The 72,089-nt window shown below is 39.8% G+C and overlaps 4 protein-coding genes, 1 non-coding gene and 1 pseudogene across 21 annotated transcripts in view; 3 read left to right on the forward strand and 3 right to left on the reverse strand.

Moving 5' to 3' along the window:
- The window catches only part of LOC103425227 (bifunctional aspartokinase/homoserine dehydrogenase 1, chloroplastic-like), a 49,196-nt gene extending 48,421 nt beyond the window's left edge, over positions 1–775 (forward strand). Inside the window, exon 15 of the mRNA XM_070822941.1 lies at positions 640–775. Coding sequence (XP_070679042.1) covers positions 640–715 — 76 coding nt within the window. The 3' untranslated portion in view covers positions 716–775. The remainder of the gene's footprint in view (positions 1–639) is intronic.
- An 8,289-nt stretch (positions 776–9,064) lies between these two features.
- On the reverse strand, positions 9,065–10,650 carry LOC139196308 (protein PARTING DANCERS-like). Its single transcript, XM_070821997.1, has 8 exons — positions 10,569–10,650; positions 10,170–10,297; positions 9,980–10,068; positions 9,789–9,884; positions 9,606–9,700; positions 9,473–9,513; positions 9,292–9,375; positions 9,065–9,214 (listed from the first exon to the last, which is right to left on the reverse strand). Exons 1-8 carry the CDS (start codon positions 10,618–10,620, stop codon positions 9,065–9,067), a joined length of 735 nt encoding a protein of 244 aa, XP_070678098.1. The 5' UTR covers positions 10,621–10,650.
- A 1,089-nt stretch (positions 10,651–11,739) lies between these two features.
- On the reverse strand, positions 11,740–27,126 carry LOC139196607 (uncharacterized; annotated as a pseudogene).
- Positions 26,633–26,739, forward strand: LOC139196654 (small nucleolar RNA R71). The gene has a single exon (XR_011581751.1). It is a non-coding gene; the product is annotated as a small nucleolar RNA R71 (small nucleolar RNA).
- An 11,733-nt stretch (positions 27,127–38,859) lies between the features above and the next one.
- On the forward strand, positions 38,860–39,938 carry LOC139196608 (DNA glycosylase/AP lyase ROS1-like). The gene is made up of 6 exons (XM_070822932.1): positions 38,860–38,923; positions 39,021–39,139; positions 39,233–39,298; positions 39,401–39,515; positions 39,590–39,628; positions 39,743–39,938. Exons 1-6 carry the CDS (start codon positions 38,860–38,862, stop codon positions 39,817–39,819), a joined length of 480 nt encoding a protein of 159 aa, XP_070679033.1. The 3' UTR covers positions 39,820–39,938.
- Positions 39,939–64,857: 24,919 nt separating this feature from the next.
- The window catches only part of LOC103416156 (uncharacterized), a 15,299-nt gene continuing 8,067 nt past the window's right edge, over positions 64,858–72,089 (reverse strand). For 9 of the 17 annotated variants that reach the window (XM_070822951.1, XM_070822959.1, XM_070822958.1 and 6 more), the window contains 3 exons: positions 67,133–67,199; positions 65,345–65,455; positions 64,858–65,210 (listed from right to left, as the gene is read on the reverse strand). The gene's annotated coding sequence lies outside the window, so the exon portion shown is untranslated. The remainder of the gene's footprint in view (positions 65,211–65,344; positions 65,456–67,132; positions 67,200–72,089) is intronic. The other 8 variants (XM_070822960.1, XM_070822948.1, XM_070822947.1 and 5 more) reach the window with 3 other exon arrangements.

Genomic DNA, 72,089 nt, shown 5'->3' on the forward strand with positions numbered 1-72,089 from the left:
ATATTAGACGGACATAGGCTTTGCTGTCAGGGACAAAATCGGAAATTTAATATTTGGGCCATTTTAATTGGACTGGTTTATTATTGGGCTTTGTTCTAACCATTAAATAAAGTTAGTACATGGTTTTTGGTTAACATTTAAAGTTTTCAAACCCTTTTCATTAGTTTTCCTAAAATAGGGTTTCATTAGTTTTCCTAAAATAATAATGCATTCTGATTATGCAATAAAAGTGTTCATATCTTGTGTACATGCGTGTGTGTGTTTTTTTTGGGTTTAATCGGTTATGACATTGCTTTTCTTCATGCAGTATTTAAAATTACGACTTCTTCAACGGCAATCATATACACATTACTTCTATCTATGACGCTACTGTTGGAGCTGGTCTGCCAATTATTAATACATTACAAGGTCTCCTCGAAACTGGAGACAAAAATATTGTGTATTGAAGGCATCTTCAGGTTTGTGGAGAACTCTTGATTTGTATCTTCTCTCTGTGCAAATTGAAAATATTACAAGAGTAGTTCCTCTTTTTTTTTAATGGAGTAACACCTTTGTTTACACGTAAAATCTTGATGTCTGCAAATGCACACCTCATATGACTTTCAACACAAGTCTTGCTTCTATCATTTGATGTTGCAGTGGTACTCTGAGTTATATCTTCAACAATTTCACTGGAGGACGCACTTTTAGTGAGGTGGTGGCTGAAGCAAAGTAGGCAGGTTATACTGAGCCGGATCCATGGGATGACCTATCTGGAACAGATGTTTGTAGAAAGGTGCTATGTCCTATTTTTTGTCTGCTTAGTTATGTAGGCTTATAATGTGATGATGTTTCGTCTGTTTAATCAGTTTACGTCCTCAAATTTTGAACGAGACCCTATAGTTTGCATTGTTGATAAAAGATCAACGCCATCTTATTTGGGCCCCCATGCCCAAACTCCAATCTCAGCTTTCTTGATTTTTGCTTATTTGTTTTGTGTGCGATTTGCCACCTAAGTAAAACCATCAAATGCAGGTGATAATGCTTGCTAGGGAATCTGGTCTTAAGCTGGAACTCTCTGACATCCCGGTTGAAAGCCCTTGTGCCAGAACCGTTGAAGGTAAAATCATTTTCTAATGTACATTACCAAGTGCAAAAGCTCACCATTAACAATTGAATTTTGGATGAGATGTTTTCAGGATAGTGCATCAGCCGAGGAATTCATGCAAAAACTTCCACAATTTGATCAAGAGATGAGTAAGAAAAGACAGACAGCTGAGGATGCAGGAGGAGTAAGTATCTCTCATATACATTTCTTCTCTTATTCCTGTGTGATACCACAATCTTAACCTAGCGATATTTGATCGATATATTAATCGAGTGGTTGTTTAGAAGCTTACTAGCTGTCCATGGGCCATTGGACGTCTCTTATAAATATTTGAATCATATCATTCTGGTTTCCTTCGATGATGCATTATTTCTTTACGTTGTGTTGACATGCGCTATGGATTTTTATTGGCGATAATAGTTTTGAGAAAGTGGATAGTTTTATTTTCCGAGTTCTCTGGGCAGGGATATACAATAATATAGTAGATGACGAGCACTTTCCCCTCTTGTTTTTTTTTTTTTTTGGTCTATGATCTCTTCTTAGCCAACACCTTCTTTAAGAAGAGAGAAGAACATGTGATCACCTACAAGAGTGGGTCGTCAAAAACACAAATAGATTTTCTTCTAATGAGGAAAGGGGATCCTATAACTTGTAAGGATTGCAAAGTTATACCAGGAGAGAGCGTGGCTAATCAACATCGCTTGTTGGTGATGGATGTACATATCAAAAGAGTGAGAAAAAAGAACAAGACTTGGAAGTGCCCAAGGACTAGATGGTGGAATCTAAAAGAAGAAAAACAAGCCATTTTCAAAGAGAAAGTAATCACCCAGTGTGTGTGGGATAGAGAGGGGGAAGCTAACCAAATGTGGGATTCCATGGCTAGTTGTATTCGAAAAGTAGCAAAAGAGGTATTAGGAGAGTCCAAGGGCTTTGCCCCACACTAAAAGGAATCTTGGTGGTGGAATGAGGAGGTACAAACAAAGGTGAAGGCTAAGAAGGAATGTTGTAAAGCCTTATACAAGGATAGGACCGATGAAAATGGTGAAAGGTATAGAAAAGCGAAGCAAGAGGCGAAGAAAGCTGTGAGATAAGCTAAGTTAGCGGCTTATGACGATATGTATAAGCGACTAGATACCAAAGAAGGAGAGTTGGATATCTATAAACTAGCTAGAACAAGGGAAAAGAAGACAAGGGACCTAAACCAAATGAGGTGCATCAAGGATGAGGATGGAAAGGTTCTTGCTACAGAGAACGCGGTTAAAGACAGATGGAAAGGTTATTTTCATAATCTTTTCAATGAAGGACATGAAAGGAGTGATTCTTTAGGGGAGTTGAGTAACTCAGAAGAGTGTAGAAACTACTCTTTTTATCGTAGAATCCGGAAGGAAGAAATGGTTGTAGCTTTGAAGAAGATGAAGCATAGAAAAACAGTAGGCCCAGACGATATACTAATCGAAGTGTGGAAAGTTTTGGGAGAGACGGGTATAACATGGCTCACTGACCTTTTCAATAGGATTTTGAAAACGAAGAAGATGCCAAATGAGTGGCGAACGAGCACTTTGGTGCCTATCTACAAGAATAAGGGCGATGTACAAAATTGCATGAACTATAGGGGTATTAAGCTAATGGGTCATACAATGAAGCTCTGGGAGAGAGTCATTGAGCATAGATTGAGGCAAGAGACACGGGTTTCGGACAACCAATTCGGGTTCATGCCAGGGCGCTCAACCATGGAGGCAATCTATCTCTTACGAAGATTGATGGAAAGATATAGAGATGGGAAAAAGGATTTACACATGGTCTTTATAGATTTGGAAAAAGCGTATGATAGGGTCCCAAGAGACATTCTTTGGAGGATTTTAGAGAAGAAAGGAGTACGAGTAGCATATATCCAAGCTATACAGGATATGTATGAAGGAGCAAAGACTGCCGTAATAACTCATGAAGGACAAACCGAAAGCTTTCCCATAACTGTAGGATTACATCAAGGCTCATCCTTAAGTCCTTACCTTTTTGTGTTGGTAATGGATGAGTTAACATGACATATTCAAGATGATATTCCTTGGTGTATGCTTTTCGCAGACGATATAGTGTTGATAGATGAAACTCAGGAAGGGGTAAATGCAAAGCTTAACCTTTGGAGAGAAGTGTTGAAATCTAAAGGTCTTCGCCTAAGCCGATCAAAGACAGAATATATGGAGTGCAAGTTCAGTGCAAATGGAGGCCAAAACGAGTTAGGGGTGAGGATCGGAGATCAAGAAATACCAAAGAGCGACCGTTTTCGTTACCTAGGATCTATCTTGCAAAAGAACGGAGAATTAGATGGAGATCTCAACCATAGAATACAAGCTGGATGGATGAAGTGGAAGAGTGCATCCGGCGTGTTGTGTGACCGCCGTATGCCACTGAAGCTCAAGGGAAAATTTTATAGGACGGCAATAAGGCCAGCGATGCTGTATGGCACAGAATGTTGGGTGGTGAAGCATCAACACGTACACAAAATGGGTGTAGCGGAGATGAGGATGCTTCGTTGGATGTGTGGGCACACGAGAAAGGATAAGATTAGGAATGAGGATATCCGGGGTAAAGTAGGAGTAGCCAAAATTGAAGGAAAGATGAGAGAAAATCGGTTACGGTGGTTTGGACATGTGCAAAGAAGGCCTACTGACGCTCCGATTAGAAGATGCGACTATGGGACAGAGGTTCAGGGCCGAAGGGGTAGAGGAAGACCTAGGAAAACTTTGGAAGAGACCCTAAGAAAAGACTTAGAGTACTTGGATCTAACGGAGGACATGACACAGGACAGAACACAATGTCGTTCTAAGATTCATATAGCTGATCCCACTCAGTGACTTGGATTTTCCAAGTCTCCAACCGAGAAGTTTTCCTCACTCGGGAAATTAAGGGAACGCTACCTCAACCTACATGCTCCACTCACAAAGCTTCAACAAAAGAAAATTCAAAGAACTTAGCGAAGAAGGTTTTGGTGTATTTAACACAATACGTTGAAATGAAGGAAAGCTTATTTATTGATATCCCCGATAAGTTACAAATATGTACATATACTTGAGTCAAAATAAACAAACAAGAGGGAGCCTTCACAAAGTTTGCTTAGGAGAAGTCTCAGCAGTCGGTAGAGCCCCAGAAAGAGAAGGCACTGGAGGGGGATCATTCGGAGCCTCAGTACTGGACAGAACCCTAGAAGGAGGAGGCATCAGAGGTTGATCATTTGGAGCTTCATTACGCAGTACAGCCCCAGAAGACGAAGGCAATAAATGCCTTTGGAACAAACCCACAAATCTCTGATGATCAAGTAAAACCTGACCATCAGATTCCTTCATATGGTCAAGCTTCCTCTTCATGTTTGTAGCATAGTCATGTGCGAGCCGGTGCAACTGTTTATTCTCATGCTTGAGCCCTCTAATCTCCTGTTTGAGACTCATCACTTCAGCCGCCAATGATTCAACTTGGCGGGTTCGAGCAAATAGGCGTTGGGCCATATTAGACACAGAACCTGCACACTGAACACTAAGAGCCAAAGAATCCTTAACAGCCAACTCATCAGACCGTTTGGAAAGTAGTCTGTTATCTTTGGGAGTGAGAAGGTTCCTGGCCACTACCGCAGCGGTCATATCATTCTTCATCACGGAATCCCCAACGGTAAGAGGACCAGTAGGGGAGACGAAGGATGGGCGCCATATGTTGTCTGAAGAAGGCGGGGCTACCTCTTCAACAAGGTTCAAGTCAAAACGACGGTCGGAGGGGCCAGACATTTTCAAAGGTGTTGAAGAGAGAAGAGGTCGGACAAATCAAGATCTTAGAAGTGCAAGAATGGAGCTTCTACTGGTGGATATTCAAGTGTGCTTTGGAACTTAATGTTAGCCCCTATAAAAATCTGCACTCGATGAAGCTTCAGAAATCGAAGAGGCGCCTGCTCAGAAATCGAAGAGGCGTTTGCTTTCTCAAAAGCTGGGCTGCTCAGAGACCATGAGGGTCGATCTCAGAAATCGAAGAAGCGTTTGCTTTCTCAAAAGCTGGGCTGCTCAAAGACCACGAAGGCCGATCTCAGAAATCGAAGAGGCTTGCTTTCTCAAAAGTTGGGCTGCTCAGAGACCACGATGGCCGATCTCAGAAATCGAAGAGGCACCTACTTTTCCAGCCTTGTCAGCACCTGTCACACGCACACTCAGCTTTGCGGAAATTATGGGCATTCTGTCGAAGATTTCTGGCGAAGTAGAAAACACATGAATCGTACTGTTCAATCACCCACTTCCCACACGCAACAGTAGCTCATGGGTACCACAGATAACTTTGCCAAAGTTATCTGACAAAGTTGAGACACGTGAAGCTTGCAGCTCCCACTACATCGCTCTGACCAAGAAGGGTAAAAGAATAGCAAAGAAACAACACTAACAAAGTTTAGACACATAAATTTTGAAGGTTTAGCTACCATATTATTACCCACAAGGGTAAAGGAACAGTACCACTGCTGGATAATTGGAAAGTCCCGGTGTGTCAACCTCTGTGCTTCGTGGCAAGGTAGACTAGCAAACATGCCCAACCTTTACTCACATTCGAGAAAACACTCCCAACAAGATTACTTGCTCCAAAATCGAAGAGGCACCACCCTCCGAATCTCGAGAGCCAGACTCCCAACATTATTACTTTCTCAAAAATCGAAGAAAGGGTAAAGGAACAATACCACTGCTGGATAATTGGAAAGTCCCTATGTGTCAACCTCTGTGCTTCGTGGCAAGGTAGACTAGCAAACATGCCCAACCTTTACTCACATTCGAGAAAACACTCCCAACAAGATTGCTTGCTCCAAAATCGAAGAGGCACCGCCTTCCGAATCTCGAGAGCCAGACTCCCAACATGATTACTTTCTCAAAAATCGAAGAGAGGGTAAAGGAACAGTACCACTGCTGGATAATTGGAAAGTCCCTGTGTGTCAACCTCTGTGCTTCGTGGCAAGGTATACTAGCAAACATGCCCAACCTTTACTCACATTCGAGAAAACACTCCCAACAAGATTGCTTGCTCCAAAATCAAAGAGGCACCGCCCTCCGAATCTCGAGAGCCAGACTTCCAACATGATTACTTTCTCAAAAAACGAAGAGACACCGCTCTCCGAATCTCGAGAGCCAGACCCCCAGCAGGATTGCTTTCTCAAAAATCGAAGAGGCATCGTTCTCCGAATCTTCAGAGCCAGATCCCCGACAGGATTGCTTGTTCGAAAACCGAAGAGGCACCACTTTCCCAACTTCAAGAGCTGGATCTCCTTGGATAAAGCTTGTCTGTAATCTTCACACGCAACATCAGTTTTCCAGATACCACAGACCACTTTTTCAAAGTGCTCTGACAGAGTTAAAACATGTGAAGCTGGCAGCTCCCACTACCGTGCTATGACCAAGCAGGGTAAAGGAATAACATTATTACTTGATGTTAGGGAGACTCCTATGTATGTCGACCTCCATCCCCAACGGACAGGCAGACCTGCAAAAATGCTCAACCCCTCCTCTTATCTGAGAGGGCACTCCCAACGAAGCCTTTCGAAATATTCAGCTTTCTTTCCCCCCGATAACACCTCTGTAAACAAGCTATACTAGAGCAAGAATATCTCATATCATCAGGGTTAAAAGCAAGAGTATCCCATATCATGCTTTTTCCCTGTCTTTTCCTTTGGCCTTGTTCTTACCTGCAAGACAAGGAGAAAGAGAGCAATCAGTCAGCACTTGGAATCAAGCTTCCAGCCAGGAACTGACTGCCTGGAACCCCTTACCTGATTACTTACCTGGCATTGCTCTCGAGTACTCATCTTCAACATCTTAGGCTTCCAGGGAAGATACCGCATCTGCCTGAGGAACAGATAGGACAAGTGAGAAGGATACAAGGAAGCATGTGGAGACAAGCGTAACAGCACACATGCCGATACATCCACTACTCTGTCAAAAGCAAAAGTATCCCATATCAGCAGGGTCGAACGTACTCTAGATTTGATGGACTTGTTTTGACCCTCAAATTCTTCAGTCGGCCTTATACTCTGAAGGAAACCAGAAAACCCTCCAGCCCAGTTCAAGAATAAGCATGTGGAAAGTTACTTCTTCAAAAGCAAAAGTATCCCATATCATCTCTTCTCATTTTTCTTCTCTTTATCCTTCATGCTGCCTGCAAGATAGGGAGAATGTGAACAATCAGCCGGAGCTCTGATTGCTTACCTTGTATGTCACCTCTTTCAGCAGATCCCCTAGCTCGGCGACTTGGGGGACTCCTACTACATGGTTTGTATCGCGCTTGACCAAGCCTGAAACTACAAGTAAGCTTCAAGTGAAATTGATACATTACCTTGTGCATCTCCACCAGTTACAGATACCACCCCTGGATGGAGGAAGAGTACTTCCAGAGAAGATGCCACATCTACCTATGAGACAGATAAGGCAAGTCAAGACGATACCACACTCCGGTACTTAGAAGTTTCGTGGTTACGAGATCATTCTCCCACAATATTTCCTAATGTCATTTATACTAAATCATTCACTTGTACTCACTAAAGGAGAGCTTGAACCTATGTACTTGTGTAAACTCTTCACAATTAATGAGAACTCCTCTATTCCGTGGACGTAGCCAATCTGGGTGAACCACGTACATCTTGTGTTTGCTTTCCTATCTCTATCCATTTATATACTTATCCACACTAATGACCGGAGCAATCTAGCGAAGATCACAAAAAGTGACCGTTTTCGCTACCTAGGATCTATCTTGCAAGAGAACGGAGAATTAGATGGAGATCTCAACCATAAAATACAAGCTGGATGGAGGAAGTGTAAGAGTGCATCCGACGTGTTGTGTGACCGTCGTAGGCCACTGAAGCTCAAGGGAAAATTTTATAGGACGGCAATAAGGCCAGCGATGTTGTATGGCACAGAATGTCGGGCGGTGAAGCATCAACACGTACACAAAATGGGTGTAGCGGAGATGAGGATGCTTCGTGGGATGTATGGGCACACGAGAAAGGATAAGATTGGGAATGAGGATATCCGAGGTAAAGTAGGAGTAGCCAAAATTGAAGGAAATATGAGAGAAAATCGGTTCCAGTGGTTTGGACATGTGCAAAGAAGGCCTACTAACGCTCCGGTTCGAAAATGTGACTACGGGACAGAGGTTCAGGGCCGAAGGGGTAGAGGAAGACCTAGGAAAACTTTGGAAGAGACCCTAAGAAAAGACTTGAGTACTTGGATCTAACAGAGGACATGACACAAAACCGAGCGCAATGGCGTTCTAGGATTCATGACCCCACTTAGTGGGAAAAGGCTTTGTTGTTGTTGTTGTTGTTGGTCTTTGATATGTTGAAATGATTCTCATCTTCCCTGCTGACTTTTCTTTTTGATATCTGCAAGTCTTGAGATTTGTTGGGGTGGTTGACATGGTCAATCAGAAAGGGGAAGTGAAGCTGCAGACGTACAAGAATGATCATCCATTTGCTCAGCTTTCCGGGGCAGATAATATAATTGCATTGACAACAACTAGATACAAAGCTCAACCCCATAATACGTGGACCTGGTGCTGCTGCTGAAGTCACTGCTGGCGAAGTCTTCAGTGACCTGTTGCGGCTTGCTTCATACCTTGGTGCCCCGTCATATGGGGGGAAGCCCGCAGCCCGAAGATTGAAATATGGTGTAACACAGCCCGAGTTGTGTACCTTTTTGAGATGCGGATCTGTTGTGGCTCCTGAGAAGTGTAAGTGTAGCTTTTTGATATGAGGAATAGTTATTACCTGCTAGGGATTTGGGGGTATATAGTTTTCGTTCATTCGGGAGTGTTTAAGCGGAGCACGTTATTTGTCTCCTGAAACCCTCTCAAATCCTTTATGTACGGAACTAAAAAGAGAAATAATAATAATCATGGTTTTCAATACGTGACCCTGATTGTGTTTAAAGCAGTACTTTGACATTTACTGAGATAAACGAGCTACTCCTCTCAGTTGATCTTAGGACTGAGGTAAAACTTTGGATCTCTGAAAAACCTTGAAAGCACTTGTGCCTTGTCAGCTGAGAGGTCTGTGTTTTCCATAATGTGCTCATTTGATGCTTTGGCAATTCCTTCGATCGATCTGATAGCCTGGTTAAGCTGAACAAATTACCCAGAATAAGAAACCAACGTATGATTATACAAATCAATTTCGTTGATTAGGATGAGATAAGTACCGCATTTGCATCATGATTGTCGATGCCCGGAATGGCTGTGATCACTTTTTGAAATATGCCTGGTGTTTGCACCGTTTGCTTCCTCTTCTCCAACAAAATTGAACAAAATGGGGATGTTTTGAGGTCCTAACTCCTAAAAACCAAAGCATTCTACATAAATACGGTCAAAATTCACACTAACCTCAGCCTTCAATTTTGTTGTGGCATCCCCTCGCTTGCACACTGTAATCAGTGTTTGCTTAAGAGTCTTAGACAAATTACTTGGAAAACAATTCATGAATAAGGTAAGTGAGCCTTGGGCAAGATTTTATTACCCCCACGAGAATGAGCTATTTTCGTTATCTTCTCGAACCCCATTTCCAAGTCCTTAACCAGAACGAATGTTGGCTTGCCCAGTTCCATCCCAAATCTTCACAGATTTAAAAACCATTTGTATCGTTTTGACATATCAAAAATCAATTGGACAGAAGTTTCTTTCGAGTTTTGACAAAGCTCACTTGAAGTAAGAACGAACAAACAAATCGTTTTGCTCCTTGGTTGGGAGCGTGATGACAACGTATAGATTTGCAAATTGCAGCTTCAGCTTCTGAACTCTGTACAAATAATAAAATTGATCACGTCAAACACAAAACACAAGCACACACGCATGCAAGAGGCACCGAAAAACAAAAGCAATTAACTTGTTCACCTGCCGAAGAATTGCGAGATGGTACCGGAATCCAAGCTAGTCATGAAAATGAATGCCACAGATGAACCCCCACAGTTGAAAATGAAGTCCTGCAGTGCAAATCCAACCATCAGATGCACCAAAATTATTTTCTTTTCAGTTCTTTTGTCCTTTTAACATGAGATCACATGATTAAATTGAAGGAAATTACGGGGGTAATTGGGACAAAGTTGAGGCGGAAAGAGTTTGCGGCGAGGAAAGTGGAGACGAAGTTGATGAAGGATGGATGTTGTTCGTCCCTCCATGTATTGCTCATCATACAAACCCCACCACCACCACCTGCAATCACAATCCAACATTTAAGATTTCTTCACTCCATTAATCCTACCATTTCCAGCACAAATCAATCGTAATCTTTCTAATCGAAATTCTAATCAAATAGTTAACCGAAACAATAAAATTCTCCAGAATTTGTATCAAACAGATAATTGCTCCACTGGAAAATGATCGAATTCAGACTAATTCAAATTAAGAACTCAGTTTCTAAATTTTCCGAGGAAAAATGAGAGGGGTGAATTGATGAATCGGTGAAAAGTAAAAGGAAAAGTACCTGAATTCATGGATTTTTGTGGAAATTGAGCTGTTTCTTTCACGTTCGCCATTCCCAGAGCTCCCAGAGAGAGAGAATCGGGAGAGAGCCAAGGGAGATTCGAACGAAGCGGGAAAACTAAGGCGGTTTGTAATGTGGAACTGTTTTTCAAATATTAACTGCGGTAGTTGTCTATATTTACGAAAAGTGCCACAAGAAAATGGGCCAGCCCCATATCATATTCAGCCCAAATTTCCAACGACTTGTCCTGCTTCGTCTCTTCTTTTCTCACTCGAGAGACGTTCAGAGAGAGATAATGGAGTCCTCAAATTCGCCTTCCAAACGCCTTTTGTTCGACCGCCATTACGGTTGGGTGTAAGTAGGCCTGTAAACGGGTCGGATTTATTGGGTTTGGGTCGGGTTTAACCCGACCCGTTAAGCTAACGGGTCACCCAAACCCAACCCGTTAAGCTAACGGGTCACCCAAACCCAACCCGTTAAGTTAACGGGTCTTAACGGGTCACCCATTTCACCCGTTACTGTTTTTTTTTTTTTTTTTTTTGGTTTTTTTTGGTTTTTTTGTTTTTTTTGTGTTTTTTTTTACACATTTCATTCAATGCAAAAATCCGGCAGAGGATGCAATGCAATTCATGAGCCAACATGGAATGACAGATTACAATTAAAAGTGCTTTTGCTCGACTAAGTGGTACCAAGCGCATGCCCTCACCTCAAGTTGCTCATGTAGCCATTATAACAGAACGCTATTATAATGGGAAAGTGCTTTTGCTCGATTAATTTAAAACAGCGCTCTTTAGTGCAGTAAAAAGAGCACAAGTACAAGTTCTACTATAGGTAATGTCTAATGCCCTATTAAAACAGATACATGCTTCAACTTCTTGTAGCCCTTCCTCACCCAGACAATGTACGTGTGGCAATCATTTTCCAACTACACTTCACTCATCACCTATATAATTGCTTGGTTGATCCTCCCAAGCCAAAGTTAGCAGCATTCTAATTAGCTTCCACCTGCAATAATAAAGAACACAACAATAAGAAAAATGGAGAAATGCTGAACGAGAAGAGTCATTTTCCAACTACACTTCACTCATCACCTATATAGCCTTTAACACACTATGCCTTAGCTTAACTGGAGCATTGTCTTTAAAAGAACAAGTTAAAAAACATACCATACTTAATCAAGACTAATACTACTGGAGCATTGTCCCGAGTTTTCGTTAAGGCTCATGTCAAAAATTTCTTCAGTAAGTTCTTCCAAGTCAGCACCCTCTTTCTCTAAAGCTAAACATAAAAAGAAAAAGGGAAAAACAATTATAAACTATTATATAAGCAAAAACAAAAAAAATACAAAGAAATATGAAATTTACCTTCTTTGCCAAAAAGCCAATCTCTAGTACATAGCAAGGCTTGAACGGTTTCAGGCAACAAAGAACTTCGATATTGATCAAGCACCCTACCACTAATACTAAATGCTGATTCCGAGGCAGCAGTTGAGATAGGAATTGTTAACACATCAGAAGCCATACGAGAAAGTACGGGATAACGAAATTGCTCCAGTTTCCACCATGAAAGAATATCCAACTCTTGTTTTCTATCGAGTCTCTTTCCTTCAACATATAGATGTAATTCAGTTTTTTCAACTGAAGTTGACCCATCTTGATAAATATTATCAAATTCCTACATATAAAAACAAAATAGAAACAAAGATCAACGTACAATATAAAGATGCATATAAAAAGTATAAAAAGAGGAATAACAAATATAAATACTACCTCAAAAAGTTTGTCTCCAACTTTTATTTGAGTAGGAGTTTGATTAACCGGGTTGGATACAAGAAGATGAGAGAACTTGTCCATGTAACAACCAAAGAGTGCAAACAATGTGTCACTAACATCCTTCAACTCTCTCGACTCCTTACCATAAAGTTTGTCATAACCCCACTCTACAAATTGCAATTTATAGCGAGGATCAAGAATCACTGCAATGGCAAGGATCAAACTATACTCTGACCAATACTTTTCAAACTTCAGATTCATATAACTCCCCATCCGTCTCATGAAATCATCACAATCTTCCATGGCATCTTGAATACAATAATGGACTTTGAACACTTTTGGGAAAAACAAGTTTGATGTAGGGTAATTTGTTCCGGAAAATAAGCAAGTAACTTCATAAAAATACCCCAAGAAATTGGAAATCTTCTCTATTTTATCCCACTCTTCCAAGGAAGGACATGAACTAAAATTAGAATCAACAAGTGCCAAATTGAGAAAAGCACGACGATAGAAAATGGCACTATCAAGCATTGTATATGTCGAATTACATCTAGTAGGCACATCTTGTCTCAACCCTCTTTTACTACCTGCCAACCCTACTTGTGCAACGCAAGCAAAAAACTTATTTTTTCTCCCTTCTGAACACTTTATATATTTGATGCACTCACGAACTTTCGTCACTGATCCATCAATTTCCTTTAGTCCATCTTGGACTATCAAGTTTAGAATGTGAGCACAGCAACGAACATGGAAGAACTTTCCATCCATTAATAGCAAACCTCTAAAATTTAATTGTTTCTTCAATAACTCAACAGAACAATCATTTGCAGAGGCATTATCCAAAGTAATGGAAAACAGTTTGTTTTCAATCCCCCACTCAACTAATAAGGCGTTAATTTTTTCAGACAAAGCAATCCCGGTATGTGGAGGAGGCATGCGACAAAAATTTAAAATTCTTTTGTGCATTTTCCATTCTTTGTCAACAAAGTGAGCTGTGAGTGTGAGATATCCATCAGTTGTAGCAGAAGACCATAGGTCAGATGTCAAACAAATTCTTCCCTCAACTGTATTTAACCAATCTCGAAGTCTTATCTTTTCATCTTCAAACATCCTCAACACATGTTTCTTAACTGTATTTCTACAGGGCAGTTTGATATCAGGAGATATGTATTTAAACAAAGTTCTAATGCCCTCGTATTCAACAAACCTAAAAGGCAAATCATGCTTAACTATAGCCTCAATCAATAGCTCACAAAAACTAATATGGTTAAACTGAGGAGAACGCAATCCAACTTGAGATTTTTTCATATCAATGTGATGTTTTTTACTACACGTATCCATATGATTCAATAAGTTTTTCGTCCCACAATTACTATCACATACGTAAACTATCCCACAGTTTTTACACTTCGCATGTTGTTTATTATCAGGACCAATAGGCAATTCTTCAAACAAAGTCCAAACACGGGATCTCTTTTGACGTATCTTACCTACTCGCATACCTTTAGCCTTTCTCTTTGAAGGACTTGGTGCACTTATTGTACCTTGCGTATCACTTAGATTGAATGTTGACATTTCCATAGCCTCAGTGTTCTCTTCATCAATATCCATCTGCACTAACCATAAATGAAAAGACGTGAATGAAAGATGCAGAATTTGACTGAACCAATGACAAATTTCACAGCTTCAGAAACAAACCAAATCATAATTCAGACCCAAAATTACATAACAAATCAGAAGTCCTTGAAACATGAGCGAAGTATGAATAGTAAACCTCTCAAATTATGGCTTAAGCCTACAGCAGAGCAAATCTCTCAAAATGATTATGAAAGCAGCGGTTTATGATACATAACAGAGCTGCCTTGGGACACAGACTACCAATATAAGAATAGTACTCCAAAATGAAAAACTGACGATACTAAAAAATTTGTCTAACAAATAAACACCCATAAGAAATTAGGAATCATGTGAGGCGTAAAGCATACAAAGACCCGAGTCCTGAGTTTCTCCATTTATGCATGAGTAAGAACTAAGAAGCTACTGAAACTGAGCTTAGGTAAGAAGCATCCTAAGAGAAATAACTTCTCGGCCATTTATTGCTCTCAAGAGTAAAGGCACGAGAACAATCAGAAGGGCCGGTGATCAGAAATATGAAAGTGTTCTTACATAAACACATACGAGAAACATAAAAGTTTCTGAGCATCACAATTACAATCAATATACAACCAAGAAGGTTGCATAGGAAAACTTGTACAATACTTTCCTTTTGTATCCTTCTTGATCTCATCTTTACTAAAAAGATGTCATTGACCGAACTTTCCTTACCTTTACACAATCCTAACATAAATCGAATTAATACAAATCACCGTTGGATCTAATTCATGTGGATATGATTTCATACTATAAACAGACTCTCGAGTTATAAGTTAATAGCACAAAAGATACATAGGTAGACAGTATTCAGAAACTATGAGATGCCACGGAATTATCTAAAGATAGGACAGAGGAATTCATTTCCGGGAAACCGAAAAAATTCTATAAGCTGAGGCAACTTACAATTCAGATTACCAATTTGAAACTTTCATAATACATACATCACAACAGAAATCCAGCTCATCTGTGTGCTATTTTTTATTTCGAATGTACAAGAAACAAAGAACCATATCCCAACAAAAATCTAATCCCTTTTCTTTTGTACATAAAACTATCCCAACAGAAGTCCTTGAAGCAGACTGGACTAAGTTCCATCTCTTTAGCTCGAACCTCTTGACCCATATGTCTAAACTATCTTTGTCCCTTAAGTCTTTAGTTCCTTCTAAACCATCCCAACTGCTCATCGGAACACGTCTATCATTTCTGTACAGTCTCTAGCGACACAGAGACTTACCAGAGAGAGAGTGATGGAGTCCACCTAAAAAAACCCAATATCCAAAACACAACAAACAAAAAAAACCCTGAAAAGGGTCGAATCTAATCTGCAGAGTCCACCTAAAATCGAATCTAATCTGAGAAAAAATAGATGAATCTAATATGCAGAATCGAAGCTTACCAGAGAGAGAGTGATGGAGTTCAGTAAGATTTTTTAGGGAAGAAGATGAGGCAGCGAACGGCGTGCGATCTCTCAATCTCAGAGAGCAACGAACGGCGCGCGAGCGAGGTAGCGACGAGCAACTCTTAGTCTCAGAGAGCAAGGAACGGCGTGCAAGGGAGGCAGCGACAAGCTACCAGCGAGAGACCTAGTAGGAACCTGAGGGTTTTGAAATCTATTGAAATTACACAAAAATCCTTACTAACGGGTGTTAACGGGTGGTTAATGGGTTTCGCGGGTTCACCCAAACTGACCTGTTATTTAACGGGTGATTAACGGGTTGACCCGTTAACCACCCGACCCGTTAACCACCCACCCAAATACTAATTTTAACGGGTTGGGTCGGGTCGGGTTAACGGGTTGGGTTAAAAATGACAGGCCTAGGTGTAAGTCTCTCTCTCTCTCTCTCTCAACGTAATTAATTAAGCGTGAAATAATTAGGATTAATTTTTAAGAATTGATGAATGGAAAGACTCATCAGAGGAAGCTCTTGCTGGTGGCCGAGGGATGTAAGTTTTTTTATTTTTCTCTCTCTCTCAACGTAATTAATTAAGCGTGAAATAATTAGGATTAATTTTTAAGAATTGATGAATGGAAAGACTCATCAGAGGAAGCTCTTGCTGGTGGCCGAGGGATGTAAGTTTTTTTATTTTTTATTGTTTTGAAATATTTGAGTTTGAACAAAAACCCCACTGGTTGGTTAGCGACAAGGTCTAAAATATCGATAATATCCTGATATTTCCATCGAAATTTTCGTGTTTTTGGATTACCGATATTTCCGATATCATCGATATTTTAGACCTTGATTGGAACTCTATGTGGTACTAAGTCACTCATGTATCTTACCATGCAATGTATAAAGTGTAAAGTATTGTACTACTTCATTATATATAAATGATTTTGGTGTGTTTAAACTTCTTTAATTAATTACTACATATTTTCTACGCTCACAATGTTTGTCAGCTCACTATATAATAAACTTAAATCAGTTAAATCCATCATGCAATGCATTTTTGATAACAATTTTACCACTTGTAAAACAAAGGGTTAAACCATAGAAAATTCTTGCAAGAGAACAAGCATTGTTGTATAGAATGGCTTAAGCAAGGTCGATCTCCTCAGGGACTGGTATAAACAATTTATGAGCTTTTGTGTATTTAACTTAGTTAACTCTAAGAACTACACTAATTCAACAAAACTAAATACTATTGTACGTGACTTAAACAAACATTTAAAAAGGGAAATGGCTTATAGAAATAATGATTCAACTAAACAAAACAAGTAAATGAGGAAATTCAAGATAAAATAAATGATTGAAGAAAAATAGATTGACAATATACTAGAGTTCAACCTTTACCAACAACACTCCTACGTAGCTCTTCCAATTGCTTAAGTAATCGAAAACACATATGCTTTGAAGGTTGGGTTTTCCTTGTGTATGTTTTACTTGTGACATTCAAGTTAAAACGCATACCACTACATGCAATTTATCCATGACATTTGGATTAAATATAAACATAAATGATTCATTAATCTTGATGAAAATCATTTTGTTAAACCATGTAATCCCTAAGAGTATGATATTTACCTTAGGAGAAATTACAATCCTCAATCACAAGAAGCATAACCAATTTTAACGTGAAATTTGTTCAAAATTGCATCCAATGACTTTTCTAAGCATCCTAATGGTGATCAATCATCAAGACACATAGATAGTTTAATTTAGAGATTGAAAATATCAAAGCAAGCATGTAACAACACTTAAGCAATTGAAAGAGAAATCTACGTAATCATGTTGCGACTCATGGCCTCACTCTAGTGAAAAGAAATTAGTTACACATAATTATTTGAATACATAAGAAATTATCCATGAAGAATCAAAGAAGGAAAACAACCCTTTTTACAAAACAAGCTCTCCGATCTTCTCCTCCTTTTTCTGCTATGTTGCTCTCTGCAACTCTCTACTCTGTAAGTCTAATGAGAGCTGCACACCTTTATTTTCTACTGCAATGAATACTCATCTGCTGCTCCATTCTGTCCGTCCTCCACTCTGTCTTCCCCTCCTCCTTTCGTGTATTGCCTTCAATTATTGCCTTCAACAAAAGGCAATAATTGCCAAAACCAACCAAAGCTACAAGTGGAAGACCAACCAAACTCCACTTCATAGTGGGCACCCCATGTTCTCCTCTTTTCTACCATCTTTTCTTTCCTCTTTCCGGAAATGCCGTGTGTTCCCTCCACACTTTTATTTTATTTTATTTTTTTCTTCTCTTTCTTTCCCACTTCCATGTGCTCCTCCCTTCATCCTCACTCTCCCACTTTGCTTTCTGATTTCTTTTTCAAACACCACCCGTGGAGACAAGCTCCACTTCCAATTCTTTTGTTTGTTTTTATTATTTCCTTTTCTCCTTTTTGCTTGAAATTGATCCTAAAGCAAATTTAACTGCACACTAACACAAGGTAAGGTAAAATGCAACCATTTTAACACAAAAACATCACAAAGACTTTAGAAATGGATGGTATAAATGCATGAAATATATGAGTGATCAAATACCCTCAAACTTACATTTTTGCTAGTCCTCTAGCAAAACAAAACACAAAACAAAACCACTCAACTAAGACTAGATTCAACAACTTAGTAGCCAACTTCTCAATTTCGATTTCAGAGATAAGTGCTAACCATGAAACAAACAGCCAAGAACTAAGCAACAAGAGCTCAAAACATCATCCAATAATTAACCAAATTTCCTTCAAACAAAACGTTGAAATGTCATGTGTGAGCTAGCCATGTCAATGCAATTCCAAGCTCCTTTAAATCATCATATGCAAACATGTGAGCTTCTCACAAGACATACGCTCATTCACTCATAAGTTTTGGTTAATGTGTTTCACTCAAGTGATCTCATTGTACATGCCGCCATATGCTTGCTTGTCCACCTAACTCGCTATCAATATTTAAGTAATACCTTGGATCAATAGGACTTTATTACGGTTGTAATGGGGCTAAAGGTGATAGGCTAATGAAAGAAAGGATATGGAAATAAAAATTTTTGAGAAAGTACACTTTAGTAGTTTTCCAACACCTCAATATCACACCACCTCAAATTGAAAGCAAAATAATAAAACCTTGAGCACCTGTTACTCCCCAAATTCAACTTCAAAAGGAAATTTATATTCCGCAGACACATTTTCAACAAATCAACACTCTCCCATTCCCTTTTTTTTTTTTTTTTAAAGAAACAAATCTGCAAAGCTATGCATAAATCTGCAAAAGCTACATCAGCCATCAAATTCACATTTCATTGTAATACACATGCTCCATCTATCTTTCTACATAAATGAAACCCCCAAGAGCACAACCCATGTAATACTTTCTCAAAACAATAAGGAATCGATTTCTGTGTATGGGCTCAACTCCAATATCGGAGCAAGGTAAAGAGATGTGTCTAACAAAGAAATAGCTTAGTTAAAGGCTCAATGGGCTACTACGGATAAACATAGCATATAAGGTATGCACAAAAGGCTCAAACGATCCAAAGATGGTCTATATCACTTCCAAGTTATTACATGAATTGATTAATGAATCGTGAAGTATAAAGCAAGTTCTAGAGATACATGTACAGTGAGATCATACGCACAAGAAGGAATGAGATTGATGCATAATGGTTCAATCATGTATAGGCTCAAAAACTCACAAGGTTTACATAATCTCACATGATTCACATATGAAACGCTAAATCATGCTCAAGTTTCACATTGACAAGACTAGGCACATTTATTTTTCAAGTTGATTGCTGGAAATCACAGTTAACACAAAGACAACGAAAAGAACTTAGACTTCTTGAAAGTAAGAAGGAAATTAAGATCAAATCTCATCATTGAATTGAGAAGTAGCTACAAACAATAACAAAAATGCAAATTGTTTAAAAAAAAAAAAAAAAAGAAGTAAACTAACGAAATATATTTCCACCCCCAAACTTAATTATAACATTGTCCCCAATGATAATGAAAGGAATTTTGAACAATAAGACATAAAAATGGAAGGAAAGAAATACAAAATGAAATAAAGACACATAAAGAAAAGGAAAGAACACACCAATTTGTGTAGGCGAGGAGAGCAACAGTAAAAATGCATTTTTTTTTCCATGGTAGAATTCCAAATCATCCCCAAACTTGTTTCAACACGTCCCATTATGCATAACAAATGTGTGAATAACCCGTGGGATTAAGAAACTTTTCAAGAAGTTGTTGTAGAGACTGCAAAATCATTACCTGCATAAGGGAGCAAAAGTAGGACTTAAACACAAACTAGAAAACAAGAGAAAAACAGAACAAGAACATTTAAAATTATTCAAACAAAAGATGAAAGATAGAAAACTTGGGTTGCCTCCCAAGAAGCGCTTTAGTTACTGTCTAGAGCTAGACATTCTGTTAGCAGTTTGATTCAAATAACAGGTTCCTTCAAAGTGATGGAATCCTTAGCAAGATCGTATGGAGACTCCTTGTATAACTTCAAGCGATGCCCATTAACTTTGAAGATAAAACCAGTTTGCATGTTTTGGATATCCACAGCCCCATGAAGATGGACCTGTACAACAAGATATGGACCATTCCAATGTGATTTGAGCTTTCCTGGGAATAGTTTTAGTCTCAAATTAAAAAGCAAAACCTTCTGACTCGGTTGAAACTCTTTACGAAGGATGTGAGCATCATGAAATTTCTTGGTCTTATCCTTGTAAATCTTTGCATTCTCATAAGCATCATTCCTTATTTCTTCCAGTTCATTCAATTGCAGCTTCCGCTTTTCTCCATCTACCTGGTAGTCAAAATTGAGGTGCTTAATAGCCCATTATGCCTTGTGCTCAAGTTCCATAGGCAGATGGCAAGCTTTCCCATACACCAAACGAAAATGAGACATCCCAATTGGTGTCTTATAAGCTGTCCTATATGCCCACAAAGCATCAGTAAGCTTTAAACTCCAATCTTTTCGAGATGAACTGACAGTTTTCTCAAGAATCCTCTTGAGCTCACGATTAGATACTTCAACTTGTCTAGATGTCTATGGATGGTATGGGGTGGCTATGCGATGGTGAATATGATACTTGGCACAAAGGGCAGCCATGGTGCGATTTAAGAAATGCGTACCTTCGTCACTGATGATAGCACAAGGTACTCCAAATCGGGGAAAAATAGTATTCTGCAAGAAACCTAACACCACAGAACTTTTGCATGTTGGAGAAGCTATTGCCTCCACCCACTTAGAGACATAATCAATCGCCACCAAGATGTAGAGATTGCCATGTGAAGAAGGGAAAGGTCCCATGAAGTCTATACCCCAGACATCAAATAGCTCAATCACCAAAAAACTTTGTTGGGGCATCTCATTTCTTTGAGAAAGATTGCCAACTCTTTGACACTTATCACAAGCCTGGCACCATAGGTAAGCATCTTTGAATAAAGATGGCCAAAAGAAACCACTCTGTAAGATCTTGGCCGCAGTCCTTCTTGGTCCAAAATGACCACCACATGCATAATGATGAGCAAACTTCAAAATGCTTTCTTGTTCTTCTAAGGGGACACACCGACGAATGATTTGATCTTGGTAATGCTTGAACAGGTATGGCTCATCCCAAAAGTAGTGTTTTACAGTGGAGAGGAACTTCTTCCTTTGTTGGTAACTGAACTCTGATGGTATTTCTCCAGATGCCAAATAATTTGCGATGTCAACATACCATGGTACTTGATGAGTAACCGCTAGAAGTTGCTCGTCTGGAAAGCTCTCTTGCAGGGGCAATGAATCTGCCTCATCAGTGCTTGCATTTACTAATCTGGAGAGATGATCCGCCACAACATTCTCACGTCCCTTTTTATCTAGGATCTCCAAATCAAATTCTTGCAAGAGAAGGACCCATCGAATCAATCGTGGTTTGGCCTATTTTTTAGACAATAAGTACTTGAGAGCAGAATGATCAGAATACACAATGACTTTAGCATCAATTAAGTACGATTGAAACTTTTCAAGAGCAAATACCACTGCAAGTAATTCTTTTTCCGTAGTGGCATAATTCAGCTGAGCATCATTCAAAGTGCGGCTGGCATAATATATAACATGGGGAAGTTTGTCACGTCGCTGACCAAGGACAGCACCCACAGCGTAATCGGAAGCATCGCACATGAGCTCAAAATGAAGGGTCCAATTTGGAGCTGTTATAATTGGGGCTGATGTGAGAAGATCCAATTTGTTGAAAGCATCATGACAATCTGCATTAAAATGAAAACAAGCATCTTTAGCAAGTAAATTACAAAGAGGACGACTAATTTTGGAAAAATCCTTGATGAATCTTCGATAAAAACCAGCATGTCCCAAGAAAGATCTCACATTCTTCACAGAAGTTGGTGGTGGTAATTTGGCGATCACCTCAATCTTTGCCTTGTCGACCTCTATTCCTTTGCTTGAAATTAGATGTCCTAGCTGAAGGGAAATCTATGAGATTCATGTATGGGATTTCTAAATGACTATGATGCATATCCAAAACAATTTAGATATACGAAAGCAGCGGAAGCATTTATAACATATTATCAAAGCTATAGTCATGCAAATCCCCTTCAAGGTTCATAGGTTTATATATAATGCATCAAATAAAATTTTAGAGAAAAGAACAAAGTGAAGGTTTAGTCTTATACCTCTTGATCTAGACTTGAGACCAAGGATGGACCACCTCCAAGCCCTTTGTTCCTTGAACTCCTTGAGCCTAGCTTCCTTCCTTGCCTCCTCCACTTTGTTACAATGAGTGCTCCTAGGTTCTCTTCAAGTTCCCAAAGTAGGAAACCTCTAAAGATCCTCACCCACTAGTGTAGTGAAAAGGATGAAGGAATAACCAAAAGGGTGAAAGATTGTTAGCTAAATCACCCTCTTTGGTGGCCGGCCTTTGTAGTGATTTTAGAGAGATATTCTTTTGCCTCTTTGTTGTTTTAACCACACAAAAACCCTAATGAACAATATCTTATAAAGTTCCTTATATAGACAAAAGAAACCTAGTCAACACTTGACTAAATATCTCACCCTTTCCACCTTAAAGTGGCCGGCCTCTTTGTTGTTTGTTTGGGCTTTGGGCTTTTATTATTTCAAGTCATCCAATGCTTGAATAAAAGCCCAATGGGTTTAGGCCCAATGGGCCCAATTAAACCCGAACGTTTCTTAAGCCCAAAACGATCTTTATCGCTTTTATGATTTCTTTAGACTTTCTAAATTAATCACAACAATTAATTAATCCAATTAATTATTTCCATCATCCATTAGTTACTCACTACAATAGTGTATTGGTGAACAATCTTTTAGGTTCTAATTAGCAAGGCAGTGAGGTGATTGGCACCAATCCAATTTAATTCAATCACTTAGTGAATTGAAACTTCATTTCAATTCACCTTTCTTCTTTGATGAGTACATTCAATCATCTAGAAGAACTCACAAGCTATGAGTGACATCTAACCATATGTCATAGCTACCCAAGCTAATGTAGAAGTTTATTCGGAGAACCTATTCAGTTGGAATTACAATGTAATTCGATCCTTCTCTAATACAATACTCTCAATCACATCATTAGGGTATGGATATATTATGTCAAACCCCTAATGTGATTATTCCTTCTTATATGATTCAATTGAGTCGTATAGGAACGCTTTCCTTTATTACGCTCGATACTTCGGCCGAAGATTCCCGAATCATATCTTAGAGTATTCTTCCTCTCTTATCGAGGATTAGAGATTCCTTGTTGCGCATACACTTGCCTTCATGACTAAGTGGCTTAACCCCAATTATGCCGTGGACACCCTCGAATGGGGAGACTTTGACATAATCAAAGATTAAGTACTTAACCACAAGACAACGACGATGCCTCAGGTCTAAGGATTACTTACATCTTTCCAACCATTAGAGTTACTTGCTTGACATGTGAGTAGACCTCCATGCAAGTACTCTCGTTCGATTGTGTTCAGTGAACTCATTCCCCTAATGAGCACCTACATACTTGTCTTAGTGTCACAACACAAATGGGATGAGACTTTCCATCCTTCCAATTGAAGCAGACACAGTATGTACCGATCTACGCATTGTCAGTATCCCTCCGACAATCCAACGACCAGGAACCTTTTTGGACATTTGGTTATGTGAAGAAGGTCTCTGTAGTCTAACATCATTAGATTACTTCTTCAATCGATCCACTGTCCATGGATACACTATTTAGGACATATATCGTTTATTGAGATAGTCCTAATTCGTGTCTTTGCCATTTGATGTATAAGAATCATCCATACATCGATTCATTTGTCCTGAAAGGTTTCTTCCAAAGATTGACTTTCAGGGCATATTTCCAACACTAGCACAATGCCATGCTTAACCATAAAATGGAATTTCTCCCAATTTAACACAAGATTAGTCTCCCTGCATCTTTCCAAAACCAAAGACAAGTTATCCAAACATATATCGAAAGAATTACCAAAAACAGAAAAGTCATCCATAAAAACCTCAACAATATTTTCAACCATTCTGGAAAAAATACTCATCATGCATCGTTGGAAAGTGGCAGGGGCATTGCACAATCCAAATGGCATTCGTCTGTATGCAAATGTACCAAAAGAGCATGTAAACGTTGTCTTCTCTTGATCCTCAGGGGCAATTGGAATTTGGTTGTACCCTGAATAACCATCTAAGAAACAATAGAAATAATGACCAGTTAGTCTCTCAAGCATCTGATCAATGAATGGCAGCGGAAAATGATCATTTCTAGTGCTGTTATTGGGCTTTCTATAGTTAACACACATTCGCCATCCGGTGGTCATCCTTGTAGGTACAAGCTCATTGTTATCATTATTCACCATAGTAATACCAGTTTTCTTTGGAACCACCTGAGTCGGGCTCACCCATTTGCTATCCGAGATTGGATAAATGATACCTGCATCGAGTAACTTCATCACCTCAACTCTTACAACTTCCTTCATGTTCAGATTTAGACGTCTTTGAGCTTCAACAGTTGGTTTAGTCCCAGCCTCCATAAAAATCCTATGCATGCACAAAGCTGGACTAATGCCCTTTATGTCAGCAAGTGTCCACCCCGGAGCATCTTGATACTTGCGAAGAACTCTTAGTAATTTGTCTTCCTCCGTGTCATTAAGATTAGCAGCAATAATAACAGGCAAGGTCTCATTCACCCCGAGATAAGCATACTTGAGGTGGCTCGGTAGTAGCTTGAGCTTTAACTTCAGAGCTTGCTCACTTGAAGGAAGAAGAGGCTGCTTAGGCACTCCAAGGCTTTCATAAACATGTCGCCACTTTGGATTATGAATTGGTGCACTATCCAATGCAGCAATGATGTCCACCACATTTTCTTCCATAGATAAAGTAGCATCATGGTTGGTGAGGCAAGTTAACAGCTCATCGTTAGATGATTGTGAGGCAAAGTTTGCATGCATAATCCCATCCAAAACATCAACATGAAAACACTCTTTAGGTTCGAAAGGATGCTTGACAGCTTCAAAGATTTTGAATACAATTGACTCTCCTTGCACTCTTAAGGTTAAAGTACCTGCTTCTACATCAATAAGTGTCCGGGCGGTGGCCATGAACGGTCGGCCTAAAATGAGAGGCACTTCCTTGTCTTCCTCTATGTCAAGTACAATGAAATCAGCTGGAAGATATAATTTATCCACTTTAATAATCATATTTTCCAGAATACCCAAAGGATAGGTCACGGACCTATCTGCCAATTGAAGACTCACACATGTGGGCTTGAGTTCTCCTTCACCTAATTTTTGAAAACAGAATAAGGCATAAGGTTAACATTTGCTCCTAAATCAATCAATACTTTATGAAAATCAAGACTACCAATAGTACAAGAGATAGTGAAACTCCCTGGATCTTTCTTCTTGGGTGGTAGCTTATGTAAGAGGACAGCACTGCATTGCTCAGTTAAAATCACCTTCTTGTATTCCAAGAACTTTTTCTTTTTAGAACATAGCTCATTCAGAAATTTGGCATATGATGGGATATGTTTAATAGCATCTAATAGAGGCAAATTAATTTGAACCTTAGCCAATGTCTTCATGAATTCAATGCATTGTTGATCCTTGGAACGTTGTTGCTGTCGTTGTGGAAATGGCAAAGGTGGCTTGTATGGTGGCTTGTCAGAAGGTGCAAATAAACTACCAAGGCCTTTTTCCTTGTTTGCATCAAAGTTGGGTCGAGATTGCACTTTGTCACTTGCACTAGGATCTGGAATACCTGCTGCAGAAATAGCCTCTGACCGAGACTTTGCAGCTAACGGTGCACTTTCAATAAGCTATTCTTCTTCCACTTCGGCTTCATGGTGCACCACGTCTCTGTTGTCATAGCTCTTGCCACTTCTCAATGTCCATATTACTTTGCAATGCTCCATCCCTCTTGGATTTTGCTCAGATTGGCTTGGGAACTTTCCTTTCTCTCTTTCATTGAACATGGTAGCAAGCTGTCCAACTTGAGTCTCCAAATTCCCCACTGATGCCGTGAGATTCTGAATGTTATTTTGTGTGGATTGGACAAAATTGTTGGTGCTATTAGAGAAAGCGGGGTGCTATTAGAGAAAGCGGACATATGTTGAGCTAGCTGTGACATTTGATCTTCAAGAGATGGTTTCTTAGTCTCACTAGTTGATTGGTAAGACTGTTGGTATTGACGTGGCTGTTGGTTGCCACCCCAACTAAGATTGGGATGGTTCTTCCACCCAGGATTATATGTATTGGAATAAGAGTCACTTCTGGGTCTAATGAAATTATTCACCATATTCACATGCTCTTGCACAAGCTCAGGGTAGCTATCCTTGTTGGGGCATTGAGTGATGTCATGAGTTGTCTCACTACAAATGATGCAAGCTTCTTGGGTATTGGGCATGGAAGAGACCTGCATTAAGGCAGCAAACTTGGCATTAAAATTCTTTTACATTTTAGCAATTTGAGCAGAAACATTAGGAGAACTCTGAGAAATCTCAAAAACTCCCCTCTTTTGTGTTTGTTCTTCTGTCCATTGTTGGGATTCAGAAGCCATCATATCAAATAACTCAAATGCTTCCCTTGCTGATTTTGACATTAGTGACGCTCCAGCAGATGCATTCACTTGACTCTTGGTGGTGGCATTGAGACCATCATAAAATATGTTCATTTGAAAGTTAGAATCAAACCCAGCATGAGGACATTTTGTGTACATCTCATTATACCGTTCCCAAGCTTCATGGAAAGACTCGTTTGGCTTTTGAGCGAAATCCAATATCTCTTTCTTGAGTGCAAGAGTCTTGGAAGAAGGAAAAAACTTATTGAGAAATTTTTCTTGCAATTCTGTCCATGTTGTAATGCTATTGGCAGGCAGAGAATGCAGCCACGCCTTGGCTTTGTCTTTCAAAGAGAATGGGAACAAGCGTAACTTGATAGCTTTAGAAGAGAAACATCTGATTATGGTGTTGTCACATGCCTCAATAAAATCAGCCAAATGCATGTTGGGATCACTGTTTGGCAACCCATGAAAGGATGGCAATATGTTGAGGATGTGAGGTTTAATTTCAAAGGTTGTCCCATCTTCCACATCTGGATATATAATGCACCTTGGCACTGCATTGACTCTCGCTGCCAATGAATTCCTTAAAGGTTGACCTGCTGCAGGTAAGGCTAGGGCCATGTGTGCAACTGGTGCCAAAGGTTGGAAAATAGATGTGTTGCTCTCAGGATCAAGGAACAAATCCTTAAGAAAAGTATCACCAATGTTCAGGGTCGTAAGGAATAAGCACTTGATTCTTGGACCTTGTTCCAATCACCATATACTACACCTGAACAAACAACATAAATATTAAGCCACAATAAAAATAAAAGTAAAATAAAATAAAACTTAACAGAAACTAACTAAACAACAAAAAGGAAAAGAAAGTAAGTAAACCTGGATGAATAAAAAACACAGTTTATGCAAATTGGCAACCATTAGTTAGTTAAACAAAGACCAAAAATCTCACACCACACATCCACTGCACTTAATCAAAGATCGAAACTCAACTAAATTAATTGCTGTTTTTTTTAATGATTAATAAAAATAAGACATAAACATAAGCATAAGAAAAATAAACACAAAAGCTTGGGAACTGTTGGCACAGTCCCCAGCAACGGCGCCAATTTCTTGATAACGATTTTACCACTTGTAAAACAAAGGGTTAAACCATAGAAATTTTTTGCAAGAGAACAAGTGTTGTAGTATAGAATGACTCAAGCAAGGTCGATCTCCTCAGGGACTAGTATAAACAATTTATGAGCTTTTGTGTATTTAACTTAGTTAACTCTAAGAACTACACTAATTCAACAAAACTAAATACTATTGTACGTGACTTAAACAAACATTTAAAAAGGGAAATGGCTTATAGAAATAATGATTCAACTAAACAAAACAAGTAAATGAGGAAATTCAAGATAAAATAAATGATTGAAGAAAAATAGATTGACAATATGCTAGAGTTCAACCTTTACCAACAACACTCCTACATAGCTCTTCCAATTGCTTAAGTAATCGAAAACACATATGCTTTGAAGGTTGGGTTTTCCTTGTGTATGTTTTACTTGTGACATTCAAGTTAAAACGCTTACCACTACATGCAATTTATCCATGACATTTGGATTAAATATAAACATGAATGATTCATTAATCTTGATGAAAATCCTTTTGTTAAACCATGTAATCCCTAAGAGTATGATATTTACCTTAGGAGAAATTACAATCCTCAATCACAAGAAGCATAACCAATTTTAACGTGACATTTGTTCAAAATTGCATCCAATGACTTTTCTAAGCATCCTAATGGTGATCAATCATCAAGACACATAAATAGTTTAATTTAGAGATTGAAAATATCAAAGAAAGCATGTAACAACACTTAAGCAATTGAAAGAGAAATCTATGTAATCATGTTGTGACTCATGGCCTCACTCTAGCGAAAAGAAATTAGTTACACATAATTATTTGGATACATAAGAAATTATCCATGAAGAATCAAAGAAGGAAAACAACCCTTTTTACAAAACAAGCTCTCCGATCTTCTCCTCCTTTTTCTGCTCTGTTGCTCTCTGAAACTCTCTACTCTGTAAGTCTAATGAGAGCTGCACACCTTTATTTTCTGCTGCAATGAATACTCCTCTGTTGCTCCATTTTGTCCGTCCTCCACTCTGTCTTCCTCTCCTCTTTTCGTGTATTGCCTTCAACAAAAGGCAATAATTTCCAAAACCAACCAAAGCTACAAGTGGAAGACCAACCAAACTCCACTTCATAGTGGGCACCCTATGTTCTCCTCTTTTCTACCATCTTTTCTTTCCTCTTTCCGGAAATGCCGTGTGTTCCCTCCACACTTTTATTTTATTTTATTTTTTTCTTCTCTTTCTTTCCCACTTCCGTGTGCTCTTCCCTTCATCCTCACTCTCCCACTTTGCTTTCTGATTTCTTTTTCAAACACCACCCGTGGAGACAAGCTCCACTTCCAATTCTTTTGTTTGTTTTTATTATTTCCTTTTCTCCTTTTTGCTTGAAATTGATCTTAAAGCAAATTTAACTGCACACTAACACAAGGTAAGGTAAAATGCAACCATTTTAACACAAAAACATCACAAAGACTTTAGAAATGGATGGTATAAATGCATGAAATATATGAGTGATCAATTTTCTTCCAATTTTTTGTGATAAACTAATAGATAATTGACTAGATAAACATCCTGCAAAGTTTCAATAAAAATTTCCAAGTTTTTCTTATAATTTCCGTGGTTTTTATTCAATTTTTATCGATATCGATAATATCCTGATATTTCCATTGAAATTTCCGTGCTTTGGACTACCGATATTTCCGATATCATCGATATTTTAGACCTTGGCGAGAAACAAGAAGAAAGAGAATTGGGATATAATTGTGTTGATTTTCAAGGATTGTATATTATTTCTTTCATGCTAACATTACAATTGTTCAGCCGAATATAAGGAGATGAACTCTCCTTGAGTTATGCCACACCGGTGGACTCCTAAGAAAAGACAACAAATGATTAACCACTTAGGAGACACACTTGAGTGCACTTGATTAACCACTTAGGAGACACACTTGAGTGCTCTTGAGTGGCTGTTTTAACCCTAACCCTACACACTTGATTAACCACTTAGGAGACACACTTGAGTGCACTTGAGTGGTTGATTTAACCCTACTTCCAATACTCCCCCTCAAGCTAGATCCAGAAGATTTATGGATCCAAGCTTGGACAAAAGTCGTTGAAACTGGTGAGAAGCCAAGGGTTTGGTGACAATGTCGGCCAGTCGATCACAGCTTCTGGTATAATGAGTCTGAATCACTTTCGACTGGACTTGTTCCCGAACATAATGACAGTCAACTTCAATATGTTTCGTCCTCTCGTGAAACGATGGGTTTGATGCTATATGCATTGCTGTCTGATTGTCACAAAATAAGGACATGGGGAGAGTTGTAAACACTCCTAAGTCGCTTAGAAGGCCCTTTAGCCATATCAGCTCACATGCAGTGGAGGCCATTGCATGATACTCGGCTTCAGCATTTGAGCGTGCGATGACATTTTGTTTTCTGCTATTCCATGTGACCAAATTTCCACCAACAAATGTACAGTAACCTGTTGTGGACTTAGGGTCGATTGTGTTTCCCGCCCAATTTGCATCGCAATATCCCATGAAATGTGTGTTTTCATTCTTCTTCATGATGATGCCACGACCCACAGACCCTTTTAAGTAACGTAATATCCTCTTAACAAGGTTCATATGCTCAATTGTGGGAGATTGCATGAATTGGCTTACGACACTTACGAAATATGTGATGTCAGGTCTGGTGATTGTTAGGTAGATCAACTTACCAATAAGCCTCTGATAATGGCGTATATTAGTGAGTGGCGTGCCCTCCAAGCTAGGTTTGAGCTTGCTATCCAGAGGAGTAATTGCAGGTTTGGCATCTCTCATGTTAACTTCCTTGAGCAAATCCAGGATATACTTTCTTTGATTTAGAAATAGTCCCTTGTGAGAAGTTGCCATCTCTATGCCAAGGAAATACTTCAATACCCCAAGGTCTTTAATTGCAAACCTTTTTATGAGTGAATGTTTGAGTTTGAAGATCTCTTTAGCACTATCTCCTGCAATTATTAAGTCATCGACATAGATTAACACAACCAATTTTCCCACAGCTCCAGTGCGAACAAATAATGAGGAATCAGCATTGCTTCTTTTGAAACCAACACTTATGAGAACTGAGCTTAGCTTGCCATACCAAGCTCAGGGGGATTGTTTTAGTCCATAAATTGATTTGTGCAATTTGCACACTAAATCATGCTCATTGCTTTGAGGGTGCCCTGGTGGCAATTTCATATAGACTTCTTCTTCGAGATCACCATGTAAGAATGCATTCTTCACGTCCATTTGGTACATGGACCATCCCTTATTGACAGCCATAGACAATAGAACCCTAACTGAGTTCATTTTCGCAACAGGGGCAAACGTTTCTTTGTAATCTACATCGAAAGTTTGAGTGAATCCCCTAGCCACCAACCTTGCTTTATGCCTCTCAATTGAGCCATCTGAATTGAATTTGATCTTATAAATCCATTTACAACCCACAACCCTTTTTCCTTTTGGAAGTGTGGTTATACTCCATGTTTTGTGTTGATCTAGAGCTTTAAGTTCTTCTTGCATTGCTTCTTTCCACACTTCTTTGTTGTTAGCCTCATGGAAATTCTGAGGCTCACTACAACTTGTAATGTTACTTAGGAATGCAGCATGGGAGTGAGTCACATTTTGGTATGACACATAATTAGAGATTGGATGTTTGGGTTTGTAGGTGATGAAGTCTTGAAACCTTGGTGGAGGTTGTCTTTCACGCATTGGATTGCGTCGTGGGGCTGTTGTGTGAGTTGTCTCACACTCGTTCACATATTGAGCCATACTGTGAGGATCATCTTGATTGTCACCATCTTCATGCGTTGTACCAGCAGAGTGAGGGCCTTCATTGCCACTTTCAGTGAGTGATGCCTCAGTGTTGACATGGCTGAGAACTCTATTTGTTGAAGCATCAAGGTCGATTCTTGGTAGAGGAAACACCTCCAACATACACTCTCCTTGACTTGTAGTTTCAAGTGACTTGCTGAAAAAAGGGTCAGTCTCATGGAATCGAACATCTTTAGACACAATCAATTTCCTTAATTGGGTATTATAACACTTATATCCCTTTTATGTAGAAGAATATCCTAGGAAAATGCATTTAACAACTCGAGGGTCCAATTTACCTTGATGATGAGGTTGAATATGTACAAAGCAAATACAACCAAAGACTCTAAGGTGTGAAAGATCGATTTTCCTACCTTTCATGACCTCAAGGGGTGATTTAAACTCCAAGACTCTGCTAGGTAACCTATTTATGATATAGGTAGCTGCCATGACTCCTTGGGACCAAAATTTCTTTGGTACATTCATTTGTAGCATTAGTGCTCTAGTTTTTTCAAGTAAGTCATGATTTTTCCTTTCGGCTATGCCATTTTGTTGAGGTGTGCCAACACAACTTGTTTGATGCATGATGCCATGAGTGCTCAAATATTGTGTCATGATATGAGATGTGTATTCGGTGCCATTGTCAGACCTTAAAGTTTGAATTTGAGAAGTGAAATGGTTTTTAACAAGATTATGAAAATCCTTAAAAACTTCCATAACTTCATTCTTAGATTTTAGAAGGTACAACCATGTGGCTCTAGAGAAATCATCAACAAAGATCACAAAATACTTATAACCATCAAAAGATTCTAAAGTTGGTCCCCATACATCCGAATGGACAAGTTCAAAACACTTACTAGCCTTGGACAAGGAAGAGTTAAAAGGTAATCTAGTGGCCTTAGACAAGTGACAGGTTTCACATGGAATTACATCCTTCCCTAAGTTTGGAAATAAAGTTGACAAAATGGGTGGAGAAGGATGAGCTAAACGTCGATGCCACAATTGGTTATCTTGGATAAAGTAGGACTTGGCTTGAAACCCTCTGGGATTACTCTTCGATATGTAATAGAGACCATCTAGATAAAACCCTTCACCAATCGTCTTCTTGGTGGCACATTCCTGAAAAACAACATTGTGAGGGGAGAATGTGGCTAAGCAATTTAAGGTATTTGTGATTTTTCCCACAGATAGGAGTTGAAATGGAAAGGAAGGAACATATAAGGCCACCGACTCAATTTCATAAGATATTAAGTTGATTTTTCCCTTTCCTAAAACCTTTGCATTTTCACCATTTGCAATTGAAACTTGGGAAGGATTTAATAATTTTTCAAACTTATGAAACTTAGACACATGGTTGGTCATATGGTCTGTGGCACCCAAATCTACAACCCAAAAATCATGCAACATATTTATATTAAGAGCAGTTTTGAAAGCTTTCATGATACCTTGCATGTCTTCTTGAGGTATGTGTTTCGTGTTGGCCAAGAAACCAGCAAACTTGCCTAGCAAAGCTATTGGGTTTCCATCTTCAATGTTGTCTATTTGGTCACTTCCAGCCCCTCCTTTCTTTCTTTGAAGATACAATGCAAACTCATTCATGAGTGCAGGTGGATTAGCTGTGAAGTTCTTGACTGTGTCAGACACATTGGAAGAGGAGGCAGACACATGATTTGCTCGATGTACAGTACGGTTCACTCTCTGTGAACCCTTGTTGTCCTTCATGAAATCAGGCTTTAATTCTGGATGTAAAATCCAACATGTCTCCTTAACATGGCCCGTATAGTTACAGTGTTGGCACTTCAAGTTTGGATGCTTCACTTTGTACTTCTTCTCGTTGATTAGGTAGGCCCTTGCTTCAGATACATTGGCCTTTGTACCAATGTTCATGACCTTCCTTCTTACTTCTTCACGTTGAATTGTTGCACAAATACTGGTGAAGGAAGGAAGTTCAGTGTTCATGAGTATGTGGCTTCGTAGGTCTTCATATTCTGAGTCGAGACTGGACAGAAGTTGAAATATCTTGTCTTCTTCTACTCTCTTCCGTAGCAAAGTCGCATCAGTGGTATGAGGGCGATATATTTCCAACTCATTCCACATGCTTTTCATGCTACCTAGAAGTTGTACAAAGGGCTTACCTTCTTGTTGCAGGTTGGAGATGTCCTTATTTAATTGGAAAACCTGTGCAGCATTGTTCTGACTGCCATACATTTCCTTGACAGTCTCCCATAGCTGGAGTGAAGATTCAGAGTAACTGAATATTTCAGCTAGTTTACGTTCCATGGAATTCAGGAGCCATGACATCACCAGCTGATCCTTGCTAAGCTAGGATTCATAAGCTGGTGAGGAAGCATCAGGAACTTCGATGCTTCCATTTATGAATCCTAAATTGGACCTTCCACCTAGGGTAAGTGATACAGCCCTCGACCAAGGCAAATAATTAAACTCATTCAACAAGACTGAGCTTAATCTTTGATTTGGATTGACATCCACCTCAGGCATATTCATGGAGGAAAGAACCAGTGACCTTTCAGCATCAGACCCAATTGGATTGTCTTCAGCCATTTTGAAGATTGAACACATTCAGATGATAGTAAAGCAGAAGCAGGTTATTTTTCCTGCTCTGATACCATATTGATTTTCAAGGATTGTATATTATTTCTTTTATGCTAACATTACAATTGTTCAGCCGAATATAAGGAGATGAACTCTCCTTGAGTTATGCCACAACCGGTGGACTCCTAAGAAAAGAGAACAAATGATTAACCACTTAGGAGACACACTTGAGTGCACTTGATTAACCACTTAGGAGACACACTTGAGTGCTCTTGAGTGGTTGCTTTAACCCTAACCCTACACACTTGATTAACCACTTAGGAGACACACTTGAGTGCACTTGAGTGGTTGATTTAACCCTACTTCCAATAAATTGGAAGTAATTAATTTATACCTGTTGGAAACACAGATTGGAAATTTGTGTACCATGCTTGTGGATTTACTTGTGGTTTGGTTCAGGTTTTGCATACTGCCGCTTGCAAAAACTTTGATCAAGATGGCTTCCCAATCGGTATGATGATGAATTTCCAACCCCTAAATATCCTAAATTACGCCGTTAATCATTACTTCTTTGGCGATTATATAGTTCCGTTGCACATTTTCACTTATGGGACTGGCACTTGCTTTTTCTATGATAGCATTTGGATAACACATTTGGGACTGAAGCTTGTATTTTTGTATGATCAAGGTCCTTGATTCAAGGATGCTTTATTTTTTGGTGAAGGATCAAGTATGATATTAAGTTTTGACCGAATGGAACGATGCTTTAAACTCGAACAAAAACTGACCCAACAGAATGAATCAATAGTGCTTTATATTTTGTAAGCATGTGCTTTTATAGCATGTTGCTGTTTCCATTGAGCTAGAGACTTTGCCCCTGATTGCCATTGAGACTTAGCTTGCAAGTAACCTAGTAATAGTTCTTGATTTGTGCATTTGATTCTTATTTTCCCACACAAGCCATTAACCTTCTGTGCTGATTTTATTGGATAAAAATATATATAGACTCCGTTTGTTCATTGTCAGTGTAGATAAATTTAGAAATTCATCGATCAACAAACACTGAAAGGCTTTAGAATCTTTCACTGTAAGAAATGATTTACATTGCTAGAAGTCAAGGGTAACCCAGAGTCTTTCCACTATGCAAGGATATCTGCTGACGAGTTGGCTGATCTTTGGATTCAGGGAATTTGTGAGCTATGGACGGCAAAATATCCTGTAAAGTTGAGTTTCACCGTCCCATCATCATGCATTAGCAGGTTCACCCTAGAAATTTTCTCTGCAGAAAATAAAAGAGGTGTGGCTTTGCGAGATAAAAAACATAAAGTTCACCTTGTTTGCAGGCTTGGCGGCGGTAGACCTAACTGTAGCAAGTACATGACATTCAACCCTTCTGGAGTCGTTAGATAGTGGTCATCAAGAGAATACGTGTTAAGCAGATGATACCTAAATTATAAACCGAGTAGCAGTCGCTAGACTTTTGCATATGTTTCCTTTCTCGTATTTTATGTGGATACAGTTGTCCTAGTTGGTACATATAAGTACGTTTTAATCATATGTTCCTATACATTCAAGATCTTGTTGGGTTCTAAAATTATGATTTCTGTTTATTTGTTATATTTTAGGTCCTTAAATAATATATGTATCTTAAATAATATATATATATATATATATATATATATATGCCTTAGAGTCCATCGTTTGGGCTCATAATAAATTAAAGTATGTATTTCGTGTTCGCTGTAAAAATTCTATTCAGTTGCTTGCCTTATGGTGAATTCTTCCAGCAAAGCTTTGTAGAAATGACCCGTCTTATGTAGATTAGCTCGATCTCTGCTTCTTAGGACATGGCATATAGAAAATATTAGATATTTGATTGTTATGTTACTGAACATGAAAAAGCATTCCATTCAACAATTCTCTGATGCTGAAAGAATGATAAATTTTAATTTGTCCTACTTCTTTCCCTTGTTGCCTTACAGATTAATGCTGCAGCAAACTCAGCAGTGAAAGTTTTTGAAAGGCCAGACCTGCTTTCTCCGCAGCAGCTGCAAGCGGGTCTTTACAACGAGGCCAGTTGCTCTTCTAGTAAATCATAGATTACTTGGAATGAATTGGTTTCTTGAATCCCACATGGGAATACAGTCCATAACTACTTTTAAGTTGTCGGTTTAGATATTGTTTTGATTATTGTGAATCTTGTCTCATTGTTCCGCTTTATAAATCGGAGGTGAACGTGATCTTAAGTATCCGGTTGATCATTCTTAAGCTGAATTGACTAGCTTCGGTTTGGTGGTATAGAAGCGTTTGGCCATGAAGAACCTATGGAACAATTAGAGCATTTGTGGACTCGAACTTGGTTTCCAAAGATCCAACTGCGAACGAAAAACCAATTAGAGCATTTGTGGACTCGAACTTGGTTTCCAACGATCCAGCTGCGAACGAAAAACGAGTCGTAGTCCAGACTTGAGAACCAAAAAACCATCCATGGTCCATCAAGATTAAGAAAATGGGTTGTAATAATGGTAATTATGAAGAAAAGACATGTCAAATGGTACTTAAACGTGGCGATCAAACCACGGCCCTGCCGATTGTCACATCATCCCCCCTCACCACCGCCGATTCCTACCTTCCTCTTTAATTAATATTTCTACTAGCAAAAGCCAACTAATTAACCCCACAACCCAACGTTTCCCAACCTTTGAAGCTTTCAAGTGGAAGACACAGTCTATCTCCCATGTCTTCCGTAATCAAGCCTTCATCTTCAAGTAATGCTGCCCATGTTCTTGCTTAATCACCTTTTGTTAATTTTGTTTTTTTATCATAATTTGTGCTTGCATGTTAATTACCTTCTGTTAATGGCGGCGGCAGCAGCAGCAGGAGGTATTAAAGTTTTCACGAGAAGAAGATTTAAGACTAATAAGCGTTTGGAACAAAGAGATGATGAGATAAAAAACAAGATTGCAGAGTTGGAGCCAAAGAATTTTCAAAGCGCGGCTTCTTCTTCTGCTACTCCTTGGTAATTAATTAATTAACTACTTTAATTACTACTCCAATCTCCTCCTTTTTCGATTAATTACTGGCTAGTAGTTTAGTTTTGACCGCAGGAGCACACAGATTACAAACAAGGTAAATGTCATTAATTCATGCAAGCATGTTGAAGGCTCTTGTACACAGATTACAAACAAGATATGTTGCATGATATATTTGTTAGTTTTTTTTAATTATCTTGTTAAAAGCTCAAGCTTGCTATTTGCGGATTAACTGTTGTTTAATTGTTGTTGTTTTCGCTTACTATTAGTTTAATTAAAGAAATGGAGGGAAGAGCAGTAGGCTGCCACAGCAGTGTTAGGAACATTCGCCTTCGGGTTTGGGGGTCCTACATTGTTCTACTACGTAGAGCTAATATCGTATAAACCTCTGTTTTGTTTAAAATAAATAAATAAATAATTGTTGTTTTTTTCAAGAGAAGATGTAATTAGGATTGCTGTTTTTCATGTCGTTATGAGGCTTACTTGTCTGTCAAACAAGAAGGAATAATTTGCTCACAACAATCGTATCTCTTTCTTTGCATCCTTCAATGTTACCTAAACTAAAATAGTACCTAATAGTTGTATAATTTAATTTAGGTTCAGTTCCAATACAAAAGTTGAAGAAATGGGACCAGCAGCAGATGATAATAACATCTTCAGTAGCTATGTTGATGACTGCTCTGCAACTCCTACTCGTGTCACTGATGTATCAACTGCGCAGGATAAATCTACGTCTAAGAAGAGAGGCTACGATGCCATATACTTGAGGCACAAGCAACCGAAGAGAGTCAGAATACAAATGGAAGAAAAATCCAAAGGAGAAATAATTATTGGTGGCAAGTGCACGAAATCTCCAAAACCTGAAGGAGTAAAGTAAGCTCATTGAAGAGACAAATATTATTTTACGTAGTTAAATGTTCAAGGGAATGTGGACATTTAAGGCTTCCCTATGATCCAGGAAGTATCTGTTGAGTATAGATGGAATTGGCTTGAAATGCGTTGAGTGTGTGCGGCTTTTAGCACTGAAGCAGCATGCCTTCCCGGTAAGATATCGAAGTAGCATGAATCGGAAGTACAGAGCTTCATTCTGCTGCTTGATAATTTTCTTTTATATCTTCTGTTGCATTAGGTTGATACTAATGTTGCTCGGATAGTTATGCGACTTGGTTGGATCCCTATTCAGCCATTGCATTGGAACCTTCAACATCATCATCTAAAGAGGTCAGAAATATAACATATATGTAGAGAGAGAATTTCGATTGAGGGATCCTTCAAATAATGTGAAACTAGAACTTTCAGATCGTACTTGAACATCTAACATTCTTTCTGCATAGGTACCCGACGGTGAATTCAATACATAAATATATGTGGCCAAGGCTGTCTGCCCTTGACCTACAAACACTGTATGGCTTTTTGTTTCTAAGAGATGAACAAACATTTTAAGATTTCTTTTGACGATTCAATATAATCTCCATGCCATAAAATTGTTGCTTTCCAGTTTACAGAATGTATTAAGACAAATATTACTGATTGATTAGAGTACTAATCTTTGACAGGTATGAATTACATTGCCAAATGATTACATGCGGCAAGGTATACATCTTGTTCATTCAACCTCTGTTACACGAAAAGAATATATATTTTGAAAGGGGTTAGATATCTCAAGCATTCTTGCTCTAAAGCTTTATACTGGCATACATGTAGATGTCTTTGACTTCTAGACACTACAACAACAACAAAGCCTTTTCCCACTAAGTGGGGTCGGCTATCTTTGACTTCCAGACACTGATATTTTTTTTTTCCATGAAAACAAATGCAGCTAGAGAGAAGAGAACCTGATGATCCCTGCCCTTACCTTCTTGTTGTATGGTCATCTGGTAAGAGCGATTAGCCAATTGTTGTGTCTGGTTGTATTTTAATCTTCCAAAAGTATGCAGTCCTTGAATGGTGTTGTTTGTGCAACTTTTGATTCAGGTAAACTATGCAATCCTGTTGGATCAACTGAAGGTCAAACCGCTTGCTTTGATGAGAATGGACAATTTTTGGGCGGCAATGGTGAAGACACTGCCCAGACTGTTCTAGGAACAATTTTGGTGAGGAGAACCCATAACCCTCGGCATGTATTTTAACCTGCATTTTTTCATACGCCAAAACTACAAAAGATAACAAAAACTAACCTCATGCAGATACCATGTCGCACGGCAATGCGAGGAACTTTTCCTCTCAATGGAACATACTTTCAAGCTAATGAGGTAAAGCCTATTTCTTTTCTCATTTAAACTTGACATTTATTTAGGAAGTATATTATTTGAACTATCCAAACTGGTATGATGAAATAATAATATGAACAACAGGTGCTAGCTGATTATAAAACAAGTGAAAACCCGATCGATGTTCCTGTGTCATCGATACAACATTTGAGGAGACGAACGCTATATTGTGGAAACAGTGTCTCGGGAATATTTATAGGTATATGTATGTGTTTTGGAATTGATTACAGTGGTTGGAAATTTTTGCTTGTTAGCTTACATTCTCCGTACCAGGTTTATTGACCAAAGAAATCCGGGACTGCTTTAAGAAAGGTATGATGTGAAACATTGATTTGCATGTAGCACTTATGAGTGAATGTATGTGGTTCCTTGCTACAGACGCGAAATAATGCAGTTGCTGATAAAATTAGTAATTATGTTTTGAAGGATTCATTTGTGTGAGAGGGTTTGACCGGAAAACAAGGGAGCCGAAAGCTTTAGCAAGAAGATTACACCGCAGCTAATCTTCTGAATATGATCAGAAGATTACAAGAAAGGAGAAGGTACGTACACCGGCCTGCTGCTGCTGCTATTTTGGAATATGCTCAGATTGCAATTCCATCAACAGTTGTACTAGTGAAGCTTACTAGTACTGTGTATCCACAATCCATCTCTTGTTTGTGCTTGGAATTGATGTGGTGGTCGAACTGCAGATGGACAACTAACCAGTAAAGACTAATTTTGTTGGACTTAAACTTTCCTAATTTCTTGTGTCTCGTAAAAAGGAATGATATTTATTTTTGTGGGATCATTGACTAGCTTTGGTTTGGTCTGCTAAAAATATGACAGATCTCAATTGTTTTGCTTAAGTGAGGTTTTGTTGCGTAAGCACTAATCAATGAGATTGATCTACATAAAGTTGGTAAACTTGAGACCGCCTCGAGTTAAGTTCTAACTCGGTTGAATTGAACTTACATGTACACAAAACTATACCTCAATCCAAATTGTAAAGGTTGAGTTCGAGTTGGCTTAACCTAACCCGCCCGATTTAGATAGCTAACATATAATAATGTACATATCATATAACTCAATCACTCCACTCCATCTCCCACGTTACAAATACAATGAGAGGAGTGGTAAACAAATGGATACATGGCACTCCCTCCATCACTCTTTTACCCCCAAATCAAATCTCAACCACACAAATTTCAATTGACTTTTGACTTCATAAAATCAACGTCGTGCACAAAAAAGAGCCCAACACTCAATCCAAACATCAAATAAAAAATTCCAGTCCTTTCCATTTCCCTCAGAGCAACTCCACCGTGGTGGAAGCCCCCTAGAGCTATCCACTATGCTATCCACCAAGTTAACAATAACTGCCCTAATAAACAGTAATCGCTTTTTGCATCTCCATTGTTACACTTGAATAGCCCTGGCAATTGGCAATAAAATATTACTATTTTTTTTATTTATAAAATAATACAAAATAATTTTATTTGTAATTTCGGATAAGATTTTTAATTGTTCTTGTTGTGCCATGTGTCATTATCAGAAAAGACAATTATTGGTGATGGATTTCCGATAAGATTTTTTAATCGTTCTAATTGCGCCACATGTCATTATCGGAAAAGACAATTATTGGTGACGGATTTCTGATAAGATTTGTAATCGTTCTCGTTGCGCCACATGTCATTATCGAAAAAAACAATTATTGGTGACAGATTTCTGATAAGATTTGTAATCATTCTTGTTGCGCCACGTGTTATTATCGGAACAGACAATTATTGGCGATGGATTTTCGATAAGATTTTTAATTGTTCTCGTTGCGCCACGTGTCATTATCCAAAAAGCCAATTATTAGAGATGGATTTCCGATCAGATTTTTAACCAATCACGTCGTGCCACGTGTCACAATTTATTTACAATCTTTGAGGATAAATTTTCACCAGATGTTTAACGAATGACAGCATGCCATGTGGCATTATCTATAACCTAATCGTTTCTGAATCCTCTATATAATCCACCATCCATCCTCAGAAATCTCACACCAATTTTCTCAAGATCTCTATCATTATTCATAGTTTCTACTTCCTTCTTCACTAAAATCTCTATCATTATTCATAGTTTCTGCTTCCTTCTTACAATGTCTTCTTCTTCTTCTTCTTCAAAGATGATGTGGGAAATCGATCAGGAAGAGGAAAAATTGTTTAACCAATCAGAAGGAATGTTCAAACGCCAGGGGGCCCAAAATGAGAGGGAAGAGGATGACGAGGGTAGACGGAGAGATGACGAATCAAGAATGGCAAGAGCCTCACATTCCCGTCGAGTCATCCAAGCTGTGGGTCAGATCTGCAGGCCCAGCCGTGCTGGGAACATTGATAGAAGGAGGCAACAACTAGGTAAGGATCTCTTGGACGATTATTTTGTCTGTAACAGTGCATTCCTTGATACGTACTTTAAACGTTTTAGAATGGAACGACATTTGTTCAACAAAATCATGGGCGCTGTTTGCAACCATGATTCTTACTTTGTGCAAAAGAAGGATACTTTTGGTGCTATGGGTCTCCTGCCTGAGCAAAAAATTACTGCTGTCTTGCGGATGCTTGCATATGGAGCATCTGCTGACCAAGTGGACAAGATAGCGAGGATGGGAAAATCAACCATTCTTGAGTCCCTGATGAGGTTTTGCTCCACAATCGAATTTATCTACACCACAGAGTACCTCCGGAAACCTACTGAGATGGACTTGCAAAGGCTTCTGAAGAAGGGCGAGATGTGAGGTTTTCTTGGGATGATTGGAAACATTGACTGTATGCATGGACTTGGAAAAACTGCCCAAGTGCATGGCAAGGAGCTTATGGGGACAGAAAAGGCACAAAAAGTATCATTTTGGAGGAGGTAGCATCATTTGATACATGGATTTGGCATGCCTTTTTTCGGGGTTCCGAGAGCTCAAAATGACCTGAACGTGCTTGCACAATCCCCAGTGTTCAACGATGTCCTACAAGGCAAAGCACCAAGGTGCACGTACCACGTCAACGGGCATAAGTACCACGGGCCATACTACCTAGCTGACGGCATTTGCCCAAGGTGGTCATCGTTTGTCAAAACAGTGCCACGTCCGCAAAGTGCAAAGGAAAAACACTTTGCAAGGTGTCAAGAGGGGTGCAGGAAGGATGTCGAGCATTGTTTTGGTATCCTCCAAGCTCGTTGGGTGATTGTCAGGGGTGCTACCAGAATGTTTAATGTATAGTCACTTCGATCCATCATGATGACGTGCATCATTCTTCACAACATGATTGTGGAAGATGAGAACAATTATGATGCTGTTAATGAATATGAGCCATACATGATGAACAATTCTAGAACACAAATATATTGTGCTCATGACGCCACTGAAGAACCCGTGCAACACGACCCATTAGAAAGGGATGGACGTTACAATGAAAGGCTCATCATCACCTAACCAATTTGTGGTGCTAGGATCATCTTTTCTTGTCGTGGTAGAACCATCTTCTCTTTCTCTATTGTCTCTTTCACACCTCCTAGCCACCACGTTCGCTTTCTTCGACTTCCAAAAATATTTAGAATTCAGAGACTTCCCTTCTAAAGGCTCCTTCATAATGTCACGATCTCGTTGAGCCCTTCTTTCTTCTCTAACCAGTTCCCTTTCTTGCCTAAGTAGTTCTCTTTCTTTCTCAGCAGCTTGATTTTCTTTCTCAATAGCTGCAACTTTTGCATCCTCTCTAGCCTTATTAGCCTCAAATTTAGCCATTTCCCGCACCAAAGTCAATTCACCTTGGCGAGCAAGGTCCTCCATATACTTTGTATAATCATTCTTGGAAGCATTCCCTTTTCTCTTTGAAGCTTTCTTACCTTGAGGCTTAATTGGATAATGGGTCGACCCCGACGCTTGTTCAAGGAGGGGCGTTTCGGACACTTCTTCTGCATCATCTTCATGATCATACGAGGCATGATCCGGCGTAGAGTGTAGAGAGGTGCTGTTAAAGACCACTTCTGGACCGATAGGCACAAGTTTGAATTTAGGACAATCTTTGACAATATTCCAACACTCCCACCGGTTGAACGATTTGTTTTTGCTTGTGGTTTTGGCATTTTACCAAGCTTGTGCTTGAAGTTGCTACACAATACGGGAGAAGAAATAATTATAACCAAAGTAGGTAATGTAAATTTGGGTATAGTACAAACAAATAAAAAATATATTGTTACCTGATCCACTAAATTTTCCCCACTTCGAAGATTATTACTAGCTTGTGTCAAGGCGTCTCTCCATGTACTAAACGATTTGCTGAGTAGTCTCCAACGACTAGACAAAGATTCATTGGTTTTTTTCCCACCAATTTTCTCAAGATAATTGGTATGAATAAGACCCCACATTTCTCGCAACTGCATCTCATTACCCGTAATTGGATCATGAGTAACTTCAACCTAGCTAGTACACAGCGTAACTGTAAACACGGAAAATCCTGTGATGAACGAGACAAGAACACACGTACAAAATAATATGTGTATTAATGATTTAGGGGTTACAATTTATTCTACAAATTTAGCCTCTGATTCTATCTTTGCAATGGGTAGATTTGTTGATGTGGTGTTGATCCAAGGGCCGTCGGGGCTTGATCCTGGATGAACGGTTGATGAATGATGAAGAATTTCTTCAAGGGCCGTCGGAGCTTGATCTTGAGTTGGTGGAAATTCTTCAAGGGCCGTTGGGGCTTGATCTTAAAAGAGGATTTGACGAAGAACGAAGAGGGCTTTCTTGATTCTTCGGGATTTGCTTGAGAGTAGAGAAAATGTATGTAAATTTCCTCCTTTGATCCTTTGATGGGGAGGCCTATTTATAGGCTATGAGAATGAATTACCACTATCCTTTTGTTTTGGTGGATGTTGTAGGTGGATTGTTGTAAGGTGAATTGGGTAGAGGTTGTAGGTGAATTGGGTGGATTGTTGTAGGTGAGGTGAGTGGAGGTTGTAGGTGAGGTGAGTGTATGATGTATGTGAAATGAATGTATGATGTAGGTGAAATGAATGGAGGTTGTAATTTTAATACAATTGTCAATATTTATTTCACAGAAATTTCAATGTCTACAAATGCCCCCACTTCAAGGCGCATTGTATACATGTGCTTGTCATGTGCAAAAGATGCGTTTTGAAGTCCCTTAATGTAGATGTCGATCCAAGGGTCGTTGAGGCTGAATCTTGAATTAGGCTGGGAGTTTCTTCAAGTGTCGTTGAGGCTTGTTCTTGAATTTTGTTTGGAATTTCTTCAAGGGCCGTTGATGCTTGATCTTGGATGAAATTGGACTACAAGAAGCTTCATGTGGTAGATGATCTTTGGCTTTGGTAATGGATAAATCGGCACGTATTTTGTTGTGCTTGTTGACTTTCCACAGCTTTGATCTTGAACTAGGTTGGAGGGTTTTCAAGTTTCCTCCAATCGTTGATCTTCAACAGGCTTAATCTTGAGTTGGGATAGAGGGTGTTCTGGCTTCCTCCAGCAGTTCGAACTTATAGCAGGCAGGCATGAGGCGGAGGTGATGGCCTGTTTCTTTGTTCAATCTTTCCAATTCATATTGAAGAGGGTTAGGGGATGAATCAGCACTTACAGTTGACGTGTTTGCTGATGATCCACAAAATTGATGTTTCATTGCCACTCGTCTTATATGTTCTCCAGGTAGATGCGGCATCCCCTTTGGAAATGTATCGATTGTTGAAGACGACTACTCAAGAGCAATGCTAGGTAAGCAATCAGGGAAGAGGTTCCAAGCAGTCGGTTCCAGATCGGGAGGCTGACTCCAAGTGGCAACTGATTGCTTTCCTTCGTATTGTCCTGCGAGTAAGAACAAGGACAAAGAAAAGGACATGGAGAAAGCATGATATGAGATACTCTTGCTTTTGAAGAAGCCTTAGTGATTTGATGGGGTTGCACGGTGAGGCTTTGCTCTTTGGCGACGGTGCCAGTGGAAGGTTGTTGAGGCTTCTCGAGCTCTTTGATTAGAACAACGATGTCGAGCTTGGATTTGACTTAAACTCCTCAGTCTGGATTATGTAGTTTTGCTGGGACGGGCGTCGTGCTGCAGTGATTTTTCCAGCTCATTGTGCTGCATTATTCTCTGCTTGTTTCTTTTGCATAGCCGAAGTGGTGCGAAACCTCTTGCCTTTAAATGGTCCTTTAGAGCATCACTTCTCAGCGACTCATCCATGCTTGGTAGCTTCAGTGTAAAGAGCCAACATCATATCAACTGTCCTGAAGTAATTGCTGAGGAAATTCGAGACCCGTCGATAGTTGAAGATGAGCACTCGAGAGCAGTGCTAGGTAAGCAACCAGGTTCCGAGCAATCAGTTCCTGATCGGAAGTTTGATTTCAGGTTCCGACTGATTGGTTTCTTTCTCCTTATTCTGCAGGCAAGAGCAAAAGTAAAGGGAAAGACAGGGGAAAAACATGATATGAGATACCTTTGCTTTCGACCCCGATGATATGAGATACGTTTGCTTTTGAAGAAGTAGCGGATGAACCAGCACGTATTTTGTTGCGCTTGTCTCCACATGCTTCGATGTATCATCTTCACTTGCATCATCTGTTTTCCAGGCAGATGTGGTGTCTTCCTTGGAAGTACATCAACGGTTGAAGATAAGTACTTAAGAGCGATGCTAGGTAAGCAATTAGGGAAGGGGTTTCCAGGCAGTCGGTTCCAAGTCGGAAGGTTGATTCCAAGTGTCGGTTGATTGCTCTCTTTCTCCTTGTCCTGCAGTGAAGAGGGAGGACAAAGAAAAGGATAAGAAGAAAGCATGCTATGAGATACTCTTGCTTTCAACCCTAGTGATATGAGATACCTTTGCTCTGGTGTGACTCGGTTGAAGAGCTATTTCCAGGGAGGAAGAAAAACTAATTATGTTGTGAGGTTTAATTGCAGATGTATTCTTGGCAAGGAAGAAGAGTCAGGCGTTTGTATTTTTAGGGAGGAAGAAAAACTGAGTATGTTGAAAGGTTTGGTTGCAGATGCATTTGGCAAGGAAGAAGAGTCAGGCATTTTGGATGTGTGTCTTGCCATAGAGGATGAAAGTCGAACTATATAGTGATTTCCCAGTTGCAAATGGTAGTGCGGATGCGGCCTTGTCACCCACGCTTGTCGGCCAAAATCATGGTAATTGGAATAATGAACTTCGCACGTTTTCAACTCTGTCAGTGATCTTTGACAAAGTTGCACGTGATAGCCAAAAGCTGAGATTGCGTCTGAAAAGTGTTGACGGACTTTGCGTAGGAAAATCCGGCTTTTGAAATTCGAAGAGTGGTATCTCTTCGATTTTTTGAACAAGTGGTTGTGTTGCCTTTCCTTTTAAAGAGGTGTCAATCGTATTCAACATGCACACTTTGAAGATTGCGTGCTCGTGAAAATCATCTCCGGTGTATTTCTGAGTGTGCTTTTGACCTGGAAATGAAGCTTTGGTTCAATTGATTGATACGCCCCGCATACGCCTGAGTGCGCTTCTTCCATGGCTTGATTGGCTTCTTCCTCACCTAGGCATCTTAGAAGTACTCATTCGAAAGAGTGCCGGTAACGTGTTTCTTTGTAGTAGAGGAAGCGAGGTGCTCATCAACGTATTTCAGAGCGGTGTCTAAGATCATTTGGAAATTTTCCATTCTCTAAGTAGTCGATCAACAATTTCCATTCTTCGACATCAACTGGAAGTACTGAAATGACATTTGTATCACCTAGTAGCATTTCAGTGACGAAGGGGATCACCCATCTTTAGCAAACTGGCATGTTTGCAGCTTCGTCTTCTCCTAATGTCATGCTTGAGGCTAGGTTGGCAAGAGCGTCTGCCATTTGATTTTCTTTTCTTGGCACATGTTCTAGTGTTACAGCCTCAAACCTTTGTAGCAATTGAGTTACCAGGCGGAAGTATGGGACAAGATCATCTTTCCTTACCTCATATTCAGTCAAGAGTTTATTGATTATGAGCTTAGAGTCGCCATATACCTCGAGGGCTGTGATTTCCATGTTGATTGCCATTTGGAGCCCGATGATTAGTGCTTGGTACTCAGCGACGTTGTTGGAGCATAATTCGCTTAGTTGGAAGGAATAGGGTAGTATTTACCTTTGTGGCGACATGAATACTACTCATGCCCCCGCTCCGTCTGCTCGTGCAGATCCGTCGAAGAACATTGTCCATGTCAGGAAGATGCCGATGTAGAACACCTCATCGTCAGGCAAGTCGTCTGAGATTTTCCAATCAGCTAGGATTGGGTGATCGACAAGAAAGAGTGCTAGTGCTTGTCCCTTGACAACTTTAGCTGGGACGTAGATGATCTCATACTGATTAAAAAACAACGCCCATTTAGCGAGTCGCCCCGTCAAGACTGGTTTGGACATGACATATTTGACCGGGTCAGCTTTAGCAACCAAGTGGATAGTGTAAGCATGCATGTAATGCATGAGCTTCTGGATGGCGAACACCAAGGCAAGGCACATCTTTTCTATTGGAGAGTAGTTCAACTCAGCACCAGTGAGAGTTCGGCTGAGGTAGTAGAGTGCTCATTCTTTCTGGGATTCATTCTCTTACGCCAAGAGTGCTCCAACTGAACTTTCCTGAGCGGCGATGTACAATATGAGTGGTTTCCGGGGCACATGCGCCCCCAAGACAGGTGGACTTGACAAATACTTTTTTATGCTTTCAAAAGCATTGTGGCATGCTTCTTCCCATACAAACGGAACATCCTTCTTCATGAGTCGGCTGAACGGTTGACAACGCCCTGCAAGGTTGGAGATGAAGCGTCTGATGAAGGCTAGCTGTCCTTGTAGACTTTTCAGCTCGTGCAGGTTTCTTGGCTCAAGCATGCTTTGAATGGCCTTGATTTTTTATTGGTCTACTTCAATACCATGGTGCTTGACAATGAAGCCAAGGAACTTTCCGGAGGTGACGCCAAACGCACATTTTAACAGGTTCATCTTGAGGTTGTATTTTCCCAGCCTTTCGAACACTATTCGTAAATCCTTCAAGTGGTCTGATCTTTTCTTTGTCTTAACCACCACATCGTCTACATAACATTCTACGTTTTTGTGTAACATGTCATTGAAGATTTTCTGCATTGCACGTTGATATGTAACTCTAACGTTCTTCAGACCAAAGGGCATCACCTTGTAGCAGTAGATACCTTTTGGAGTGCGGAAGGCTGTTAGTTCCTCGTCTTCAAGAGCCATACGAATTTGATTATATCCAGAAGAACTGTCTATGAATGACAGTGCCTCGTGGCCAGCAGTTGCATCCGCCATGATTTCGATGATTGGCAAGGGGAAGTCATCCTTTGGACAAGCGTCGTTGAAGTCCCGGAAGTCTACGCAAACACGTATTTGTCCAGATTATGATGACGATGTTGGAGATCCACTTGGGGTATTGCACCTCTCGAATGAAGCCTGCTTCGATTAGCTTGTCAAACTCTGCCTCGATTTGTGGAATGAGCTCGGATCGATAGCGCATTTGAGTTTGCTTTATTAGTCGCGTTCCAGGCTTGACTGCAAGATAATGCACAGCGATGACAAGGTTAAGGCCGAGCATTTCCTTGTAGGTCCAAGCAAAGACATCTTTGTACTCTGATAGCAGTTGGTAATACTCCTCTATCTCGTCCGCACTTAGCAGCGCACTTACGAAGATAGGTTTCTGCTCCTCTTTTGTGCCTAAGTTGAGCTCCTTGAGATCATCAACCGTGGCTTGCCCCTCATCCTCAAGTTGTGGTGGCACAGCAGTGACATCTTCTTCAGGGATTTCATCTTCTTTGCCTTCTTGGATCGTGATGTGGAAGACATCTTGGACTTCCTCTTCAGTGCCGTCTTTTCGGGTGTTGTAGTTACGAAAATCTATGCAAGCGCGGAGTTCCCCTTATTTTTAAAGGCAACATTTAAGTTTCGTCCCGAGTCCATGACCTCTTGAATTAGATCACCTTCGATCATGTTGTCAATCTTAGCTTCATCCAGGCTTGAAAGTGTATTAACAGTGGTTTCTTGCCCCTTTTTTTACTAGTGAATTTGTGGATGCAACGTAGGCTTCATGTGTAATTTCTTTGAAGCGACATGAGTCCATCCTTCAACTTCGCTTGACTTGGAGCACACCCCCAGCGGTCGAGGCTACAACTTTGAGTCGAAAGAGCCAGAAACGACGTATTCCTTAGGGATTTCATCTCCTTTGTCTTTTTGGATCGTGACGGGGAAGATGTCGTGGACCTCCCCTTCAGTGTCGTCTTCTTGGGCTTGTTGGCATGAAGATTGTCCAGTGTGGATGATGGTGCACCTTCTTACTTTCAACGGTCCATTTGTGTCAACCTCCAAGACTGCTTGGCGCTTCATCCTTAAGGGAATTGAGCTTCGAATATCATCTTTTTCTGCTAGCCTGTCAAGCTTTTCTTCCTTTGACGTTGTCTCTCTATTTCTAGAAAACTTCATGTTGTCTTCAAGTCTTTCTAAAGCTAACCGACGAGGAGGAGAGCTAGCCGTGTTGCTTTGCTTCTTAGGTTTTGACAACCTTTCAAAAACAGAGCTTTGGGATGTTGGCATGTTAAGCCTCTTGAAGACGGAGGTTCGGTTTTGACCACCAATACGATTAAGTTCTGACGTTCTGGGTCTTGAATGATTCATCCTATTGAAGACTGACGTCCGAAGGGCGGATTTAGGCTCATCTTGATCTTACTCAATGCTCACGCTGATGTGTTAAGTGCTAGCATTTTTCGCTTTGCTTGAAATCTTCACGGGTGCATTTGTTGTGAAGCCAAGTCCAGCTTTGTTGTTGTTAACTCCGTAACCATGCTTCTTCAACTTCTTTTGAGTCTCGGTAAGGTCACGTTCTTTATTGTTGACGATGTTTGAAACCTTCTTTCTAGGATTCGAAGAAGAGGTGAAGTTGTACCCAGCTTTCTACATGAGTTTGTAAGCGTTTGGATCAAAACCTTCTTCGGTCTTCTTGGTTTGGAGAAAGCTTGGTTCCACCCCCTTGGGTAGAGCTTTTATGAAGCCTTGTGGTAGTCTTGCAACCTTAGTGTCGCTTAGCTGTGTCAGAGGCAAAACTGCATTCGTCTTGAGCAACTTTACGTTAATCTTGTGCCTCTGTGCATCGACTTTGCTTTCTCCGGTTTCGAACGGAGATTGACCATTCTTTCTTCTCGACATTGGGATGTATCGGAAGACAGGTGTGTTTGGTCCATTTGAGGGCGTCCTACTCCATTTGGTTGTTGCAGGTTTAGCAAGCTCATCATCATTCTTGCTTGAAGACGACATAGCTTCTCCTTCTTGCTTCTTGGGCATGGCTTGCCACTCCTGCTTTTTAGGTGTTGCTTTGCCCGTGGATTTGATCTGTTTTAGAAGAGCTTCGGGCACCATGTCTTCATCCATGTAGAACTTGGCGTCTGTGAAATGTGATTCAGCTTCGGTGAATGGTTTGGTGTCGCCATAGATCACCTTCACTTCTTCTCGGTAAAATTTTAAGCGTTGGTGAAGGGTGGACGGTACTACTCCATTCGCATGGATCCAAGGCCTTCCTAAGAGCAAGCCGTATGAAGTTCTTGCATCAATCACGTGGAATATCGTGCTTGACTTGAGTTCACCAATAGTTATCTCCACTCAGATCATGCCCATCGCTCTTTGTCCTCTTTGATTAAAACCTTGGATTAGTAGACGACTTAGGGACAGTTCATCCGTCTTGATACCGATTGTAGTCATTGTTGACTTTGGCATGATGTTTATGGCTGATCCACCATCCACAAGCATGCGGTTGACTTTGTGCTCCCTTACGTACCCAGAGACGAAGAGATGACGGTTATGAGGCTTGGATCCTAGCAGCAAGTCTTCGTCGGTGAAGTGGATTGCGTCCTCGGCGGCACAACATGTGGCACATTCATGTGGCTGAAGCTTCAAGCCTTCGTTCATGCTTTCTTGCACTTCGTGGTCGTCGGGACTTGCCAAGACCACTGCCAGTGCTCTTCGCATCTTATTTGGCAATCGTAGCGTTTCCTCGATGCTAAAGTGTGTTGGCAGACCTTCTTCGAGGGTGAGAGTTTTTTCTTCCTCAGTGGCAATAGCTTTGCCTTTTGAGGGCTCTTCCATCTCTACTTCAACCATGTGACAGGTGACGGTAGTGCACTGTTGGAAAAAGTCATTCGGGAAGTACTCGTGCAATGAGACAGGAATGCGTGGCTCTTGCTCCATAGGTTCCCCCGCATACATTAGCTTATCAGCTTTTCCGTTTTTTGTAGGCTTCCTACTGTTGCAGCGACGGTGCTTTTTCCCTTGCTCCCCCTTTGGCCTTATAGCTTGCGGTCTTGGCTTCCTCGTTTTCTTATAGGTCATTAACGTCCACTCTTCTTCATCATCGGTAAGTGCGTCCTGGTCGTTTGCCCCCGACGATGGTTGCGCAGAAGGTATCATGCAACTTGAGCATTGATATGAATGGTCAGGTGTCGCTTGGAGAGGCACGGGATCGAAGGATCCAAATGCAATTATAGTAGTATATGTTGCAGCCGTGTCTTCAAGGTCGAGCTCGATTCGCCCTTGTTATGCTAGCTTCATGATGAGCTCTTTGAGGATGAAGCATTTACCAACAGGATGGCTCACGATTTGATGGTACTTGCAGTATTTAGGATCGTTTATGCGATTCATCTTTTCAGGCCGCTTGCATTCGGGTAGCTCGATTACCTTCTTTTCCAGCAAGCCGTGTAACATTGCATCCATGTGTGAGTCAGGAAAAAGGTACACCTTCTACTCCAATTCCCTCAAGGTGCTTTTGTACCTGTCTTGGGTATGAGGAGGCTCACCTCTCTTTATCTCATTTGCTTTGGTTTTGGAGGAGATCTTGATAGGCGCGGAGGAGGTCTTGATGGGCGCAGTGTTAATGGTGAACGCTTCCTTGGGGGGCTTCTTCCCAGTTTTGTCTACATTTGGGGAGAACACCTTATCCTTCTTGAAGTCGGTGATCGGCTATTTCTTCCCGTGATTGGCAATACTTAGCACCATGTTGTGGGAACAAGTTGCCAGCTCCTCAAACGTTCTTGGTTTTATGCCTTGAAGGATGTAATGTAACCCCCAGTGCATGCCTTGAACGCATATCTCAATGGCGAAGGTTTCAGAAAGTCGATCTTTGCAATCTAGACTTAACAAACGCCATCTATTGATGTAGTCGACGACAGGTTCATCCTTCCACTGTTTCATACTGGTCAACTCCAGCATGCTTACAGTGCGGCGGGTGCTGTAGAATCGGTTGAGGAATTCCCTCTCTAGCCGATCCCAACTGTTGACATATTCGGGCTCGAGGTCGGTATACCCGTCAAAGACGTTGCCTTTCAGCGAGCGCACGAACTGCTTGACGAGGTAGTCTCCCTCTGTTCCAGCATTGTTGCAGGTTTCAATGAAATGGGTGACATGTTGCTTTGGGTTTCCTTTTCCATCGAACTGCATGAACTTTGGTGGCTGATAACCCCTCGGCATCTTCAAAGCGTCAATTTTCTTGGAGTAGGGTTTTGAGTATAGTACAGAGTCATGTGAGCTTCCTTCGTACTGCGCCTTGATGGTGTTGGCGATCATCTCCTGCAGCTGCTGGATAGAGAAAGATCCCATCAATGGCATTGCCTGGTCTGGCTTTAGCTTCTCTTCGACTTTCTTCGCAGGAGGCTCCTCATCCTCGTCGTTTTCCTTCTTTACTGGATTATCCTCTGGCTCGACTTTCACGTTGGGCTTCGCATCTAGTTGGTTAACGAGTGCGGCGATTTGCAAGTCTTTCTCCTCCACAGTCCGTGTGAGTTTTGCGATCGCTTCGTTCATTTGAGCCAGCTACTCCTCGATTGAAGTTGCTCCAGTAGTCATGACTTGCATGGCTATGCTGCTGCTTGAGTCGGCATCAGAAAGTAAGGGCTCTGAGTCCTTCATCGGGCTTTCCTCTCTTGGCGCTCTTAGTGAGGCCAGGGTGATCACGGGCTCGTGCCTCTGGTGCTCTTGTGCCTTCAGCGAAGCTGATGTAGAGGTGGAAGAGGTGGCAGAAAGAGCCATTGCCTTGCTTCGGGTTATGATGCCTGAAGTGACACCACCTACGATGATGACGCTCTTGTTCCTTGCATTGGTTGCGAGAACGGCTTGAGCCTTCCTTGATGCCATTTTTGCTTTTTTTTACCAATTACGAAGATAGAAATGAGAGGCAAAGACTGTCCCACTGGGCGTGCCAAATTTGTAAACAACAAAATTCCTGCGATGAACGAGACAAAAACACGCGTACAAAATAATATGTGTATTAATGATTTAGAGGTTACAATCTCTTCTACAAATTTAGCCTCTGATTCTATCTTTGTAATGGGTAGATTTGTTGATGTGGTGTTGATCCAAAGGTCGTCGGGGCTTGATCTTGGATGAACGGTTAATGAATGATGAAGACTTTCTTCAAGGGTCGTCGGGGCTTGATCTTGAATTGGTGGAAATTCTTCAAGGGCCGTTAGGACTTGATCTTGAAAGAGGATTTGACGAAGAACGAAGAGGGCTTTCTTGATTCTTCGGGATTTGCTGGAGAGTAGAGAAAATGTATGTAAATTTCCTCATTTGATCCTTTGATGGGGATGCCTATTTATAGGCTTTGAGAATGAATTACCACCATCATTTTGTTTTGGTGGATGTTGTAGGTGGATTGGGTGGATTGTTGTATGTGAATTGGGTGGAGGTTGTAAGTGAATTGGGTGGATTGTAGGTGAGGTGAGTGGAGGTTGTAGGTGAGGTGAGTGTATGATGTATGTGAAATGAATGTATGATGTAGGTGAAATGAATGGAGGTTGTAATTTTAATACAATTGTTAATATTTATTTCACCGAAATTTCAATGTCTACAGTAACATCTTCAATAAGCGTCCAATTCGTACCTGCATCATTTGTCATTTTGTTGGAAAAAAAAATTGGATTGAAACTTTGAGAGAAAGATAGAAATGTGGTTGAAAATAGTTGACAAAATATGAAATTGTGATGTAAGGTAGAAGATAATGAGAAGATATTTATAGAAAAGTAAAATCTTTTTTTTTTTAATTTTTTTTTTTTTTGGATTTTTATTAATATTTTACATTTTTTTAAAATTTTTTTATTCACCTAATTAATCCATACCGTAGGATTTATACAAATTTGAATTCCAACACTCCAAATTGTGCCACGTGGCACAACGGTAACATTTCTGATTTTTTTATCTGTTTTTTCTTTTCTTTTTTAATTTTTAAAGTCGAACAACGTGGACCGTGTATTTCATAATATCCAATGGCTGATATTAAAAATCCTTCCTCCCTCGGGCGATCCGGCCCTATTCCACCCACGGTCCATCGAGCAATTGCTCCCGATGGAGCTGCCCTCATAAATCACAATAATTATCCATCTTGTCCCTTAGTACATGGTAGTGTTATGCCTCCCGCTCTTATCCTACACACTACCCACCACTTAAAATGCGCACCCTTCTCACTCTGAGGCCACCACCGTCGTCGTCACTCCTCCTCCCATGCCTTTCCGCCCTCTCTCCTCCTCCCTCATCCTCCTTCCACTTCAGCTCCCGACCCAACATGCGCTTCCACTTCCTCACCCCGTGCTCTTCTCTCAAGCAGTCCAAGAAGAATGGATAGGATTGCCATTTACGCAAATCAGATATCAACTTTTCAGATCTTTTTGTGATTTCATTATGATTGTAGTATGTATTTGGCATATGATTGATTGTAATATGGAGAATTCGACAGATTTGAGGTAGATTTAATGTTTTATTAATTCAATTTCTCAACCCTTATAGTTTCGCTATGTGACAATGTAAAAGTCTAGCCTTTTGAAGGACTTTGGATGGGTCAGGTGATGCTGATTAGAAACTAGGCAATGGGCACAAAAATCTGTCCAAGGCACTTAACAGTTCAATCATTACATTGCAATACAATATTCATATGTTCTTCAAGTTTTCTTTCTTTCATGATGATTGAAAATTCTATCTGAATAATGGGGCAGTTGAGCAGCTTACGACAAGCAGCATTATGAAAAAACACATAACAAACAAAACATAAGCGTTTACCAGTCTAACAATATAAGTGATACAGATCAAGGACAAAATTGATCAGGAAGACAACAACAACAACAAAGCCTTTTTCCACTAAGTGGGGTCAGCTATATGAATCCTAGAACGCCATTGCGCTCGGTTTGGTGTCATGTCCTCCGTTAGATCCAAGTACTCTAAGTCTTTTCTTAGGGTCTCTTCCAAAGTTTTCCTAGGTCTTACTCTACCCCTTCGGCCCTGAACCTCTGTCCCGTAGTCACATCTTCGAACCGGAGCGTCAGTAGGCCTTCTTTGCACATGTCCAAACCACCGTAACCGATTTTACCCAGTTTGTGTACGTGTTGATGCTTCACCGCCCAACATTCTATGCCATACAGCATCGCTGGCCTTATTACTGTCCTATAAAATTTTCCTTTGAGCTTCAGTTGCCTACGACGGTCACACAACACGCCGGATGTACTCTTCCACTTTATCCATCCAGCTTGTATTCTATGGTTGAGATCTCCATCTAATTCTCCGTTCTTTTGCAAGATAGATCCTAGGTAGCGAAAACGGTCGCTCTTTGGTATTTCCTGATCTCCGATCCTCACCCCTAACTCATTTTGGCCTCCCTTTGCACTGAACTTGCACTCCATATATTCTGTCTTTGATCGGCTTAGGCAAAGACCTTTAGATTCCAACACTTCTCTCCAAAGGTTAAGCTTCGCATTTACCCCTTCTTGAGTTTCATCTATCAACACTATATCGTTTGCGAAAAGCATACACCAAGGAATATCATCTTGAATATGTCCTGTTAACTCATCCATTACCAAAGCAAAAAGGTAAGGACTTATGGATTCTTGATGCACAAAATCAGTGAGGACTTTGGTACAATAGAAAGTATTAAGTTTGTGATCTTCGCTAGATTGCTCCGGTCATTAGTATGGATAAGTATGTAAATGGATAGAGACAAGAAAGCAAACACAAGATGTACATGGTTCAACCAGATTGGCTACGTCCACGGAGTAGAGGAGTTCTCATTAATTGTGAAGGGTTTACACAAGTACATAGGTTCAAGATCTTCTTTAGTGAGTACAAGTGAATGATTTAGTACAAATGACATTAGGAAATATTGTGGGAGAATGGTATCATCTTCACTTGCCTTATCTGTCTCATAGGTAGATGTGGCATCTTCTCTGGAAGTACTTTTCTTCCATCCAGGGGTGGTATCTTTAACTGGTGGAGATGCACAAGGTAATGCATCAATTTCATCTGAAGCTTACTTGTAGTTTCAGGCTTGGTCAAGCGCGATACAAACCATGTAGTAGGAGTCCCCCAAGTCGCCGAGCTAGGAGATCAGCTGAAAGAGGTGACAGACAAGGTAAGCAATCAGAGCTCCAAGCAATCAGTCCCAGATCAGAAGTTTGATTTTGAGTTCCGACTGATTGTTCTCATTCTCCCTATCTTGCATGCAACATGAAGGATAAAGAGAAGAAAAACAAGAAGAGATGATATGAGATACTTTTGCTTTTGAAGAAGTAACTTTCCACAGGCTTATTCTAGAAATGGGCTGTAGGGTTTTCTGGTTTCCTCTAGAGTATAAGGCCGACTGAAGAATTTGAGGGTCAAAACAAGTCCATCAAATCTAGAGTATGTTCGACCCTGCTGATATGGGATACTTTTGCTATTGACAAAGTAGTGGATGTATCGGCACATGTTCTGTTACGCTTGTCTCCACATGCTTCCTTGTATCCTTCTCACTTGCCCTATCCGTTCCTCAGGCAGATGTGGTATCTTCTCTGGAAGCATAAGATGTTGAAGATGAGTACTCGAGAGCAATGCCAGGTACGTAATCAAGTAAGGGGTTCCAGGCAGTCAGTTCCTGACTGGAAGCTTGATTCCAAGTGCTAACTGATTGCTCTCTTTCTCCTTGTCTTGCAGGTAAGAACAAGGTCAAAGGAAAAGATAGGGAAAAAGCATGATATGGGATACTCTTGCTTTTAACCCTGATGATATGAGATATTCTTGCGCTGGTGTAGCTTGTTTGTAGAGGTATTATCGGGGGGAAAGAAAGCTGAGTATTTCGAGAGGCTTCGTTGGGAATGCCCTCTCAGATATGAGGAAGGGTTGAGCATTTTTTCAGGTCTGCCTGTCCGTTGAGGATAGAGGTCGACATATATAGGAGTCTCCCTAACAACAAGTAGTAATGCTATTCCTTTACCCTGCTTAGTCATAGCACGGTAGTGGGAGCTGCCAGCTTCACGTGTTTTAACTCTGTCAGAGCACTTTGAAAAAGTGGTCTGTGGTATCTGGAAAGCTGATGTTACGTGTAAAGATTACAAACAAGCTTTATCCAAAGAGATCTGGCTCTCAAAGTTGGGAAAGCGATGCCTCTTCAGTTTTCTAACAAGCAATCATGTCGGGGATCTGGCTCTCGAAATTCGGAAACGGTGCCTCTTTGATTTTTGAGAAAGCAATCCTGCTGGGAGTCTGGCTCTCGAGATTTGGAGAGCGGTGTCTCTTCGATTTTTGAGAAAGTAATCATGTTGGGAGTCTGGCTCTCGAGATTCGGAGGGCGATGTCTTTTCGATTTTGGAGCAAGCAATCTTGTTGGGAGTGTTTTCTCGAATGTGAGTAAAGGTTAGGCATGTTTGCTAGTCTACCTTGCTATGGAGCACAAAGGTTGACACATAAGGACTTTCCAATTATCCAGCAATGGTGCTGTTCCTTTACCCTTGTAGGTAATAATATGGTAGCTAGACCTTCAAAATTTATGTGTCTAAACTTTGTTAATGCTGTTTCTTTGCTATTCTTTTACCCTTCTTGGTCATAGCGATGTAATGGGAGCTGCAAGCTTCACGTGTCTAAACTTTGTCAGAGATCTTTGGCAAAGTTATCTGTGGTACCCATGAGCTGATGTTGCATGAGGAAAGTGGATGATTGAACAATAAGATTCACGTGCCTTCTACTTCACAAGAAATCTTTGACAGAATGCCAGTAATTTCCGCAAAGCTGAGTGTGCATGTGATAGGTGAACAGGTGCCTCTTCGATTTCTGAGATCGGCCTTCGTGGTCTCTGAGCAGCCTAGCTTTTGAGAAAGAAAGCGCCTCTTCGATTTCTGAGATCGGCCTTCGTAGTCTTTGAGCAACCCAGCTTTTGAGAAAGCAAACGCCACTTCGATTTCTGAGATCGGCCCTTGTGGTCTCTGAGCAGCTCAGCTTTTGAGAAAGCAAACGCCTCTTCGATTTCTGAAGCTCCGTCGAGTGCAGATTTTTATAGAGGCTAGCATTAAGTTCCAAAGCACACTTGAATCTCCACCAGTAGAAGCTCCCTTCTTACACTTCTAAGATCTTAATTTGTCCGACCTCTTCTCTTCAACACCTTTGAAAATGTCTGGCCCCTCCAACCGTCGTTTTGACTTGAACCTTGTTGAAGAGGCAGCCACGCCTTCTCCAGACAACATATGGCGCCCATCCTTCTTATCCCCTACTGGTCCTCTTACCGTTGGGGATTCCGTGATGAAGAATGCTATGACCGTTGCGGTGGTGGCCAGGAACCTTCTCACTCCCAAAGATAACAGACTATTTTCCAAACGATCTGATGAATTGGCTGTTAAGGATTCTCTGGCTCTAAGTGTTCAGTTTGCAGGTTATGTGTCTAATATGGCCCAACGCCTATTTGCTCGAACCCGCCAAGTTGAATCATTGGCGGCTGAAGTGATGAGTCTCAAACAGGAAATTAGAGGGCTCAAGCATAAGAATAAACAGTTGCACTGGCTCGCACATGACTATGCTACAAACATGAAGATGAAGCTTGACCAAATGAAGGAATCTGATGGTCAGATTTTACTTGATCATCAGAGGTTTGTGGGTTTGTTCCAAAGGCATTTATTACCTTCGTCTTTTGGGGCTGTACCGCGTAATAAAGCTCCAAATGATCAACCTCTGATGCATCCTCCTTCTAGGGTTCTGTCCAGTATTGAGGCTCCGAATGATCCCCCTCTGGTGCCTTCTCTTTCTGGGGCTCTACCGACTGCTGAGACTTCTCTTAAGCAACATTTGTGAAGGCTCCCTCTTGTTTGTTTATTTTGACTCATGTATATGTACCTATTTGTAACTTATCGGAGATATCAATAAATAAGCTTTGCTTCATTTCAACGTATTGTGTTAAATACACCAAAGTCTTCTTCACTAAGTTCTTTGAATTTTTCTTTTGTTGAAGCTTGTATGTTGAAACTTTGTGAGTGGAGCATGTAGGTTGAGGTAGTGTTCCCTTAATTTCCCGAGTGAGGAAAACTTCTTGGTTGGAGACTTGAAAAATCCAAGTCACTAAGTGGGATCGGCTATATGAATCTTAGAACGTCATTGTGCTCAGTCCTATGTCATATCCTCTGTTTGATCCAAGTACTCTAAGTCTTTTCTTAAAGTCTCTTCCAAAGTTTTCCTAGGTCTTCCTCTACCCCTTCAGCCTTGAACCTCTGTCCCGTAGTCATATCTTCGAACCGGAGCGTCAGTAGGCCTTCTTTGTACATGTCCAAACCACTGTAACCGATTTTCTCTCAGCTTTCCTACAATTTCGGCTACTTCTACTTTACCTCGGATATCCTCATTCCTAATCTTATCCTTTCTCGGGTGCCCACACATCTAACGAAGCATCCTCATCTCCACTACACCCATTTTGTGTACGTGTTGATACTTTACCGCCCAACATTCTGTGCCATACAGCATCACCGGCCTTATTGTTGTCCTATAAAATTTTCCTTGAGCTTCAGTGGCATACGGCGGTCACACAACACGCCAGATGCACTCTTCCACTTCATCCATCAAGCTTGTATTCTATGGTTGAGATCTCCATCTAATTCTCCGTTCTTTTGCAAGATAGACCTTAGGTAGTGAAAGCAGTCGCTTTTTGGTATTTCCTGATCTCCGATCCTCACCCCTAACTCATTTTGGCCTCCCTTTGCACTGAACTTGCACTCCATATATTCTGTCTTTGATCGGCTTAGGCGAAGACCTTTAGATTCCAACACTTCTCTCCAAAGGTTAAGCTTTGCATTTACCCCTTCCTAAGTTTCATCTATCAACACTATATCGTCTGCGAAAAGCATACACCAAGGAATATCATCTTGAATATGTCCTGTTAACTCATCCATTACCAACGCAAAAAGGTAAGGACTTAAGGATGAGCCTTGATGTAATCCTACAGTTATGGGGAAGCTTTCAGTTTGTCCTTCATGAGTTCTTACGGCAGTCTTTGCTCCTTCATACATATCCTTTATAGCTTGGATATATGATACTCGTACTCCTTTCTTCTCTAAAATCCTCCAAAGAATGTCTCTTGGGACCCTATCATACGCTTTTTCCAAATCTATAAAGACCATGTGTAAATCCTTTTTCCCATCCCTATATCTTTCCATCAATCTTCGTAAGAGATAGATTGCCTCCATAGTTAAGCGCCTTGGCATGAACCCGAATTGGTTGTCCGAAACCCGTGTCTCTTGCCTCAATCTATGCTCAATGACTCTCTCCCAGAGCTTCATTGTATGACTCATTAGCTTAATACCCCTATAGTTCATGCAATTTTGTACGTCGCCCTTATTCTTGTAGATAGGCACCAAAGTGCTCTTTCACCACTCATTTGGCATCTTCTTCGTTTTCAAAATCCTATTGAAAAAGTCAATGAGCCATGCTATACATGTCTCTCCCAAGACTTTCCACACTTCGATGCTTCATCTTCTTCAAAGCTACAACCACTTCTTCCTTCCTGATTCGACAATAAAATGAGTAGTTTTTACACTCTTCTGAGTTACTCAACTCCCCTAAAGAAGTACTCATTTCATGTCCTTCATTGAAAATATTATGAAAATAATCTCTCCATCTGTCTTTGATCGCGTTCTTTGTAGCAAGAACCTTTCCATCCTCATCCTTGATGCACCTTACTTGGTTTATTTCCATCCTCATCCTTGATGCACCTCACTTGGTTTAGGTCCCTTGTCTTCTTTTCCCTTGCTCTAGCTAGTTTATAGATATCCAACTTTCCTTCTTTGGTATCTAGTCGCTTATACATATCGTCATAAGCCGCTAACTTAGCTTCTCTCACAGCTTTCTTCGCCTCTTGCTTCGCTCTTCTATACCTTTCACCATTTTCATTGGTCCTATCCTTGTATAAGGCTTTACAACATTCCTTCTTAGCCTTCACCTTTGTTTGTACCTCCTCATTCCACCACCATGATTCCTTTTGGTGTGGAGCAAAGCCCTTGGACTCTCCTAATACCTCTTTTGCTACTTTTCGAATACAACTAGCCATGGAATCCCACCTTTGGCTAGCTTCCCCCTCTTTATCCCACACACACTGGGTGATTACTTTCTCTTTGAAAATGACTTGTTTTTCTCCTTTTAGATTCCACCATCTAGTCCTTGGGCACTTCCAAGTCTTGTTCTTTTTTCTCTCTTTTGATATGTACATCCATCACCAACAAGCAATGTTGATTAGCCAAGCTCTCTCCCGGTATAACTTTGCAATCCTTACAAGTTATACAATCCCATTTCATCATTAGAAGAAAATCTATTTGTGTTTTTGACGACCCACTCTTGTAGGTGATCACATGTTCTTCTCTCTTCTTAAAGAAGGTGTTGGCTAAGAAGAGATCATATGCCATTGCAAAATCCAAGATAGCTTCCCCATCCTCGTTTCTCTCCCCAAAACCATGGCCACCATGAAAACCTCCATAGTTGCCTGTCTTCCTGCCCACGTGTCCATTTAAATCTCCTCCTATAAATAACTTCTCTGTCTGAGCAATTCCTTGCACCAAGTCTCCAAGGTCTTCCCAAAATTTCTCCTTCGAACTCGTATCCAACCCTACTTGAGGTGCGTACGCACTAATCACATTGATGAGTTCTTGTCCTATTACAATCTTAATTGCCATGATTCTATCTCCTACCCTCTTGACATCTACAACATCTTGTGTCAAGGTCTTGTTCACGATGATGTCAACACCATTTCTCGTTCTATTTGTGCCCGAATACCAAAGTTTAAACCCTGAGTTTTCTAGATCCATTGCCTTAAGACCAACCCACTTAGTTTCTTGTAGGCACATAATATTTATCCTTCTCCTCACCATAACTTCCACTACTTCCATAGATTTTCCCGTTAAGGTTCCTATATTCCACGTTCCTAAACGCATTCTACTATCTTGAACTCTACCCTTCTGTCCTAGCTTCTTCACCCTCCCCCGTCTAATAGGATCAAAGTACTTCTTTTGTGTGTCCTATGTAAAGTTGATAGGAGCATATGCTCCCAAACAACTTTGAGTGGAGTCATTCGAAAAGAAGTTTCTATGGCCCCCTTGCTCATTTAACACTACATCCGGGTGCCGATGGAGATACAGCGACCCTTGCTCACTTATCACTGTGCTCGGGCCACACAGCGCGCCACTTACTGGTGACGCCCTAGCTTTAGCGCGATTTCGTTCTGGATTCATTTTCATAAGGATTCGACGTAACCGATGAGTACCGGCTGTTGACTACTAGACGCCCTCCCCCTCCTCCTTTATCTGGGCTTGGGACCGGCAATGTAAGATAAACTTACACAGGCGGAGTTACAAAATTGATCAGGAAGACGCCACTAAAAATTAAAGCATGTTCTGTTTTTTCGTTCTTTTCTTTGAATTTTCTGCAAGGAAGAATCTCCATGCAAATAGCCTTCATTTTAATGCGAGTCAAATCATCCTCAGATTTTGGTAAAACATTTAGCCGTTTTCTCTAGCCAAATATAGTTTGCATAAGCAGTTCAAGCTATCGCTGGCCACAGTTGATAGATTCACCATTCAAGTTCGCAATAGCCCCCACCAAAGTGCATAAGAAAAACAGTGCTTTAGAAGTTGCTGCGGTGTTGTGTTTGAGTAACAGTGTAACTGTGTAGAGTTCAAGTTATATAGTTATATATTTAAATGCGTTGTCTTCCTAGGTTCTCTTCCCTTTTAGGTACAATCACATGTTTTAGTTTGATTTTAGGGAGCCCTTGTGATGGAATCATTCCCTTAATGCGGTGCATGAACGTAAGACCTACCCCAATGGGCTTTTAACAATCAACCCTTAATATGCAGAGGAAAAATGTGCTCCCTTTCCTGCGTTATTTCTTGAAGTAACGCTGGGCTTGCTGTTTCTTTCTTTTTGATACAATTCTATTTTTGACTTAATCTCATCAAACTTTTGGTGAACAGGTTATGGTCCAGCTGGATATGCTTTGTTTGTTGCAGTTTATGCCGGACTGGAAGTATGCCTTTGATACCCATTCCTTGAATGTATTGCTATCTATATGGATTTTAGCCTTTAATATGTTTTTATTCCCACTTGTTTGTTCACCCTTATGCTATTTATGTACATTTCCACATTCAACCTTCGTAGATATTTTTTGTGCATCTCCACCAGTTAAAGATATCATCCCTGGATGGAGGAAGAGTACTTCCAGAGAAGATGCCACATCTACCTATGAGACAGATAAGGCAAGTGAAGACGAGAGCTTGAACCTATGTCATTTGTACTAAATCATTCACTTGTACTCACTAAAGGAGAGCTTGAACCTATGTACTTGTGTAAACCATTCACAATTAATGAGAACTCCTCTACTCCGTGGACGTAGCCAATCTGGGTGAACCACGTACATCTTGTATTTGCTTTCCTGTCTCTATCCATTTACATACTTATCCACACTAATGACCAGAGCAATCTAGCGAAGATCACAAACTTAATACTTTCTGTTGTACCAAAGTCCTCACTGATTTTGTGCATCAACAATCCTTAAGTCCTTACCTTTTTGCGTTGATAATGGATGAGTTAACAGGACATATTCAAGATGATATTCCTTGGTGTATGCTTTTCGCAGACGATATAGTGTTGATATAGTGTTGATATTCCTTGGTAATGAATGTTTTTATCATACATACCTTTATACAGCTCACCCTTTGTATTTATGTGACAAGATCATCTACTTGATTTCTATGACAACTTACGGTTACATGGTATTTTTGTTGTTGGAATCGTCTTGCTTTATTTATGGGGTAAGAATTATGATTCTCTTTCCTTCTACTACTGTCTCCCTTTATCTTGTCCTCTCACACTCTTTTTGTCTTTTTCTTTATATAAAAAAATTCAAAATAAAATGGAGACGTGGTACAATCATAACCCTTTAAATAGAAGAGAATAGAAGGAAAAAGAAATTAGAAGAAGAGAAAATCCCACTCCTTTATTTATATGATTGGCTGTTAAGTTTATGCCCCTGATTTGATGTAATTTTCATTGTCATATCAATGTAACTTTCTATCTACAATCAAGGTTTCTTACTTTACTCCTTTATTATATGATTAGCTGTAAAGTTTACCACTTCTCCAATATAAATGAGATTCACATGTATTTGTGAACTCTACATCCATTAGATAGTATAATGTGGTATGAAATATGTGGAAAGTGTAGCATTATTCGCTCTAGGAAGAGCAGGATACGATCATACGACTAAGCCACATAATTAGATAGTCTGAACTAGATTTGAAATTAGCATATTGCTGTCATACGTCGCCATCTATGGGTGATATGAACTTAAAACCTCATTTACAAAGGAAAAAAAAAAACTAATACTAATCAGTACATACTCCCGCTGGAATGGAAAAATAACCACATTTCTCATCAGGAATTAGTGATACAATTCAAGAGTAAAAAATCAAGACATTTCCTATTCAATTTGCCGAAAGTTGGATAATTACAAGGCAGTGAAGCAGCTATCAACTTTTTACTTTTTTTTTTTTGAAGTTTCAAGTACATTGTGCAGAGTCCAGACTTCATGGGCAGACAGAACCAGTCACCTAATCGATATCTTTTACAGCATCCTGCATCAAAAACCAGATAAATAATCATTTCAAGATGGCGTAAAGATTGCCTATTTAGGCATCCGGTTTTCAAAAGGAACAATGACATTTGACAAACCCCATAAACGAAAATGCTTGTGAAAGTGGGAGCTTACCTTTGCTAGTCGTGTTACATAAGCAGCAGCCAATGCTGTGGCTAACAGTCCAAGCCCTAGTGTCAACAGCTGACCATTTCCTCCAGGCAAACCAACTTCAGATTCTTCTTGCTGAAACACCACCAACACCAAAATAAAAACATTCACAAACGATTCAAAATGAACCTTGGGTAACTACATGGACCCTAACTAAATTCCTTAACCGTACAACATCAATAGAAGGAAACACATGTTTTCTAATTCATAATAACAATGTGTCTCATAAACAAATCGCGCAGTATTTGATAACACCAAATTCTGATCCTTGGTAAGTTGTAAATTTATCGAGCAGCAGTATGCAACTACATAAATCTGTAGCACGTAACAATATGAAGTTAAATACTGCTAAGAAATTCCTATCGGCTTCAATATGACCAGCTGCTTAGTGCCTGTTCATCGAATACTGTTCTGACAAACTTCTCATGTTTTCCAATTGTTCCAGTTTGAACAGCAATAACATGACACTCTTTCCCTAACAGAGTACAGTTCTGCACTATATCCAAAGCTAATAAAAGATATAAATAATTCAAAACATTCCCTTTAAAATGACAGCTGCTGCTACCAAATGGACCCCAAAAAAGATATATAATAATCCACAAATTTGACGGTTCCTTAAATTCTCTAACTATTCATTCTACTACATTCCCTCGCCATAAGGATTGCAAACAAGTGTAACTAATCTGATAGGATACCCAGTTACTAACTGCATGAAAACGTGCATTAATACATATGTAGAGCCCAGTGTTGCAGATGCCAGCATGACAATAACCAATGCATCTGGATGTTACGACCCCTTGTCATTTCCCAGACTTGTAACTGCATCAACCACAGAATATAGCAAGGTGATACAATACCTGACCTAGGTCTGGTAACTATCTATTCTATCATATAGAATAAGAATGTAACTAGGGTGTCAACACTTTTTCACTACGTCAATCTTATGGCAAGTAGCAGTTCTTTAATTTACTCAAAACTATCAGATAAAGAAAAAGAGTTTGATTCAAATATGATGACCCCAATAAACGCTAACCAGGCACTTACCAATGTAAAACCTGTCTCTTCATTTGTGGGAGGTTTATGTCCAAATTTGCATTACAATGTCCATCTTCATACATAGTTAGTATTGATGGTTCAAGTCACACGCATTGTTCATACTGCTTAACTTCCATTAAGTGTTACCAGTTATTGCTATAGAGAAAGCAACTCCACAATATTTTCCTCAGTCTACTACTTATTATTAACTTGTTGCAGCATGTTAACTGAGAAAGAAAACCCCTACTTCATAGACCTTACAGACAGGAACATACCACAGCAGAAACAAAGATGTTAAAATTATCCCACTAGGTTCCTTTTTTCACAACCCCATGATGTGCAATAAGTCAGTTTCTTGATCTATATTTGTCATTCTGTACTATTGTAGCTTCAAAAGAATATCGTTTTAAATAGATTTTTAGTCTTATCAAGGAATAATAAGCATAGCCATCTATTAAATTAAAGACAAACAATGTGTCTGTTCTTATGTTTCATTTTCACATCTGATCAACGTTATATTATATTGCTTCCGACGTATGGTAAGTATTTCTTTTCTTGGTCGAATACTTATGGTAAGTTTCAATCATTTGTTTCATACTCATTCACCTAGCTCAACTCACATCCCCTTCAAACAGGAAGATATATATTAATATAAGTTTATCGGTGTAAAACATAGAATCGCCACAAGAAAAAAAAAAGTAAAACAGGGAGACTCACAATTATAGCTCGCCCAAATGCACCAACACTTACATAAGCCCATGTTCCTGGAAGCATCCCCAACCAACTGCGGGACGATTATAGATTTGACTTAGAACAAGATAGTCAATAATGTATCAAACGTAAAAACACAATTGGGAAGTCGTTTATATTAAACGAACTCAAAGTCTCACTCCATAATTTTATTCACATCCACCAATAATAAATGAAGAACACCTCATAGTTTTTCCACCATTTCGAATTATAATATACAATCATAATCCTAGTTTATGATTTCATTCTTATTCGAAAAAATCTTCATGACTTTCATAAATATTAGAATTTTCATCCATCATTACCATTGGCCATACAATTTGTAGGGTTTAGACCAACATTTTCTCAAACTCTCAATTAATTTCCAATCTAAAACAATTTCTAGGGTTTAGGCCAACATTTTCTCAGACTCTAACATCCAAAATTGTAATAAAGCTTGATAACGGCAATATTCTTGTTGTTTCTGGTTCTAGGAGGACAATATCTGATGATTTCAATACTTATATAGGTAAGGGTTTTCTTTAACACTGTTTACTATTTATATTATGGCTTTCTCAAATTTGTCAACTAGTAATATTTATATCTTTTCAGTATCTGATGTTGTTAACAAGGCAGACTATTTGAAAAGGAAGGTGTTGGTTGCAAGAGCAGTGAGTTTATTATTTTAAGCGTGGTATTTTTAATATGTTGAAGGCAAATTTTTCTATAGTCAATAGCTGCCTAATGGAGGTACTTAACCTGTGATGAAAATATAGGTTTTATAGTAATGAGATTTGTGAATGGGATTAGTCATATGTTTTTTCTTTGCTATTTAAAGGAGAGGAGTTCACTTGCGATCAGAAAGTTAGTGGAATTGTATAGGTTTTATGCTATTGGATTAGGTGCTATGTACCTAGAAAAGTATGTGAAATCTAAACTGCGTAAACTTACTTGTATTGATGTCAAAAGTACCTTGAACTTTGCGGAATGTGGACTTCTACTTGCTTCCTTGAATGATCCATGCACTGGGGGCCACATAACAGATTAGTTTTATGTGCAATATGATATTATTAAAGTAATTTGATTTTATTTTAATACAAAATAATATTTTATATCCTGTTAAATTAATTTTATCTGATTATATTCTTAATTTTTTTAACAGTTAGACTCTTTTACACCTAAAGGGGTTGAAGAACTATTGCAAAACACAGTTCTTGGTCTTATAAAGAAGTACTATGGACTTTTGGCACAAAGTTATGAAAGATCAATTCTTCTCGTCTTTAAGATGCAAGTAGTTGAACCTGAAGATCCATATTTGCTTCATAATGTGGACGTCCAGCTTTTGAAGAGTGTAATAGAGTATGTATTCTTAAAATGGCTCTTTTACACTCTTCAAAAGCTCCACGTCCAAATATGTATCTTCATGTTCAACTACTTGCATCTTAAAAGAATTGATCTTTCATAACTCCGTGCCAAAAGTCCATAATACTTCTTCATAATTCCAAGAACTATGTTTTAAAAAAGTTCTTCAACCCCTTTAGGTGTAAAAGAGTCTAACTATTAAAAAAAATTAAGAATATAATCAGATAAAATTAATTTAACAAGATATAAAATATTATTTTGTATTAAAATAAAATCAGATTACTTTAATAATATCATATTGCACATAAAACTAACATGTTATTTGGCCCCCAGTGCATGGATCATTCAAGGAAGCAAGTATAAGTCCACATTCAGCCAAGTTCAAGGTACTTTTGACATCAATGCAAGTAAGTTTACGCGCAGTTTAGACTTCACATACTTTTCTAGGTACATAGCACCTAATTCAATAGTATAAAATCTAGACAATTCCACTAACTTTCTGATCGCAAGTAAACCTCTTTTCTTTAAATAGCAAAGGAAAAACATATGGCTAATCCCATTCACAAATCTCATTACTATAAAACCTATAGTTTCATCACAGGTTAAGTACCTCCATTAGACAGCTATTGACTATAGAAAAATTTGCCTTCAACATATTAAAAACACCACGCTTAAAATAATAAACTCCCTGCTCTTACAACCAACACCTTCCTTTTCAAATAGTCTGCCTTGTTAACAACATCAAATACTAAAAAGATATAAATATTACTAATTGATAGATTTGAGAAAGCCATAATATAAATAGTATATAATGTTAAAGAAAAGTGTTAAAAACTAATAAGAAATGTTAAATTAAAAAGTGTTAAAGAAAACCCTTACCTATATAAGTATTGAAATCATCAGATATTGTCCTTCTAGAACCAGAAACAACAAGAATATAGCCGTTATCAAGCTTTATTACAATTTTGGATGTTAGAGTCTGAGAAAATGTTGGCCTAAACCCTAGAAATTGCTTTAGATTGGAAATTAATTGAGAGTCTGAGAAAATGTTGGTCTAAACCCTACAAATTGTATGGCCAATGGTAATGATGGATGGAAATTCTAATATTTATGAAAGTCATGAAGATTTATCGAATGAGAATGAAATTATAAACTAGGATTATGATTGTATATTATAATTCAAAATGGTGGAAAAACTATGAGGTGTTCTTCATTTATTATTGGTGGATGTGAATAAAATTATGGAGTGAGACTTTGAGTTCGTTTAATATAAACAACTTCCCAATTGTGTTTTTACGTTTAATGGAAATGATTGATGGAGAAGTTTGTAATAAAACATGTAATTGTATGGATGGAAAATATGGGAAGTGTTTGTGGATTTTCCACCGTGGAAATTGTTATACAGTATTGTCTAGTGCAAGTGATTTGAATTTAATGTATTATGTATACTAATATTTGTTGGAAGATCATCTTAATTTCCTTCAAAAGACATGAGATCTTGATTATCTCATTTTAATCAAGATATATTATGATGATATCTAGAAACCGTGTTATCTAGATCATCTTAACTTCCTTCAAAAGACATGAGATCTTGATTATCTCATTTTAATCAAGATATATTATGATGATATCTAGAAACCGTGGATTCTCCATCATACCTTAACAACAGAGGCTCCAGTAGCAAATTTTTTCCCCAGTTTCTTTGAAGCATCACTAAGTTTGACACCTGAATAGGCTCCAGTAGCAAATTTTTTCCCCAGTTTCTTCGAAGAGCATATTGTCAATTTTTTCAGATCCTTATTCAGCAGTAACGACGAGGCATGTTGGGGTTTGGAAGGGATAAATTGGGCTCCAATAAGCGCCCTTCAGGCAAGTTGGCTTGAGAGGCCTTTTGAGGAAATAGAAGTTCAAAGAGCAGTTTTCGATTGTGGAAAGGATAAATCACCAGGACCAGATGGCTTCTCTATGCAAATGTTTCAACATTGTTGGGATATTTTGAAGAATGATATAATGAAGATCATGGAGGAGTTCTTTGAGAAAGGGATAATAAATGCAGTGACGAACGAGACTTTTATTTGCCTGATCCCGAAGAAATCAGATTCTTTGAAAGTGACGGACTATAGGCCCATAAGCTTAGTAACTGGATTGTATAAAATTATAGCAAAAACACTGGCTTCAAGATTGAAGGAGGTTTTGGATACCACTGTCTCTCCGAATCAGGGGGCGTTTGTTAAGGATAGACAAATTTTGGATGCTGTCCTCATTGCAAATGAAGTGATAGAAGAGGTGAGGCAGAAAAAAGAGAAGGGATTGGTGCTTAAGATCGACTTTGAAAAAGCGTATGATCATGTTGAATGGAGATTTCTGGAAGAAGTACTTCAAAGAAAAGGTTTTGGCAATAGATGGAGGAAATGGATGCAAGGATGTTTAAGCTCTGCAAATTTCTCCGTTTTGATCAATGGAAGGCCAAGGGGAAAATTTCAAGCTTCAAGAGGTTTGAGACAAGGCGATCCATTGTCACCATTTCTTTTCACCTTAGTAGTCGATGTTTTGAGCAGGTTAATGGAGAAGGCACAAGAAACTGATCTCATCAAAGGCTTGTGTATCGGCCAAGAAAAGGTGGAGATATCTCATCTTCAATTTGCCGACGACACCATTTTCTTCTTGACGGAAGACGAGGAAGTCTGGAACAACCTAATCCAAGTGCTTAATTTATTCTGTTCGGTCTCAGGATTGAAAATCAACAAAGGGCTGGGATAAATTCAGAGAGAGAAACTAAATAGGTTGGCAGTTTCTTGGGGGTGCGAGGTAGGATGCTGGCCGATAAAGTATTTGGGGCTTCCCCTTGGAGGAAGGCCAAGAGCAATAAAGTTTTGGGATCCGGTGGTAGAAACAATGGAAAGAAGACTTCAAAGTTGGAAGAAGGCTTTCCTATCCAGAGGGGGTAAATTAACTCTAATTCAATCAGTCCTGGGAAGCATGCCGATTTACTATATGTCCTTGTTCAAAATTCCATGCGGGGTAAGAGGACGTCTAGAAAAATTAATGAAGGGGTTTCTATGGGAAGGCATGGAGGAGGGTAAGAAAACACATTTGGCCAAGTGGGAGTTAGTTACTAAAAACAAGGAGGAAGGAGGTCTAGGGGTGGGGAACTTGAGGAATCAGAACGAAGCATTATTGGCTAAGTGGTTGTGGAGACTCCCAAGGGAGTCACAGTCTTTGTGGCACAAGGTGATAAGAAGTAAGTATGGGCTACAAGCTAATGGATGGGATGCACTTCCTCAAAGGAGGGTTTCAAGTCGAAGCCCATGGAAAGACATTTCGAGTGGTTCTCATCAGTTTCTCAGTTGCTGCACGTTTGAGGTGGGCAACGGAGAGAGGGTGAGGTTTTGGGAGGATGGGTGGTTAACAGGGGGACCGCTGAAGGAGCAATTCCCCAGACTATTCCTACTATCGAGGAAGCATAATCAAAACATCTCGAGCTTCGTGGAAGTTTCATCAAATCCTTTGAGTTGGAACTTTGATTTTAGGAGAAACTTGAATGAGATGGAGATAGTAGAGGTGGCCACATTATTACAGAAAC

This window comes from Malus domestica, chromosome 05, assembly GCF_042453785.1.
Source record: "Malus domestica chromosome 05, GDT2T_hap1".
Classification (NCBI taxonomy): domain Eukaryota; kingdom Viridiplantae; phylum Streptophyta; class Magnoliopsida; order Rosales; family Rosaceae; genus Malus; species Malus domestica.

Excerpts from the sequence above, each read along its gene's own strand:
- LOC139196308 (XM_070821997.1), bottom strand. The coding sequence starts at position 10,620 with ATGGCGAACGTGAAAGAAACAGCTCAATTTCCACAAAAATCCATGAAT. Across the intron at positions 10,069-10,169 it reads ACTTTGTCCCAATTACCCCC|GACTTCATTTTCAACTGTGG; the intron begins GTAATTTCCTTC and ends TTTGCACTGCAG. Across the intron at positions 9,701-9,788 it reads TTTGTTCGTTCTTACTTCAA|ATTTGGGATGGAACTGGGCA; the intron begins GTGAGCTTTGTC and ends AAATCTGTGAAG.
- LOC139196608 (XM_070822932.1), top strand. The coding sequence starts at position 38,860 with ATGCAGCTAGAGAGAAGAGAACCTGATGATCCCTGCCCTTACCTTCTT. Across the intron at positions 39,299-39,400 it reads CATACTTTCAAGCTAATGAG|GTGCTAGCTGATTATAAAAC; the intron begins GTAAAGCCTATT and ends TATGAACAACAG. Across the intron at positions 39,516-39,589 it reads TGTCTCGGGAATATTTATAG|GTTTATTGACCAAAGAAATC; the intron begins GTATATGTATGT and ends TCTCCGTACCAG.